Source organism: Balaenoptera borealis (assembly GCF_965194805.1).
Source record: "Balaenoptera borealis genome assembly, chromosome: 3".
Taxonomy (NCBI): Eukaryota; Metazoa; Chordata; class Mammalia; order Artiodactyla; family Balaenopteridae; genus Balaenoptera; species Balaenoptera borealis.
The window spans coordinates 129,215,002-129,285,402 of NC_138866.1; positions in this window are offsets into that span (position 1 = coordinate 129,215,002).

Consider the following 70,401-nt stretch of genomic DNA (forward strand, 5'->3'; position numbering starts at 1 on the left):
AAAGGCCGTTGAGGGTATGCAAGGGAGCCGGCTCTCCTGCTGGTCTTCAGAGTTGTAATGTCTGCTGGTGCAGGCCCACTGAGCTTGCAGCTTTGAGATGTGTGTTTTGGCCAGCATCACGCTTTGTGCATGGCGCTTCAGAGGTTGAATCTGGAAAACAAAATGAGCAGGCTTCCCTGGTTGGAGCCTGGTGCCTCAGGCCAGACCTGTGGCCCTCCCTGTTGTTGCGTTTGGTGCGGTGAGGTTCTTGAGTGACTGGTGGGGCTGGAGCAGTGGGCGGGGGTGTGCTGGTTTTGGGTGACGGCGGAAGGGGCTGATGGTTGAGGCCTCGGTGCTGCCCCTGTCAGCTTCTGTGCTGAAGCTGCTGGTACCCTGTTGGTGCTAAGTGGATCATCGTGGAGAGGCGTGAGGATTGAGTGCTGCATTTAAGCCTGCATGGTGGCTCCTGGCCTGGAGAGAAAGGTAAGTTATCATGAGGACAGTTCCTGTGTGGTGTCATGGGATGGGCTGTCATCATTGGCTTTCAGCTGCTGGGCTCTGCTTCCCAAGGAAGTCTCTAGTTCGTGATGAGCTGTCATCAGCTGCCTATGGAGGGTTTGTTTTGGCAGTTCATGAGGATGCGGTAAGGTAGGTAACCTGTGTAGAATTGTGATCCCGTTTCTAGAGGAGTGATTCCCTAAAGGTGTCTTGTGTGAAGTAGAGAAGATGGAAATGCTGAGAAGTCTGTGCCGGCCTCCTTGGGGGTAGTTGAGTTATGCGAACAAGCCGTTTGTTTGCTTTGTTCCCTCGTTTGGGAATGTTCAAAGTGATAGTGTTTCTCCCAGAGAGCATGATGCAGCTGGCCCGTGTGGCATGGAGGCCTTTCGAACTGCCAGTTCTTTATCTGGAGCAGTCAGTTGGCAGGGAAGAGATGGGGGCACTGTTACCATGACTGCTGCACTGCCGTGGGCAGCCACTGACCCCTTTAAAGCTTCCAGTTCCCCTCGCATGGCAGAGGTCTTCCGTTTAAAGTCGGCCTGTGGTCCTCGGGGACCATGCCTTTGATCACTGTGAGTTACTTAGTAGTGTCACTGTGGCAGTGGAGAATTTGCAGGATGCATGGGGTGGGATCAGCATCATCAAAGGAGACAGGCTTGCGGTCTGTCTTCCCTGGTGTTCAGTGTTCCCGTGTTCTGAAGATGGTTGTGGTTTCCAGTAGGGTCGTGTCGCCCTGTGGGCTGGAGGAGGGCACGTAGGATGAGGCTTTCAAGGGTTTGAGCGTTTCCTTAGGGGTCAGGGCCGCGAACATTCAAGATGGGCGCTGCCTGAGACATGGCTGGGAATGAGGAGTACTTTCCGCCGTGGGGATCCGACATGGGTCATGGTGGCTGAAGCCCACCACTTCCTGTGGTGGGCATTCCCACGGGTCAATGGAAAGTGATTAGGCCTAGTTGGCGAGAAGTGGCACGTGGGCCCACGTTCGTTAGCCCCTTGAGTGTTTTCAGACTGCATCTTGGCAGTAGACAGCTGCCGGTCGGTGTCGGCCCGACCATGGGAGTTCCCTTGCTTCCAGAAGTGCTGCGAGTGACCCCAAATGCCCATCAGATATACTGGTAGCTGACAGAGTCTCGAGGTGCATGTCGATGTCACAGCCAAGGCCCGGAGGCAGGTCTCGTTGAGTCTTTGTGTTTTGGTCAGAAGGCGTGGCTGTGGGAGAGCGGGAGTCCATGGACTATTTCAACAGCCCCTGGGGGTCAAAGTTTGCCTGTGGCCTCTTGAAGCTTACAGCATTCTTTCTCCTTTCAATTGGAGGTCTAACCAGGGTGATGTGTATAAACTGTGGCGTTTACTGTTGAAGACCTCTTCACAGGTCCACAGGGACACACAGAGAGCAAGACCCGTATTCACCAGCACATAGAGAAACCCACACGCGCGTCTGTGTGCACAGTCACAGTCACACAGGCCCACACGCATGAACACACACATACAGCCTCTCACACGCCGACCAATGTACATGCCTAACTTCCTGCAGTCGTACTATCAGAAGTGTAATCAATTCTCAGTAATGGATAGCGGTCCTTGGTAAGCAGTTTCAGAGCTCAAGCCCAGGTAAGTTTTTGCATGGATCATGTCCTCTGAGGACACCGGTCCACTTCTGAAACCTTGGTGATTTCTGTCCACTTCTCAGGTACAGTTGCTGGGCAAGGCTGGCCATTGGCAAAAACAAGAAGACCTTCGTGTGGTCTGATGACTGGAGGTGTTAAGAAGAACTGGAAAAAGTGAGGTGGCCCATGTTCCTGAGCATTTTCGTGGGTAACTCAGGACTGTAGGTATTCAATTACCCCAAGATGTGCCATTAGATATTAGGTTTACCTCAAACGGGTCCAGTGGCTGCAAGTGTGGATTGATTGTTCTTCTTGCTGAGTGGCCTGAGAGCTGTGGATTCCCCAGGCTTTTGGAATACCCTGGGTTCATGTCTCCTCTGCACTGCACCGCAGTCTGCCCGGTTGTGTTCTGCAACGTCCCAGCATGTGCTTGGATTGATGATGACATTCTTGTATGCATTCCTTGGGAAATCTGTACTAAATGAATGAGAACGCTGTACCATCTCCTCAATGAAACTGAGGTCCAGCACATTTCCTCTCTCGGGGGTGGGAGACAGTTAGGAGTGCAGGCCAGCGTCCCCTCCTGACCTGCATACAAACTCCACTAAGGGCTCCAGCATTGGAGGGGCTCCTGTCTGAGGGTCAGCTGTGTCTACACATAAGCTGGGTCATCTATGAATCCCAGATCCCTTCTGAAAGGCCTTTGAGGGAATTCGAGGGGCAGGCTCTCCTGCTGGTCTTCAGAGTCAGAGTGTGTGCTGGTGTAGGCCCAGTGAGCTTGCAGCTTGGAGAGGTGTGTTTTGGCCAGGATCACGCTTTGTGCATGCTGCTTCACGGGTGGTTTCTGGAAGCCAAAATGAGCAAGCTTCCCTCATTGTAGCCTGGAGCCTCAGACTAGGCCTGTGGCCCTCCCTGTTGTTGCATTTGGTGTGATGAGGTTCTTGCGTGCCCGGTGGGGCTGGAGCAGTTGGTGGGGGTGGGCTGCTGTTGGGCGTCAGTGGAATGGGGCTGATGTATTAGGCCTCGCTGCTGCCCATGTCAGCTCCTCTACTGCAGCTCCCTGCACAGTGTTGCCTCTAAGTGGGCCATTGTGGACTGCAGTGAGGACCGAGTGCTGCATTTAAGCCTGCGTGGTGCCTCTTGGCCTAGACAGGAAGGTAAGGGATGATGAGGACAGGTCCTGTGTGATGTCGTGGGATGGTCTATCATCATTGGGTTGCAGGCGCGGGCCTGTTCCTGATGGGCTGGCATTAGCTGCCTATGGAGGGGATGGCTTTGTCAGTTCATGTGGATTCAGTGAGGTAGGTAACCTGTGTAGACTTGTGATCCCGTTGCCAGAGGAATGACGCCCTAACGCTGTCTTGTGGGACCTAAAGAAGATGGACATGCTGAGGCACCTGTGCCCAGCTCCTTGGAGGTAGGTGAGTTATGCGAACATGCCCTTTGGCCGCGTTGTTCCGTCGTTTGTGAATGTGCAAAGCGGAAGTGTTTCTTCTGGAGCGCATGACGCGGCCGGCCCGTGTGGCATGCAGGCCTTTCGAACAGGCAGAGGTTTATCCGGAGCAGTCTGTTGGTGGGGCAGAGATGAGGGCACTGTTGCGATGCCAGGTGCGCTGCTGTGGACAGCCACTGTGCCCTTTCAAGCTTCCAAGTCCCCTCGTGTGGCAGAGGTCTTCCATTGAAATTCTGTCTGTGGTCCTCAGGGACAGTACCTTTGATCACTGTGAGGTCCTTGGTAGTGTCACTGTGGCAGTGGAGAATTGCCAGCATGCATGGCTTGGTGTGGGCATCATCAAAGCAGGCATGCTTGTGGTCTGTCTGCCCTGGTGTTCTGTTTCCTCGTGTTTGCATGATGTCTGTGTCTTCCAGTAGGGTCGAGTCGCCCTGTGGGCTGGAGGAGGGCACTTAGTCCGAGGCTGTCAAGCATTTGAGCATTTCCTTAGGGGTCATCGCCACGAACACTGCCAGTGGTGAGCTGGCTGAAACGTGACCGAGAAGGTGGCCTAGTTTCCACCGTTGGGTTCCAATCTGGGTCATGGTTGCTGAGGCCTACCACTTCCCGTTATGGGTATTCCCACGGGTCCACGGAAAGTGATTTGGCCTAGTTGGCGAGAAGTGGCACTTGGGCCAATGTTCATTAGCCCCTTGAGAGGTGCCGGGCTGCATCTTGCCTGTAGGCAGTTGCACGTTGGTGTCGGTCTGCCCATGAGAGCTTCCCTTGCTTCCAGAAGCACTGGGAGTGACCCTAAGTGCACATTAGATCTGTTGGTAGCTGGCAGGGGCTCCAGGTCCACGTATATGTCACACCCATGACCAGGAGACAGGTCTCGTCCATTCTTTGTGCTTTGGTCAGAAGGCGTGGCTGTGGGAGAGTGGGAGTCTGTGGCCTATTTCAATAGCCCCTGAGGGTCAGTGTTCGCATGTGGACTTTTGAAGGTGATAGAGGTCTTTCTCCATTCATTGGGAGGGTCCAAAGCCAGGGCACTTCATATAAACTTTGTTTTTTACTGTTCAAGGTCTCTGCAGAGGGCCACAGTGTCACAGAGACCAAGACGCAGATTCAGAGGGACTCACCAAAACCCGCCAGCCAGTCCTAGTGCACAGTCACAGACAGACATGTGCACATGCGTAAACACACACAAACACCGTCTCACACACGGGCCAATGTATGTGCCTGACTTCCTGCAGTCGTGCTGTCAGAAATGCATTCAGTTTTCGGTAAGGGATAGAGGTCCTTGGGAAGCACGTTCAAGCCTCACACCCAGGTTAATATTCACATATATCATGTTCTCTGAGGACCCCATTCCAATTCTGAAGCCTGTGTGGTTTCTGTCCATTTCTCAGGTGATCTTGCTGGGCAAGGCTGGCCATTGGCCTAGAGAAGACCTTCGCATGGTGTGATGACTGGAGGTGCTAAGGAGATATGGAAAAAGTGAGGTGTGCCCATGTTGCCGACCGTGGCCATGGATAACTCAGGATGGTAGGCATTCAACCACTGCAAGATGTGCCAATGGATATTTGGGTTTCCTGGGCCGGACCCAGTGGCTGCAATAGTGGATTGCCTGTTCCTCTTGCTGAGTGGCCTGAGGGCTGTGGATTCCCCAGGCTTTTTGAATACTCCGGGGTCATGGCTCCTCTGCAGAGCCAAGCAGCCTGCTCTGTTGTGTTGTGCACTGTCCCAGTATGTGCTTGGATGTAAGATGAAACCCTTTTATGCATTCCTTGGAAAATCTGAATAAGATGAGTGAGAACGCTCTACCGTCTCCTCATCAAAACTGAGGTCCAGCACGTTTCCTCCCTCGGGGGTAGGGTACAGTTGGGAGTGTGGGCCAGCATCCCCTTGCTGACATGCATGCAAACACCACCCAGGGCACCAGCATTTGAGGGGCTCCTGTCTGAGGGTCGACCATGTCTGCACCTTAGCTGGGTCGTCTATGAATCCCAGGTACCTGGTGAAAGGCCGATGATGGATCACAAGTTGGCAGGCTGTCCTGCTGGTTTTAGGAGTCATAGTGTGTGCTGGTCCAGGCCCAGTGAGCTTGCAGATTGGAGAGGAGTGTTTTGGCCATGTTTTCTCTTTGGTCGTGGCACTTTGGGGTGTGTTTGGAAGCCAAAATGAGCAAGCTTCCCTGGTTGTGGCCTGGAGCCCCAAGCCAGGCATGTGGCCCTCCCTGTTGTTGCCTTTGCCGCGATGAGTTTCTTGAGTGCCCAGTGGGGCTGGAGCAGTGGGTGGGGGTGGGCTGGGGCTGGGCATCGGTGGAAAAGGGCTGATGGATTAGGCCTCAGTGTTGCCCTTGTCAGCTCGTGTACTGCAACTCTTGGCACAGTATTGGCACCAAGTGGGTCATCGTGTAGTCGGGTGAGGACCGAGTGCTGCATTTAAGCCTGCATGGTGGCTGATGGCCTGGACAGGAAAGTAAGGCATGATGAGGACATGTCCTGTGTGATGTCATGGGATGGGCTCTCATCATTGGGTGGCAGGTGTTCGCCTCGGCTTCCCTAGTATGTCCCTGAACCGTGAGTGTTGCCATCAGCTGCCTAGGGAGGAGAGGGCTTTTGTGGTCCAAGTGGATGTGTTGTGATTGGTGACCTGTGTTGACCGGGGACCCCTTGCCTGAGGAATGACACCCAAAGGGTTTATTGTGGGGAGTAGAAGAGATCCAATTGCTGAGGGGTTGGGGCTGGCCCCCCTAAGGGGAGGTGAGTTATGCAAACATGCCCTTTGACCCCTTTGTTCCCTGGTTATTGAATGTGTGAGGCAAAAGTGTTTCTCCCAAAGGGCATGACACGGCCTGCCCAGGTAGCATGCAAGCCTTTCACAGGGCCAGAGGCTTATCTGTGGAAAACCGTGGGTGTGGCAGAGATGGGGGCTATATTGTGATGCCAGGCATGCTGCCGCGTACAGCCAGTTGTGTCCTTTCAGGGTTTCAGTTCCCCTCCCATGGCATAGGTCCTCCATTTGAAGTCTTTCTGTGATCCTCGTGGATGGCGCCTTGGATGTCTGTGAGGTCCTTGTTGGTGTTGCTGTGATGGTGAAGAGGTTACAGAATGTATGGCGTGGGGTCGACCTCATCAAAGCCGACGTGCTTGCTGTCTGTCTTCCGTGGTGCTCAGCGTCTCCCATGTTAGCATGGTGTCTGTGGCTTCTTGTTGTGTCCAATCGCCCTGTGGGCAGGAGGAGGGCACGTGGGACAAGGATATGCAGCATCTGAGCATTTCCTCAGGGACCAGAGACACGAATCCTGCCAGTTGTTTACCTGGCTGGAACCTGGCCAGGAAGGTGGCCTAGTTTCCTTGTGCGGTTCGACCCTGCATAATGGTGGCTGAAGAGCAACACTTCCTATGGCCGGCATGCCCGTGGGTCCACAGAAAGTGATTTGGCGTAGTTGGCCTTAAGTGGCACCTGGTCTTAAGTCCTTTGGCCCCTTGAAAGGAAGAGGGGCTGCATCTTGCCTGTAGCCAGCTGCAGGGCAGTGTCGGCCTGCCTGTGGGAGTTTCCCTTCTTCCCGGAGGTGCTGGGAGTGGCCAGCAAGTGCACATCAGATGTGCTAGGGTAGCTGGCAGGGTCTCCAGGTTTATGTAGATGTCACAACCACAACCAGGAGGCCAGGCCGGTCTCATCGAGTCTATGTGCTTTGGTCAGAAGACAGTGCTGTAGTAGTGCAGGAGTCTGTTGCTTATTTCAACAGCCCCTGGGGTCAAAGTTCGCATGAGGCCTCTTGAAGGTAGCAGGGGTCTTTCAACATTCTGTGGCAGGGCCCAAGGCCATGGCTCTGTGTATAAGTTGTTGCTTTTCCTGTCTGAGGCCTTTGCAGAGGGGTACAGGGACACACAGAGGCCCAGACGCGGGTACAGAGGCACACACAGAAACCCGCAAGCGAGTCCTCATGCGCAGTCACAGTCACACACACGGGCAAATGTCCACGTGTACACATACACCCTCACACTCGTGGGCCCACGTATGTGCCTACCTTCCTTCAGTCCTGCTGTCAGACACGCATTCACTCCTCCATAAGGGATTGAGGTACTTGGGAAGCAGGTGCAGGGCTTATCCCCAGGTAAATGTTGGCATGAATAGTGTTCTCTGAGTACCCTGGTCCAATTCTGAAGCCTGCATGATTTCTGTCCACTTCTCAGGTGCATTTGCTGGGCAAGGCTGGCCGTCGGCTAAGACAAGAAGACCTTCGCTTGGTCTGATGACTGAAGGTGCAAGGGAGACCTAGAAGAAATGGGGCAGCCCAGGGTGCCGAGCATGGCTGTGGATCACTCAGGACAGTAGGTATTCTCCCACTCCAAGATGTGCCATTCGATATTAGGGTTTCCTTGGACGGTCCCAGTGGTTGCAAGCGTGGATTGACTGATCTTAATGCTGAGAGGTCTGGGTGGTGGGGATTCCCCAGGCTCTGGAGCTCTCCAAGGTCACTGGGTTCTCTGTGGACCCACAGAGATTGACTGATCTTAACGCTGAGAGGCCTGCCCTTTGGGTTCTGTAGCATCCCAGCATGTGCTCGGAATGATGATGTCTTCCTCATATGCATTCCTTGGAAGATCTACAGGAAATGATTGTGAACACCCTACCATCTCCTTATTGAAACTGAGGTCCACTCCATGGCTTCCAGAGGGAATGTAAGGAGAGTGTCACATTGCAATTGCTGCCTTGGATATCTGCAACCACGTTGTGTGAGTTTAGTTGGCAGGATTCTTGTTGGGCGAAGAGCCATTGGGAAAGAGCCTGGGATGCACATCCACGGAGAAAGGCTAGGGAGAGCATGTCATCTCTGGGCACCCGAGTTTAATCAAGCTTCTGTGGTGAGGGGTGGCTCTGGAACCTTGCCATGAGACGTTTTGATCTGGGGAGAGAGAGAAAGGCAAGGCAAGCGGGAAATAAACGTGACGTGATTGGCTAAGCCCATGGGTAGACTGGTGGGTGGATAGATTGACAGTGGGCATAGGGTTCCTAGAACTCCTCTGGGATGCCTTCAGGTGCGTTTGAAGGCATGTATAGGGAAGGATTACAGGTGCACGTTCATGAACATCCCACCCTTGGCCTCTCCTTTGTCGATTTGCATCATGGCGGGTCCCTGTGCCAGCTAGTGGTTGCCTTTGTGGCACAGTATGGTGTCTTCACAAGAGGGCCGATTTGGAGGCCATGGGGTGTTTTGACCTTGTCTGGCCACGTTCACCCTATGTTGAAGATGTGAAGGTGTTCCTCAGGACTTCCCAGCATCATTTCTGTACCCAACCCACACACTGTTCCCTGAGGATTGGAGCTCTTCCTGGAGGTCTTTGGACACAACCCAGAAACAAGGGATTCGGCTTCCAAGGAGAGCATGCAGGTTTAAGGGCAGGAGAGGTTTTGTGGCACTGGGATCACTTTGTCCTGTCACCCGCTGGTGGGGCGAACCTGTGGTCTCTGGTGTGCCTGGCCTCAGGCCAGAGAAGTCATGCCGGTTCAAGAGTCTAGGCTGTTGGCTGGGTTTTCTTATTGCTCAGCTCTGGCTGACACATTGGTTCTGGAGGACCTGGGTCTCAAGCTTTCTCCAAAGTCGTGGCACTGATGGGCCCAGCATGCGAAAGTGCAAGGCACCACGTGAAGTAAGCCAGTTGCAGCAAGGGTCTTGTCCCGCAACTTTGGGCATCAAAATGGCTCTGATGCCATTCACTTTCCATGTGGTCCAAGTAAAGGGGCTCTGGCTTGGCAAGAGTCCAGGAAGAATGCCAGTTGGTGAGTCCCCTTGGTCAGTCCAGGAGTGCCTCGGGTGCCCTTTGTTGCGGGGTCCATCAAGCCGCTTTTGAAGGAGGTCATCACTTTTGGCCAAGGGCCATTCCCTTCTGGAAAGTAACTGGGACCGTGTTTCCCCTTGATTGTGAGTCCATTGTGAGGAAGCATATGTGCCAAGAGCGGGTGTGTTTCCCTGGAGGGCAGTGGTTCTTAGGCTGAGGGGACCCAGTTCCCCTGAGGGTGTCTCAGGGGTTCAGGATGACATCATTATGCTGTGTCGGTGGGGAAGGCACTCAGGAGGGGAATTACAGGGCTCGAGACCAGGGGGTTGATGGACTGCAGTGCACATTGTCCTGAAGGACGCCTGCTCTGAAGGCATCCACACCCCGATCTTTTCATGTTTGGCTGCTGACACACAGAAAAAATGGGCAGCAAATTAACATAGAGGCAACATAGAGCTCACATGTCTGGGTGGTATCACCCTTTCCCTCTGTGCGCCTGTGCACCCATGTACCATTCTCAAGCATCCGTGTTTTCTATCACTCCGAGCCAGGTGGAGTGCCAGGGAATGAAGGCCAGTGACAGCGTGTGACTCTCTGCATATTCTGTAATACCCAGCGAGTCAAGGAAGGCGCAGCAAGACGAGGCAATGTGAGGTGAGGCGAGGGAGTCTCAGACGCGTGTTGGCATGCAGTCCGTGAGGTTACTGGTGGAACCCTTGTTGCAGTAAACTGCACTTCTTTACAAAACATAGATATTTGCCCATGGTACTTTTGCATCAGGGCTGCACCGTAATCTTCTGGGGTTTTCCCAAGGAACACAAGCCCCGATGCTCTGAGACTTGGCTGCAATTCCTGCCCCACGTCTCGGCTCTGGGCACTCCTGAAGGCTGACAAGATTGAGCTCGCTGGCCGTCCCATGGTGGAGGCTGTGACTTCGCATGTCCAGCCTTTAAGCAGGTGCTTGGATTGATGATTACTCCCACAAATGCATTCCTTGGAAATCTGAACAGAATGAGTGAGCAATCCCTACTGTCTCATCAGAACTGAGGTCCAACACTTGCCTCCCAAAGGGAAAGTAGGGAGAAGTTCATGTTGCATTTGCTGCATTGGGCATCCACAGACACCTTGCTCATGTTGAGGGTGACGGAGTTCTCGTGGGGAGAAGAGCCACTGGGAAAAGAGCCTGGGGTGCCCATCCATGTGGGAAAGCTCAGACAGCATGCCGTCTCTGAGTGCCTGAGTCTTGCCAGGACTGCTGTCCCCTGCCACGGGTAAGTGTGCAGGTGGCAGAGGAAGTGGGAGCCACTGGTGGGCCTCTGGCCTACCAGTGAGTTCTACAGGCCTCCCAGACGCCCTGTCATTACTTTGCTCCCTCAAGGAAACAGATGTCTCTACACTCAGGGTCAGAGTAGGAGACCTGGCATAGACCAGGCTTCTTTGTCATGTTCTGCTTCAGAGATGGGATGCAGGGTAGGTTTCTCCTGATGATGGGGGAAATCAAATGGGCCACTGTCCCTGGAGGTTGGGCCAAGCTGATGCCTTCTCCTTGGGTTGTGTCCTCCTTGTGTGTTTGTGGGCTGGGGGGCAGGACAATGCTTTAGGCAATTCCCAGGGAAATCAAGCTTCTGTGCCAAAGGGTTGCCCTGGCACCTTGCCATGAGACGTTTGCATGCGGGTGGAGAGAGAAAGGCAAGGTGAGCGGGAAATACACATGAGTTGCTGGGCTAATCCCTCTGGTAGACTGGTGGCTGAATAGATCGACGGTGGCCATAGGGTTCCCGGAACTCCTTTGGGATGCCTTCAGTTGCATGTGGAGGCACGTGTAGGGAAGGATTATGTGTGGACATTCATGGACCATCCCGCCCTATGCCTCTCCTTTGTCGATTTGCTTCCTGACTGGTCCCCGTGCTAGTGAATTGTTGTCTTCATGGCACAGTATGTGGTGTTCGAAAGGGGGATGATTTGGAGGCCTTGGGGGTTTTTGTCTCTCTCTGGCCACATTACCCCTGTGTTGAAGATGTGAAGGTGTTCCTCAGGAGAGCCCACCATCGTTTTTATACCTGGCCCACATAGCGTTCCCTGAGGATTGGAGCTCTTCCTGGAGGTCATTGGGCGCAACCATGTGGAAACAAGGGAGTCAGCTGCCAAGGAAAGGCTACAGGTTTAAGGGCAGGAGAGGTTGTGTGGTGCAGGGGTCATTTTGTCCTGCCACCCACTGGGGCCGCGAGCCTGTGGTCTCTGGCATGCCTGGCCTCAAGACAGAGAAGTCATGCTGGTTCAAGAGTCCAGGCTGTTGACTGGGTTCTCTCTTCACACAACTGTGGGTAACAAGTTGGTTCTGGAGGACCTGGGTCTCATGGCTTCTCCGAGGTCATGTCACTGACGGGCCCAGAGTGCGAAAGTGCAAGGCACCATGGCACGTTACCCAGTTGTAGCAAGGGTCTTGCCCCACAACTTTGGGCATTGGAATGGCTCTGATGTCATTAGCTTTGCGTGTGATCCAAGTGAAGTGCCTCTGGTTTGGCAAGAGGCGAGGAAGCATGCCAGCTGGTGAGTCCCTCTTGGTCAGTCCAGGGGTGCCTCAGGTGCCTTTTGTCACTGGGCCGAGGAGCCGCTTTTGATGGAGGTCATCATTTTCGGGCAAGGGCCATTCTCTTGTGGAAGATCTCAGGGACCGCTTTTCCCCTTGAGAGCGAGTCCATTGTGAAGAAGCATATGTACCAAGAGCGGGTGTGTTTCCCTGGAGTGCAGTGGCTCTTTGGCTGAGTGGCCCCAGTTCCCCTGAGGGTTTCTCGGGTTCAGGATGACATCATTATGCTGTGTCGGTGGGGAAGGCGCTCAGGACGGGAATTGCAGGGCTGAAACCCAGGGGTTTGATAGATAGTGGCACTCTTTTCCTGATGGTCACATGCTCTCTAGGCATCCTCACCCCGATGCATTCTCATTTGGCTGTTGACACATAGACAAGCTGGACAGCAAATGAAACACAGAGGTGAGATAGGGCGCACTTCCCAGGGTGGTATTGCCCTTTCCCTTTGTGCGCCAGTGCACCATCCTCAAGAGTGCATGTGTTCTCTCATGCCGAGCCAGGTCGAGCACCACGAATGAATGCCAGCAGCAGCATGAGACGCTCAGCATATTCTGTAATATCCTGTGAGGTGAGGACGGTGCGGCAGCCAGGCGAAAGATGGAGTCTCGGAGGCATGTTGGCGTGCAGTCCATGAGGTTAGTGGTGGAACCCTCATGGTGGTAAGCGGCACTTATATGCAAAAACCTAGATGTTTGGCAAAGGGGACTTGTGCACTGGGGCTACACACTCAACTTCAGAGCTTTACCTGTGGCACCTGAGCTCCAACGCCCTGAGACTTGGCTGCACTTCCTGCCATTTGGCTCAGCTCTGGGCGCTCCCAACTGCTGACATGATTGAGCTCGCTGGCCAACCCGTGGTGGAGGCTGTAACTTTGCACATCCAGCCTTTGAGCAGGTACTTGCATCGATGAAGTCTCCCACATATGCATTCCTTGCAAATCTGAACAAAATGAGTGAGCAATCCCTACCGTCTCCTAATTGGAATTGAGGTCCAGCACGTGGCTCCCAAAGGGAAAGTAGAGAAAGGTTCACATTGCATTTGCTACCGTGGGCGTCCGCAGCAACGTTGTTCAAGTTGAGGGTGGCAGGCTTCTTGTGGGGAGAAGAACCATTGGGAAAGGTGCCTGGGATACCCATCCATGTGGAAAGGCTAGGGACAGTGTGCCGTCTCAGTGTGCTTGAGTCTAGCCAGGATTGCTGTCCCCTGCCACAGTTGAGCATGCGGGTGACAGAGGAAGTGTGAGCTTGTGGTGGGTCTCGAGCCTGCCATTGAGTTCTACAGGCCTTCCCCACCCCCCGGTCATTGCTTTGTTCCCTCAAGGAAACAGGTGTCTCTACACTCAGTGTCAGAGCAGGAGTCCTAGCCTAGGCCAGACTTCTTTGTCATGGTCTTCTTGGGAGATGGGATGCAAGATAGGTGTCTCCTGTTGATCGGGGGAAATCAAATGGGCCACTGTCCCCGGAAGTTAGGCCAAGCTGATGGCTCCTCCTCAGGTTGTGTCCCCCTTGTGTGTTAGTGGGCTGGGGGGCTGGGAAAGGCCTTAGGCAATTCCCTGGGAAATCAAGCTTCTGTGGTGAGGGGTTGCTCTTGCACCTTGCCATGAGATATTTTTATGCAGGCAGAGAGAGAAGGGCAAGGTGAGCGGGAAATACACATGAGTTGCTTGGCTAATCCCTCAGGTAGACTGGGGGGTGGATAGATCGACGGTGGCCATGGGGTTCCCGGAACACATTTGGGATTCCCTCAGGAGCATCTGGAGGCACGTGTAGGGAGGGAATACGGGAGCACTTTTGTGGACTGTCCCGCCTCTTTCCTCTCCTTGGTCGATTTGCTTCATGGCGGGTCCTTGTGCCAGCGAATGGTTGCCTTCATGGCACAGTATGGTGTCTTCTCATGGGGGCCGATTTGGAGGTCTTGGGGTGTTTTGTCCCTGTCTGACCACGTTCCCCCTGTGTTGAAGATGTGAAGGTGTTCCTCAGGACAACAGAGCATCGTTTCTATACCCGGCCCAAGTAGCATTCCCTGAGGATTTGAGCTCTTCCCAGAGGTCATTGGGAGCAACCACGTGGAAACAAGGGAGTCGGCTGCCAAGGAAAGGCTACAGGTTTAAGGGCAGGAGAGGATGTGTGGTGCAGGGGTCATTTGGTCCCACCACCAGCTGGTGCAGGAGCCTGTGGTCTCTGGCGTGACTGGCCTCAGGCCACAGATGTCATGCCAGTTCAAGTGTCCATGATGTTGGCTGGGTTCTCTTGTTTCACGGCTGTGGATGCATTTCGGTGCTGGAGGACCTGGGTCTCACGGGTCCTCCGAAGTCATTTCACTGACGGGCTGAGACTTCAAAATTGCAAGGAACCACGGCAAGTTACCCAGTTGCTGCAAGGGTTTGTGCCGCAACTTTGGATATTGGAAAGGCTCCGATGCCTTTAGCTTTGCGTGTGGTCAAAGGGAAGGTCCTCTGGCTTGGCGGGAGGCCAGGAAGTATGCCTTCTGGTGAGTCACCCTTGGTCAGTCCAGGGATTCCTCAGGTGCCCTTTGTCACGAGTCCCTACAAGCCGCATTTGATGGAGGTCACCACATTCGGCGAAGGGCCATTTGCTTGTGGAAGATCTCAGGGACCACATTTCCCCTTGTGGGTGAGTCCATTGTGTGGAAGTGTATATGCCAAGAGCGGGTGTGTTCACCTGGAGGACAGTGGCTCTTAGGCTGAGGGGACCCTCTTCCCCTGAGGGTGTCTCAGTGGTTCAGGATGACATCCTTGTGCTGTGTTGGTGGGGAGGTCTCTCAGAGGGGAATTGTAGGGCCCATATCAGGGGGTTGATGGACAGCAGCGCTCTTTGTGCTGATGGCTGCGTGTTCTGAAGGCATCTGCATCATGACTCATTCACGTTTGGCTGCGGACACACAGAAAAAACGGGCAGCAAATGAAATGTTGAGGCGAGATAGAATGCACATCTCTGGGTGGTGTCGCCCATTCCCTCTGTGCACCCGTCCACCATCCTCAAACGTTCATGTGTTCTCTCACCCCGAGCCAGGTGCAGTGCCAGAGAATGAATGCCAGCAGCAACATTGGGCCCTCTGTATAGTCCGTGGTATCTGGCGAATAGAGGACATTGCGGCAAGGAGAGGTGAGGCAAAGGAGTCTCAGAGGGGTGCTGGCGTGAAGTCCTTGAGGTTCCTGTTGGAAACCTTGTTGCAGTAAGCGGAACTTCTTTGCAGAAACCTAGATGTTTGTCCACAGGATATTGTACATGAAGAGTACACCATTACCTTCTGGGCTGTTCCCAGGGCACCTGAGCTCCGATGCCCTGAGAATTGGCTGCACTTCCTGCCCCATGACTCGATTCTGGCTGCTCCTGACTGCTGACATGATTGAGCTCGCTAGCTGTCCCATGGTGGAGGCTGTGACTTTGCATGTCCAGGCTTTGAGCACATGCTTGGATCGATGATGACTCTCAAAAATGAATTCCTTGGAAATCTGAACAAAATGAATGAGCAATCTCTACCATCTCCTCATTGGAACTGAGGTCCAGCACGTGGCTCCCAAAGGAAGAGTAGGGAGAGGTCACGTTGCATTTAACTACTGTGGGGATCCACAGCTACGTTGTTCAAGTGGAGAGTGGTGGCCTTCTCTGGGGAAAGGGCCATTTGGAGAGGAGCCTGTTATGCCCATCCACATGGGAAGGTTTAGGACAATTAGTCGTCTATGGTCAACTGAGTCTATCAAGGTCTGCTGTTTCCTGCCACAGTTTTGAGTGCATTCAGAAGAGGAAGCATTAGCCCTTGGTGGGGCACTGGTCTGCCATTGAGTTCTAATGTCCTCCCCCGCCCCCTATTCATTTCCTTGTGCCATCAAGGAAACAGAAGTCTCTGTGCTCAGGGTCAGAGCAGAAGTCCTAGCCTAGGTCAGTCTTCCTTGTCATGTTCTGCTTGGGAGACAGGTTGCAGATTAGGTTTCTAGTGATGAGGGGTGAAATCAAATGGGCCACTGTCCCCGGGAGTTGGGCCAAGCTGATGGTTCCTCCTCGGTTGTGACCCACTTGTGTATTGTGTGGAGGCGGGCTTGAATATGCCATAGGCAAATCTCAGGGAAATAAAGCTTCTTTGATGAGGGGTGGCTCTGGCACCTTGCCTTCAGACATTTCGATCCTGGTCTGGGGAGAAAGGAAAGGCGAGCAGGAAATACACGTGAGATGGCTGGCAAAGCCCACAGGTTTACTGTTGGGTGGCGAGATCAACAGTGGCCACAGGGTTCCCGGAACACTTTTGGGATTCCTTCAGGACCGTTTGGAGGTATGTGTAGGGAAGGAGTACAGGTGCATGTTCATGGGCCATCCCACGCTTTTCCTCTCCATTGTCGATCTGCTTCATGGCTTGTCTCTGTACCAGCAAATGGTTGCCTTCACAGCAGAGTATGCTGTCTTCTCATGGGGGCCAATTTGTAGGCCATGCGGTGTATTGTCTCTATCTGGACACGTTCCCCCTGTGTTGAAGATGTGAAGTTGTTCCTCAGGACAGCAGAGCGTCATTTCTAAACACAGCCCAATAGCATTCCCTGAGGTTTTGAGCTCTTCCCAGAGGTCACGGGGTGCAACCATGTGGAAACAAGGGAGTCAGCTGCAAGGAAAGGCTACAGGTTTAAGGGCAGCAGAGGATGTGTAGTGTGGGGGTAATTTGGTTCTGCCACCCACTGCTGCAGTGAGCCTGTGGTCTCCAGTGTGCCTGGCCACAGGCCAGAGAAGTCATGCCGGTTAAAGGGTCCAGATGTTGGCTGTGTTCTCTCATTGCATGGCTGTGGGTGACACTTTGGTTCTGGAGGACCTGGCTCTCACGTTTTCTCCAAGTTCTTGTAACTGAAGAGGGGAGTGTGAAAGTGCAAGGTGCCATGATAAGTTACCCAGTTGCTGCAAGGGTTTGCCCTGCCACTTTGGGCATCAGAATGTCTCCCATGCCATTAGGCTGCAAGCATTTGCCCCACCATTTTGGGAATCGAAATGGCTCCCATGACATTAGCTTTGCGTGTGGTCCAAGGGAAGGTACAATGGCTTGGCTGGGGGCCAGAAAATATGCCTGCTGGTGAGTAACACTTCGTCAGTCCAGGGGCTCCCCAGGTGTGCTTTGTCATGCGTCCCTACGAGCCACATTTGATGGAGGGGGTCATATTCGGACAAGGTCCCTTCCCTTGTGGGCGACCTCAGGGACCACATTTTCCCTTGAGCGTGAGTCCATTGTGTGGAAGCATGTGTGACAAGGGCGGGTTTGCTCCTTTAGAGGACAGTGGCTCTTAGGCTAAGTGGGCTCAGTTGCCCTGAGGGTGTCTCAGGGGTTCAGGAGATATCCTTTTGCTGTGATGGAGGGGAGAGTGCTCAGGAGAGGAATTGCAGAGCCCGAGACCAGAGGGTTGTTGGATGGCGGTGCACTTTGTACTGATGGCTGAATACTCTGAGGACCTCTGCGCCATGATGCTTTCACGTTTGGCTGTGGACACACAGACAAGATGGGCAGCAAATGAAATGTTGAGGGGAGATATAGCACACATCGCTGGGTGGTATCACCCTTTCCCTCTGTGCACCCGTTCACCTTTCTCAAAGATCGCTGTGTTCTCTTACCCTGAGCCAGGTGGTGGAGTGCCAGGGAACGAGCACCTGCAGCAGCATGGGGCCCTCTGTATAGTCTGTGATACCCGGCGAAGTGAGGACAGTGCGGCAAGGCGAGGCAAGGCAAGGTGAAAGACTCTCAGAGGGGTTTTGCCGTGAAGTCCTTTAGGATCTTCGTAGGAACCTTGTGGTGGTGAGTGGAACTTCTTTGCAGAAACCTAGATGTTTGGCCACAGGGACTTGTGCACTGAGACTACACCCTCACATTCTTGGCTCTTCCAGGGGCACCCCAGAACCAGTGACATGATCCTTAGCTCCATTTCCAATCTCGTGGGTTAGCTCTGGCCACTCCAGACTGCGGACATGATTGAGATTGTTGGCTGCCCTGTGGTGGAGCCTGCGACTTTGCACGTGCAGCCTTTGAGCAGGTGCGTGTATTGATGATGACTCCCACAAATGCATTCTTTGGAAATCTGTACAAAATGAATGGGTCTCGGGTTTCTCTGAGGTCATGTCACTGACGGGTCCAGGGTGCGAAAATACAAGGCGCCAGGGCAAGTAACCCAGTTGCTGCAAGGGTTTGCCCTGCCAGTTTGGGCATCGGAATATCTCCAATGCCATTAGCTTTCTGTGTGATCCAAGGGCATTGCCTCTGGCTCGACAAGGTTCCTCGTGGAAACCTTGTGGCGGTAAACGGAACTTTTTGCAGAAACCTAGATGTTTGGCCATTGGGACTTGTGCACCAAGACTACACCGTCACATTCTGGGCTCTTCCTGGGGCACCCGAGCTCCAATGCCATGAAACGTGAGTGCAATTTCTGCACTGGGGTTCGAGTCTGGCCGCTCCCTACTGCTGAGAGGATTGAGCTCACTGACAGTCCGGCATGGAGGCTGCAACTTTGCACATCCAGCCTTTGAGCAGGTGCATGTGGATCGGTGATGACTCCCATAAATGCATTCCATGAAAATCTAAACAAAATGAATGAGCAATACCTACCGTCTTCTCATCCTAACTGAGGATCAGCAAGTGGCTCCCAAAGGAAAATTAGGGAGAGGTCCATGTTGCATTTGCTACTGTGGGCATGCAGAGCAACACTGTTCAAGTTGAGGGTGGTGGGCTTCTCGTGCAGAAAGAGCCATGTGGAAAGGAGCCTGGGATGTCCATACACGTGGGAAGGCTAAGGACAATTTGACGTCTCTGGGCACCTGAGTCTAGCCAGGACTGCTTTCCCCTGCCGAGGACAGCGTGAGGGTGCGAAAGGAAGCATGAGCCATTGATGCTCATCTGGCCTGCCATTGAGATCTACAGGTCACCCTCGAGCCTAGGTTGTTGCTTTGTTCCCTCAAGGAAACAAAAGTCTCTTCACTCAGGGTCACAGAAGGAGTACTGGTCAGGCAAGGCTTCTTTGTCATGTTCAGCTTGGGAGATGGAATGCAGTTTAGGATTGCCCTGATGGCTGGGGGAAATCAAATGGGCCACTGAACCCGGGATTTAGGCGACGCTGATGGCTCCTCCTTAGGTTGTATCCTGCTTGTGTGTTGTGTGTGGAGAGGTTGGAAAATGCCTTAGGCAAATCCAGGGGATATCAAGCTACTTAGGTGAGGGGTGGATTCGTTTGGATCCTGGTGGAGAGAGCAAGGCAAGGCGAGCGGGAAATACACGGGAGAGTGTTGGCTAAGCCCACAGGCTTACTGTTGGGTGGATAGATGGTCGGTGGACACAGGATTCCCGGAAATCTTTTGGGATATCTTCAGGAGCATTTGGAGCCCCGTGTAGGGAAGGAATACAGGTGCACATTCGTGGACCATCCCAACCTTTTCCTCTCCTTTCACAATGTGCTTCATGGCGGGTCCTTGTTCCAGCGAATGGTGCCTTTACAGCACAGTACGGTGTCTTCTCACTGGGACCGATTTGGAGCCGTTGGGATGTTTTGTCCCTGTGTGGCCTCCTTGCCCCTATGTTAAGGATGTTAAGGTGTTCCTTAAGACAGCCCAGCGTCATTGCTATAACCAGTTGGCATAGCATTCCCTGAGGTTTGGAGCTCTTCCCGGAGGTCTTTGGGCCCAACCATGCAGAAAGAAGGGAGTCAGCTGCCAAGGAAACGCTACAGGTTTAAGGGCTGGAGTGAATGTGTGCTGCAGGGGTCATTTTGTCCTGCCACCTTCTGGTGCTGCGAGCCTGTGATCTCCAGCATGCATGGTTTCAAGCCAGAGAAGTCATGCCGGTTCAAGGGTCCAGGATGTTGGGTGTGTTCTCTCATTGCAAGGCTGTGGGTGACACGTTGGTTCTGGAGGCCCTGGGTCTCAAGGTTTCTCCAAGGTCTTCTCCGTGAAGGGAAGAATGTGAATGTGCAAGATGCTACGATGTTACCCAGTTGCTGCAAGTGTTTGGCCCGCCATTTTGGGCATTGGAATGGCTCCCTTGCCATTAGCTTTGGTTGCGGTCCTAGGGAAGTTCCTCTGGCTTGGCTGGAGACAAGGAAGTACGCCTGCTGGTGAGTCTCCCTTGATCAGTCCAGGGGTTCCTCAGGTGCCCTTTGTCATGGGTCCCTACGAGCCGCTTTTGATAGAGGTCGTCTAATTCGGCCAAGGCCCCTTCCCTTATGGAAGATCTCTCCCCTTGAGGGCGTGTCCACTGTGTTTAATCATAAGGGCCAAACGCGTGTTTGTTCCCATAGAGGGCGCTTGCTCTTAGGCTGAGGGGGCACAGTTGTCCTGAGGGTGTCTCAGGGGATCAGGAAGACATGCTTTTGCTGTGATGGAGGGCAGATTGCTCAGGAGAGGAATTTCAGGGCCCGAGACCAGGGGGTTGTTGGTCGGTGGCACTCTTTGTCCTGATGGCCGCACGCTCTGAAGGCGCCAGTGCCACGATGCTTTCACGTTTGCCTGCGGACACACAGGCAAGATGGACAGTAAATGAAATGTTGAGGAGAGATAGAACACACAATGCTGGGTGGTATCGCCCTTTCCCTCGGTGCGCCTGTGCACCCTCCTCAAGCATGCGTGTGTTCTCTCACCCCGAGCCAGGTGGAATGCCAGGGAAGGAATGCCAGCAGCAGCCTGGGGCCATCCGTATAATCCCTGATACCCGTTGAAAGGAGGACGGTGTGGCAAGGTGAGGCCAGGCGAAAGAGTCTCGGAGGGGTGCTGGCGTGCATTCCATGAGGATCCTGCTTTAACCCTTGTCGCGGTAAGCGACACTTCTTTGCTAAACCTAAAGGTTTGGCAATGGGGACTTGTGCACCAGGGCTACACCCTCACCTTCTGGTCTTTTCTCGGGGAATACGAGCTTTAATGCCCTGAGAACTGGCAGCATTTCCTGACCCGTGGCTCGGCTCTGGCCACTTCCGTACGCTGATATGATTCAGATCGCTGTCCGTCCACTGCTGGAATGTGCAACTTTGCATGGCCACCGTTTGAGCATGTGCTTGGATCGGTGATGACTCCCACAAATGCATTCCTTGGAAATCTGAACAAAATGAGTGAGAAATCCCTATCATCTCCTCATTGGATCTGAGATCTAGCAGGTGGCTCCAATAAAGGAAAGTAGGGAGAGGTTCACGTTATATTTGTGGCCATGGGTGTCTACAGACACGTTGTTCAAGTTGAGGGTTGTGGTCATCTCCTGGGGAGAAGAGCCATTGGGAAAGGAACCTGGGATGCCAATCCAGGTGGGAAGGCTTGGGACAGAGTGCCGTCTCTGGGTTCCTTGGTCTAGCCAGGACTGCTGTCCCCTGCCACGGTTCAGCATGCAGGTAGGAGAGGAAGCGTGAGCCATTGCTCGTCCTACCACCTGCACTTGAGTTCTACAGGCTGCCCCCACCTGCTGGTCATTGCCTTGTGGCCTCAAAGAAACAGAAGTCTGTAGGCTCAGGGTCAGAACAGGATTCCAGGCCTAGGGCAGGCTTCTTTGTCATGTTCTGCTTGGGAGACCAGATGCAGTTTAGGTTTCTCCTGATGAGGGGAGAAATCAAATGGGCCACTGTTCCTGGGAGTTTGGCCAATCTGATGGCTCCTCCTCGGGTTGTGTCCTGCTTGTGTGTGCTGTGTGAAGGGGCTGGAAAATGCCTTAGTCAAACTTGGTCACGGCAAGCTTCTTTGGTGAGGGGTGGCTCTGGCATCTTGCCGTGACACGTTGGGATCCCGGTGGAGAGAGAGTAAGGCAAGGCGAGTGAAAGAGACACGTGAGATGGCTGGCTAAGCCCACAGGTTTACTGGTGGGTGGATAGATCGACGGTGGCCATGGGGTTCCCGGAACACATTTGGGATTCTCTCAGGAGCATCTGGAGGCACGTGTAGGGAGGGAATACGGGAGCACATTTGTGGACTGTCCCGCCTCTTTCCTCTCCCTGGTCGATTTGCTTCATGGCGGGTTCTTGTACCAGCGAATGGTTGCCTTCATGGCACAGTATGGTGTCTCCTCATGGGGGCCAATTTGGAGGCCTTGGGGTGTTTTGTCCCTGTCTGACCACGTTCCCCCTGTGTTGAAGATGTGAAGGTGTTCCTGAGGACAGCCAGGCATCGTTTCTATACCCGGCCCACATAGCGTTCCCTGAGGATTGGAGCTCTACCCGGAGGTCATTGGGTGCAACCGTGCAGAAACAAGGGAGTTGGCTGCCAAGGAAAGGCTGCAGGTTTAAGGGCAGGAGAGGATGTGTGGTGTGGGTGTCATTTTTCCTGCCACCCGCTGGTGCGTCGAGACTGTGGTATCCGGCGAGCCTGGCCACAGGCTAGACAAGTCATACCGGTTCAAGTGTCTAGGCTGTTGTCTGGGTTCTGTCGTTGCATGGCTGTGGGTAACAAGTTGCTTGTAGAGGACCTGGGCCTCAGGGTTTCCCCAATGTCATGTCACTGATGGGCCCAGAGGGTGAAAGTACCAGACACCACTGCAAGTTACACAATTGCTGCAAGGGTTTGCCCCGCCACGTTGGGCGTCGGAATGGTTCCGATGCCATTAGCTTTGTGTGTGGGCCAAGGGTAGGTTGCCAGTCTTGGCAGCAGGCCAGGAAGTCTGGCTGCAGGTGAATCTCCATTGTTCAGTCCAGGAGTTCCTCTGGTGCGTTTTGTCACCGGTCCCTACAAGCTGCTTTTGTTGGAGGTCGTCCCATTTGGCCAAGGGCCGTTCCCTTGTGGAAGATCTCAGGGACCACATTTCCCCTTGCGGGTGAATCCATTGTGTGGAAGCGTATGCGCCAGGAGTGGTTTGGTTCCCCAGAGGGCAGTGGCTTTTACGCTGAGTAATCCCAGTTCCCCTGAGGGTGTCTCAGCAGTTCAGGATGACATCCTTATGCTGTGTCGGCGGGGAGGTGGCTCAGGCAGGAAAGTTCAAGGCCCATACCAGGGGGTTGATGGACGGCCGTGCTCTTTGTGCTGATGCCCGTGCGCTCTGAAGGCATCTGTGCCACGATGCATTCACGTTTGGCTGTGGACACACAGACATGATGGACTGCAAATGAAATGTTGAGGGGAGATATAGCGCACATCGATGGGCGGTATCACCCTTTGCCTCTGTGCGCCCGTTCACTTTTCTCAAATATCCCTGTGTTCTGTCACCCTGAGGCATGTGGTGGAGTGCCAGGGAACAAACACCTGCAGCAGCATTGGGCCCTCTGTATAGTCCATGATACCTGGCGAAGTGAGGAGAGTGCGGCAAGGTGAGGCAAGTCAAGGCAAAAGAGTCTCAGAGTGGTTTTGGCGTGAAGTCCTTGAGGATTCTCGTAGGAACCTTGTGGTGGTGAGTGGAACTTCTTTGCAGAAACCTAGATGTTTGGCCACGGGGACTTGTGCACTGAGACTACACCCTCACCTTCTTGGCTCTTGCAGGGGAACCCCAGATCTGATGCCATGATCCTTAGCTCCATTTGCAGCCCCGTGGGTCGCCTCTGGCCACTCCTGACTGCTGACATGATTGAGATCGGTGGCTGCCCCGCGGTGGAGCCTGCGACTTTGAACGTGCAGCCTTTGAGCAGGTGTATTGATGATGACTCCCATAAATGCACTGCTTGGAACTCTGAACAAATGAATGGGTCTCAGGTTTCTCCGCGGTCATGTCACTGACGGGCCTGGGGGCGAAAATACAAGGCGCCAGGGCAAGTAACCCAGTTGCTGCAAGGGTTTGCCCTGCCAGTTTGGGCATTGGAATATCTCCAATGCCAATAGCTTTCTGTGTGATCCAAGGGCATCGCCTCTGGCTCGACAAGGTTCCTGGTAGAAACCTTGTGGGGGTAAACGGAACTTCTTTGAAGAAACCTAGAAGTTTGGCCACGGGGACTTGTGCCGCGAGACTACACCGTCACATTCTGGGCTCTTCCTGGGGCACCCGAGCTCCGATGCCCTGAGACGTGGGTGCACTTCCTGCCCCGTGGCTCGAGTCTGGCCACTCCCTACTGCTGAGAGGAATGAGCTTGCTGACAGTCCGCGACTTTGCACGTCCAGCCTTTGAGCAGGAGCGTGGATCAGTGAGGACTCCCATAAATGCATTCCTTGGAAATCTAAACAAAATGAATGAGCAATACCTACCGTCTTCTCATCCTAACTGAGGTCCAGCACGTGGCTCCCAAAGGAAAATTAGGGAGAGGTCCATGTTGCATTTGCTACTGTGGGCGTGCGCAGCAACATTGTTCAAGTGGAGGGTGGCGGGCTTCTCGTGCAGAAAGAGCCATGTGGAAAGGAGCCTGGGATGTCCATCTACGTGGGAAGGCTAAGGACAACTTGACGCCTCTGGGCACCTGAGTCTAGCCAGAACTGCTATCCCCTGCCGCGGTCAGCGTGCGGGTGCGAAAGGAAGCGTGAGCCACTGGTACTCCTCTGGCTTGCCATTGAGATCTACAGGCCACCCTCAAGCTCAGGTCGTTGCCTTGTTCCCGCAAGGAAACAGAAGTCTCTGCACTCAGGGTCAGAGAAGGAGTCCTGGCCAGGCCAGGCGTCTATGTCATGTTCAGCTTGGGAGGTGGGATATAGTTTAGGTTTGCCCTGATGGTCGGGGGAAATCAAATGGGCCACTGTCCCCGGGATTTGGGCGACGCTGATGGCGCCTCCTTGGGTTGTGTCCTGCTTGTGTGTTGTGTGTGGAGAGTTTGGAAAGTGCCTTAGGCAAATCCAGGGGATATCAAGCTACTTAGGTGAGGGGTGGATTCGTTTGGATCCTGGTGGAGAGAGCAAGGCAAGGCGAGCGGGAAATACACGGGAGAGTGTTGGCTAAGCCCACAGGCTTACTGTTGGTTGGATAGATCGGTATGGGTGGATATGTCGGTGGACATAGGGTTCCCGGAACTCTTTTGGGATATCTTCAGGAGCATTTGCAGCAACGTGTAGGGAAGGAATACAGGTGCACATTCGTGGACCATCCCAACCTTTTCCTCTCCTTTCTCAATGTGCTTCACGGCGGGTCCTTGTTCCAGCGAATGGTGCCTTCACGGCACAGTATGGTGTCTTCTCACTGGGACCGATTTGGAGCCGTTGGGATGTTTTGTCCCTGTGTGGCCTCATTGCCCCTATGTTGAGGATGTTAAGGTGTTCCTTAGGACAGCCCAGCGTCATTGCTATACCAGGTCGGCATAGCATTCCCTGAGGTTTGGAGCTCTTCCCGGAGGTCTTTGGGCCCAACCATGCAGAAAGAAGGGAGCCGGCCGCCAAGGCAATGCTACAGGTTTAAGGGCTGGAGTGAATGTGTGCTGCAGGGGTCATTTTGTCCTGCCACCTTCTGGTGCTGCGAGCCTGTGATCTCCAGCATGCATGGCTTCAAGCCAGAGAAGCCATGCCGGTTCAAGGGTCCAGGATGTTGGGTGCGTTCTCTCATTGCACGGCTGTGGGTGACACGTTGGTTCTGGAGGACCTGGGTCTCATGGTTTCTCCAAGGTCTTGTCCTTGAAGGGAAGAATGCGAATGTGCAAGGTGCTACGATAAGTTACCCAGTTGCTGCAAGTGTTTGGCCCGCCATTTTGGGCATTGGAATGGCTCCCTTGCCATTAGCTTTGGTTGCGGTCCTAGGGAAGTTCCTCTGGCTTGGCAGGAGACCAGGAAGTATGCCTGCTGGTGAGTCTCCCTTGATCAGTCCAGGGGTTCTTCAGGTGCCCTTTGTCACGGGTCCCTTCGAGCCGCTTTTGATGGAGGTCGTCTTATTCGGCCAAGGGCCCTTCCCTTATGGAAGATCTCTCCCCTTGAGGGCGTGTCCACTGTGTTTAATCATAAGGGCCAAACGCGTGTTTGTTCCCATAGAGGGCACTTGCTCTTAGGCTGAGGGGGCACAGTTGTCCTGAGGGTGTCTCAGGGGATCAGGAAGACATCCTTTTGCTGTGATGGAGGGCAGATTGCTCAGGAGAGGAATTTCAGGGCCCGAGACCAGGGGGTTGTTGGTCGGTGGCACTCTTTGTCCTGATGGCCGCACGCTCTGAAGGCGCCAGTGCCACGATGCTTTCACGTTTGCCTGCGGACACACAGGCAAGATGGACAGTAAATGAAATGTTGAGGAGAGATAGAACACACAATGCTGGGTGGTATCGCCCTTTCCCTCGGTGCGCCTGTGCACCCTCCTCAAGCATGCGTGTGTTCTCTCACCCCGAGCCAGGTGGAATGCCAGGGAAGGAATGCCAGCAGCAGCCTGGGGCCATCCGTATAATCCCTGATACCCGTTGAAAGGAGGACGGTGTGGCAAGGCGAGGCCAGCCGAAGGAGTCTCGGAGGGGTGTTGGCGTGCATTCCATGAGGATCCTGCTTTAACCCTTGTCGCGGTAAGCGACACTTCTTTGCTAAACCTAAAGGTTTGGCAATGGGGACTTGTGCACCAGGGCTACACCCTCACCTTCTGGTCTTTTCTCGGGGAATACGAGCTTTAATGCCCTGAGAACTGGCAGCATTTCCTGACCCGTGGCTCGGCTCTGGCCACTTCCGTACGCTGATATGATTCAGATCGCTGTCCGTCCAATGCTGGAATGTGCAACTTTGCATGGCCACCGTTTGAGCATGTGCTTGGATCGGTGATGACTCCCACAAATGCATTCCTTGGAAATCTGAGCAAAATGAGTGAGAAATCCCTACCGTCTCCTCGTTGGAACTGAGGTCCAGCACGTGGCTCCCCAAAGGAAAGTAGGGAGAGGTTCACGTTGCATTTGCGGCCGTGGGTGTCTACAGCCACGTTGTTCAAGTTGAGGGTTGTGGTCATCTCCTGGGGAGAAGAGCCATTGGGAAAGGAGCCTGGGATGCCAATCCAGGTGGGAAGGCTTGGGACAGCGTGCCGTCTCTGGGTTCCTTGGTCTAGCCAGGACTGCTGTCCCCTGCCACGGTTCAGCATGCAGGTAGGAGAGGAAGCGTGAGCCATTGCTCGTCCTGCCACCTGCACTTGAGTTCTACAGGCTGCCCCCACCTGCTGGTCATTGCCTTGTGGCCTCAAAGAAACAGAAGTCTGTAGGCTCAGGGTCAGAACAGGATTCCAGGCCTAGGGCAGGCTTCTTTGTCATGTTCTGCTTGGGAGACCAGATGCAGTTTAGGTTTCTCCTGCTGAGGGGAGAAATCAAATGGGCCACTGTTCCTGGGAGTTTGGCCAATCTGATGGCTCCTCCTCGGGTTGTGTCCTGCTTGTGTGTGCTGTGTGAAGGGGCTGGAAAATGCCTTAGTCAAACTTGGTCACGGCAAGCTTCTTTGGTGAGGGGTGGCTCTGGCATCTTGCCGTGACACGTTGGGATCCCGGTGGAGAGAGAGTAAGGCAAGGCGAGTGAAAGAGACACGTGAGATGGCTGGCTAAGCCCACAGGTTTACTGGTGGGTGGATAGATCGACGGTGGCCATGGGGTTCCCGGAACACATTTGGGATTCCCTCAGGAGCATCTGGAGGCACGTGTAGGGAGGGAATACGGGAGCACATTTGTGGACTGTCCCGCCTCTTTCCTCTCCCTGGTCGATTTGCTTCATGGCGGGTTCTTGTGCCAGCGAATGGTTGCCTTCATGGCACAGTATGGTGTCTCCTCATGGGGGCCGATTTGGAGGCCTTGGGGTGTTTTGTCCCTGTCTGACCACGTTCCCCCTGTGTTGAAGATGTGAAGGTGTTCCTGAGGACAGCCAGGCATCGTTTCTATACCCGGCCCACATAGCGTTCCCTGAGGATTGGAGCTCTACCCGGAGGTCATTGGGTGCAACCGTGCAGAAACAAGGGAGTTGGCTGCCAAGGAAAGGCTGCAGGTTTAAGGGCAGGAGAGGATGTGTGGTGTGGGTGTCATTTTTCCTGCCACCCGCTGGTGCGTCGAGACTGTGGTATCCGGCGAGCCTGGCCACAGGCTAGACAAGTCATACCGGTTCAAGTGTCTAGGCTGTTGTCTGGGTTCTGTCGTTGCATGGCTGTGGGTAACAAGTTGCTTGTAGAGGACCTGGGCCTCAGGGATTCCCCAATGTCACGTCACTGATGGGCCCAGAGGGTGAAAGTACCAGACACCACTGCAAGTTACACAATTGCTGCAAGGGTTTGCCCCGCCACGTTGGGCGTCGGAATGGTTCTGATGCCATTAGCTTTGTGTGTGGGCCAAGGGTAGGTTGCCAGTCTTGGCAGCAGGCCAGGAAGTCTGGCTGCAGGTGAATCTCCATTGTTCAGTCCAGGAGTTCCTCTGGTGCGTTTTGTCACCGGTCCCTACAAGCTGCTTTTGTTGGAGGTCGTCCCATTTGGCCAAGGGCCGTTCCCTTGTGGAAGATCTCAGGGACCACATTTCCCCTTGCGGGTGAATCCATTGTGTGGAAGCGTATGCGCCAGGAGTGGTTTGGTTCCCCAGAGGGCAGTGGCTTTTACGCTGAGTAATCCCAGTTCCCCTGAGGGTGTCTCAGCAGTTCAGGATGACATCCTTATGCTGTGTCGGCGGGGAGGTGGCTCAGGCAGGAAAGTTCAAGGCCCATACCAGGGGGTTGATGGACGGCCGTGCTCTTTGTGCTGATGCCCGTGCGCTCTGAAGGCATCTGTGCCACGATGTATTCACGTTTGGCTGTGGACACACAGACATGATGGACTGCAAATGAAATGTTGAGGGGAGATATAGCGCACATCGGTGGGCGGTATCACCCTTTGCCTCTGTGCGCCCGTTCACTTTTCTCAAACATCCCTGTGTTCTGTCACCCTGAGGCATGTGGTGGAGTGCCAGGGAACAAACACCTGCAGCAGCATTGGGCCCTCTGTATAGTCCATGATACCTGGCGAAGTGAGGAGAGTGCGGCAAGGTGAGGCAAGTCAAGGCAAAAGAGTCTCAGAGTGGTTTTGGCGTGAAGTCCTTGAGGCTCCTCGTAGGAACCTTGTGGTGGTGAGTGGAACTTCTTTGCAGAAACCTAGATGTTTGGCCACGGGGACTTGTGCACTGAGACTACACCCTCACCTTCTTGGCTCTTGCAGGGGAACCCCAGATCTGATGCCATGATCCTTAGCTCCATTTGCAGCCCCGTGGGTCGCCTCTGGCCACTCCTGACTGCTGACATGATTGAGATCGGTGGCTGCCCCGCGGTGGAGCCTGCGACTTTGAACGTGCAGCCTTTGAGCAGGTGGATTGATGATGACTCCCATAAATGCACTGCTTGGAACTCTGAACAAATGAATGGGTCTCAGGTTTCTCCGCGGTCATGTCACTGACGGGCCTGGGGGCGAAAATACAAGGCGCCAGGGCAAGTAACCCAGTTGCTGCAAGGGTTTGCCCTGCCAGTTTGGGCATTGGAATATCTCCAATGCCAATAGCTTTCTGTGTGATCCAAGGGCATCGCCTCTGGCTCGACAAGGTTCCTGGTAGAAACCTTGTGGGGGTAAACGGAACTTCTTTGAAGAAACCTAGAAGTTTGGCCACGGGGACTTGTGCCGCGAGACTACACCGTCACATTCTGGGCTCTTCCTGGGGCACCCGAGCTCCGATGCCCTGAGACGTGGGTGCACTTCCTGCCCCGTGGCTCGAGTCTGGCCGCTCCCTACTGCTGAGAGGATTGAGCTTGCTGACAGTCCGCGACTTTGCACGTCCAGCCTTTGAGCAGGAGCGTGGATCAGTGAGGACTCCCATAAATGCATTCCTTGGAAATCTAAACAGAATGAATGAGCAATACCTACCGTCTTCTCATCCTAACTGAGGTCCAGCACGTGGCTCCCAAAGGAAAATTAGGGAGAGGTCCATGTTGCATTTGCTACTGTGGGCGTGCGCAGCAACATTGTTCAAGTGGAGGGTGGCGGGCTTCTCGTGCAGAAAGAGCCATGTGGAAAGGAGCCTGGGATGTCCATCTACGTGGGAAGGCTAAGGACAACTTGACGTCTCTGGGCACCTGAGTCTAGCCAGAACTGCTATCCCCTGCCGCGGTCAGCGTGCGGGTGCGAAAGGAAGCGTGAGCCACTGGTACTCCTCTGGCTTGCCATTGAGATCTACAGGCCACCCTCAAGCTCAGGTCGTTGCCTTGTTCCCGCAAGGAAACAGAAGTCTCTGCACTCAGGGTCAGAGAAGGAGTCCTGGCCAGGCCAGGCGTCTATGTCATGTTCAGCTTGGGAGGTGGGATATAGTTTAGGTTTGCCCTGATGGTCGGGGGAAATCAAATGGGCCACTGTCCCCGGGATTTGGGCGACGCTGATGGCGCCTCCTTGGGTTGTGTCCTGCTTGTGTGTTGTGTGTGGAGAGTTTGGAAAGTGCCTTAGGCAAATCCAGGGGATATCAAGCTACTTAGGTGAGGGGTGGATTCGTTTGGATCCTGGTGGAGAGAGCAAGGCAAGGCGAGCGGGAAATACACGGGAGAGTGTTGGCTAAGCCCACAGGCTTACTGTTGGGTGGATAGATCGGTATGGGTGGATATGTCGGTGGACATAGGGTTCCCGGAACTCTTTTGGGATATCTTCAGGGGCATTTGGAGCCCCGTGTAGGGAAGGAATACAGGTGCACATTCGTGGACCATCCCAACCTTTTCCTCTCCTTTCTCAATGTGCTTCACGGCGGGTCCTTGTTCCAGCGAATGGTGCCTTCACGGCACAGTATGGTGTCTTCTCACTGGGACCGATTTGGAGCCGTTGGGATGTTTTGTCCCTGTGTGGCCTCATTGCCCCTATGTTGAGGATGTTAAGGCGTTCCTTAGGACAGCCCAGCGTCATTGCTATACCAGGTCGGCATAGCATTCCCTGAGGTTTGGAGCTCTTCCCGGAGGTCTTTGGGCCCAACCATGCAGAAAGAAGGGAGTCGGCCACCAAGGCAACGCTACAGGTTTAAGGGCTGGAGTGAATGTGTGCTGCAGGGGTCATTTTGTCCTGCCACCTTCTGGTGCTGCGAGCCTGTGATCTCCAGCATGCATGGCTTCAAGCCAGAGAAGCCATGCCGGTTCAAGGGTCCAGGATGTTGGGTGCGTTCTCTCATTGCACGGCTGTGGGTGACACGTTGGTTCTGGAGGACCTGGGTCTCATGGTTTCTCCAAGGTCTTGTCCTTGAAGGGAAGAATGCGAATGTGCAAGGTGCTACGATAAGTTACCCAGTTGCTGCAAGTGTTTGGCCCGCCATTTTGGGCATTGGAATGGCTCCCTTGCCATTAGCTTTGGTTGCGGTCCTAGGGAAGTTCCTCTGGCTTGGCAGGAGACCAGGAAGTATGCCTGCTGGTGAGTCTCCCTTGATCAGTCCAGGGGTTCTTCAGGTGCCCTTTGTCACGGGTCCCTACGAGCCGCTTTTGATGGAGGTCGTCTTATTCAGCCAAGGGCCCTTCCCTTATGGAAGATCTCTCCCCTTGAGGGCGTGTCCACTGTGTTTAATCATAAGGGCCAAACGCGTGTTTGTTCCCATAGAGGGCACTTGCTCTTAGGCTGAGGGGGCACAGTTGTCCTGAGGGTGTCTCAGGGGATCAGGAAGACATCCTTTTGCTGTGATGGAGGGCAGATTGCTCAGGAGAGGAATTTCAGGGCCCGAGACCAGGGGGTTGTTGGTCGGTGGCACTCTTTGTCCTGATGGCCGCACGCTCTGAAGGCGCCAGTGCCACGATGCTTTCACGTTTGCCTGCGGACACACAGGCAAGATGGACAGTAAATGAAATGTTGAGGAGAGATAGAACACACAATGCTGGGTGGTATCGCCCTTTCCCTCGGTGCGCCTGTGCACCCTCCTCAAGCATGCGTGTGTTCTCTCACCCCGAGCCAGGTGGAATGCCAGGGAAGGAATGCCAGCAGCAGCCTGGGGCCATCCGTATAATCCCTGATACCCGTTGAAGTGAGGACGGTGTGGCAAGGCGAGGCCAGCCGAAGGAGTCTCAGAGGGGTGTTGGCGTGCATTCCATGAGGATCCTGCTTTAACCCTTGTTGCGGTAAGCGACACTTCTTTGCTAAACCTAAAGGTTTGGCGATGGGAACGTGTGCACCGGGGCTACACCCTCACCTTCTGGTCTTTTCTCGGGGAACACGAGCTTTGATGCCCTGAGAACTGGCTGCATTTCCTGACCCGTGGCTCGGCTCTGCTGGCCACTTCCGTACGCTGATATGATTCAGCTCACTGGCCGTCCCATGGTGGAATCTGCAACTTTGCATGTCCACCGTTTGAGCATGTGCTTGGATCGATGATGACTCCCACAAATGCATTCCTTGGAAATCTGAACAAAATGAGTGAGAAATCCCTACCGTCTCCTCGTTGGAACTGAGGTCCAGCACGTGGCTCCCCAAAGGAAAGTAGGGAGAGGTTCACGTTGCATTTGCGGCCGTGGGTGTCTACAGCCACGTTGTTCAAGTTGAGGGTTGTGGTCATCTCCTGGGGAGAAGAGCCATTGGGAAAGGAGCCTGGGATGCCAATCCAGGTGGGAAGGCTTGGGACAGCGTGCCGTCTCTGGGTTCCTTGGTCTAGCCAGGACTGCTGTCCCCTGCCACGGTTCAGCATGCAGGTAGGAGAGGAAGCGTGAGCCATTGCTCGTCCTGCCACCTGCACTTGAGTTCTACAGGCTGCCCCCACCTGCTGGTCATTGCCTTGTGGCCTCAAAGAAACAGAAGTCTGTAGGCTCAGGGTCAGAACAGGATTCCAGGCCTAGGGCAGGCTTCTTTGTCACGTTCTGCTTGGGAGACCAGATGCAGTTTAGGTTTCTCCTGCTGAGGGGAGAAATCAAATGGGCCACTGTTCCTGGGAGTTTGGCCAATCTGATGACTCCTCCTCGGGTTGTGTCCTGCTTGTGTGTGCTGTGTGAAGGGGCTGGAAAATGCCTTAGTCAAACTTGGTCACGGCAAGCTTCTTTGGTGAGGGGTGGCTCTGGCATCTTGCCGTGACACGTTGGGATCCCGGTGGAGAGAGAGTAAGGCAAGGCGAGTGAAAGAGACACGTGAGATGGCTGGCTAAGCCCACAGGTTTACTGGTGGGTGGATAGATCGACGGTGGCCATGGGGTTCCCGGAAGACATTTGGGATTCCCTCAGGAGCATCTGGAGGCACGTGTAGGGAGGGAATACGGGAGCACATTTGTGGACTGTCCCGCCTCTTTCCTCTGCCTGGTCGATTTGCTTTATGGCGGGTTCTTGTGCCAGCGAATGGTTGCCTTCATGGCACAGTATGGTGTCTCCTCATGGGGGCCGATTTGGAGGCCTTGGGGTGTTTTGTCCCTGTCTGACCACGTTCCCCCTGTGTTGAAGATGTGAAGGTGTTCCTGAGGACAGCCAGGCATCGTTTCTATACCCGGCCCACATAGCGTTCCCTGAGGATTGGAGCTCTACCCGGAGGTCATTGGGTGCAACCGTGCAGAAACAAGGGAGTTGGCTGCCAAGGAAAGGCTGCAGGTTTAAGGGCAGGAGAGGATGTGTGGTGTGGGTGTCATTTTTCCTGCCACCCGCTGGTGCGTCGAGACTGTGGTATCCGGCGAGCCTGGCCACAGGCTAGACAAGTCATACCGGTTCAAGTGTCTAGGCTGTTGTCTGGGTTCTGTCGTTGCATGGCTGTGGGTAACAAGTTGCTTGTAGAGGACCTGGGCCTCAGGGTTTCCCCAATGTCACGTCACTGATGGGCCCAGAGGGTGAAAGTACCAGACACCACTGCAAGTTACACAATTGCTGCAAGGGTTTGCCCCGCCACGTTGGGCGTCGGAATGGTTCCGATGCCATTAGCTTTGTGTGTGGGCCAAGGGTAGGTTGCCAGTCTTGGCAGCAGGCCAGGAAGTCTGGCTGCAGGTGAATCTCCATTGTTCAGTCCAGGAGTTCCTCTGGTGCGTTTTGTCACCGGTCCCTACAAGCTGCTTTTGTTGGAGGTCGTCCCATTTGGCCAAGGGCCGTTCCCTTGTGGAAGATCTCAGGGACCACATTTCCCCTTGCGGGTGAATCCATTGTGTGGAAGCGTATGCGCCAGGAGTGGTTTGGTTCCCCAGAGGGCAGTGGCTTTTACGCTGAGTAATCCCAGTTCCCCTGAGGGTGTCTCAGCAGTTCAGGATGACATCCTTATGCTGTGTCGGCGGGGAGGTGGCTCAGGCAGGAAAGTTCAAGGCCCATACCAGGGGGTTGATGGACGGCCGTGCTCTTTGTGCTGATGCCCGTGCGCTCTGAAGGCATCTGTGCCACGATGTATTCACGTTTGGCTGTGGACACACAGACATGATGGACTGCAAATGAAATGTTGAGGGGAGATATAGCGCACATCGGTGGGCGGTATCACCCTTTGCCTCTGTGCGCCCGTTCACTTTTCTCAAACATCCCTGTGTTCTGTCACCCTGAGGCATGTGGTGGAGTGCCAGGGAACAAACACCTGCAGCAGCATTGGGCCCTCTGTATAGTCCATGATACCTGGCGAAGTGAGGAGAGTGCGGCAAGGTGAGGCAAGTCAAGGCAAAAGAGTCTCAGAGTGGTTTTGGCGTGAAGTCCTTGAGGCTCCTCGTAGGAACCTTGTGGTGGTGAGTGGAACTTCTTTGCAGAAACCTAGATGTTTGGCCACGGGGACTTGTGCACTGAGACTACACCCTCACCTTCTTGGCTCTTGCAGGGGAACCCCAGATCTGATGCCATGATCCTTAGCTCCATTTGCAGCCCCGTGGGTCGCCTCTGGCCACTCCTGACTGCTGACATGATTGAGATCGGTGGCTGCCCCGCGGTGGAGCCTGCGACTTTGAACGTGCAGCCTTTGAGCAGGTGGATTGATGATGACTCCCATAAATGCACTGCTTGGAACTCTGAACAAATGAATGGGTCTCAGGTTTCTCCGCGGTCATGTCACTGACGGGCCTGGGGGCGAAAATACAAGGCGCCAGGGCAAGTAACCCAGTTGCTGCAAGGGTTTGCCCTGCCAGTTTGGGCATTGGAATATCTCCAATGCCAATAGCTTTCTGTGTGATCCAAGGGCATCGCCTCTGGCTCGACAAGGTTCCTGGTAGAAACCTTGTGGGGGTAAACGGAACTTCTTTGAAGAAACCTAGAAGTTTGGCCACGGGGACTTGTGCCGCGAGACTACACCGTCACATTCTGGGCTCTTCCTGGGGCACCCGAGCTCCGATGCCCTGAGACGTGGGTGCACTTCCTGCCCCGTGGCTCGAGTCTGGCCGCTCCCTACTGCTGAGAGGATTGAGCTTGCTGACAGTCCGCGACTTTGCACGTCCAGCCTTTGAGCAGGAGCGTGGATCAGTGAGGACTCCCATAAATGCATTCCTTGGAAATCTAAACAGAATGAATGAGCAATACCTACCGTCTTCTCATCCTAACTGAGGTCCAGCACGTGGCTCCCAAAGGAAAATTAGGGAGAGGTCCATGTTGCATTTGCTACTGTGGGCGTGCGCAGCAACATTGTTCAAGTGGAGGGTGGCGGGCTTCTCGTGCAGAAAGAGCCATGTGGAAAGGAGCCTGGGATGTCCATCTACGTGGGAAGGCTAAGGACAACTTGACGTCTCTGGGCACCTGAGTCTAGCCAGAACTGCTATCCCCTGCCGCGGTCAGCGTGCGGGTGCGAAAGGAAGCGTGAGCCACTGGTACTCCTCTGGCTTGCCATTGAGATCTACAGGCCACCCTCAAGCTCAGGTCGTTGCCTTGTTCCCGCAAGGAAACAGAAGTCTCTGCACTCAGGGTCAGAGAAGGAGTCCTGGCCAGGCCAGGCGTCTATGTCATGTTCAGCTTGGGAGGTGGGATATAGTTTAGGTTTGCCCTGATGGTCGGGGGAAATCAAATGGGCCACTGTCCCCGGGATTTGGGCGACGCTGATGGCGCCTCCTTGGGTTGTGTCCTGCTTGTGTGTTGTGTGTGGAGAGTTTGGAAAGTGCCTTAGGCAAATCCAGGGGATATCAAGCTACTTAGGTGAGGGGTGGATTCGTTTGGATCCTGGTGGAGAGAGCAAGGCAAGGCGAGCGGGAAATACACGGGAGAGTGTTGGCTAAGCCCACAGGCTTACTGTTGGGTGGATAGATCGGTATGGGTGGATATGTCGGTGGACATAGGGTTCCCGGAACTCTTTTGGGATATCTTCAGGAGCATTTGCAGCAACGTGTAGGGAAGGAATACAGGTGCACATTCGTGGACCATCCCAACCTTTTCCTCTCCTTTCTCAATGTGCTTCACGGCGGGTCCTTGTTCCAGCGAATGGTGCCTTCACGGCACAGTATGGTGTCTTCTCACTGGGACCGATTTGGAGCCGTTGGGATGTTTTGTCCCTGTGTGGCCTCATTGCCCCTATGTTGAGGATGTTAAGGTGTTCCTTAGGACAGCCCAGCGTCATTGCTATACCAGGTCGGCATAGCATTCCCTGAGGTTTGGAGCTCTTCCCGGAGGTCTTTGGGCCCAACCATGCAGAAAGAAGGGAGCCGGCCGCCAAGGCAATGCTACAGGTTTAAGGGCTGGAGTGAATGTGTGCTGCAGGGGTCATTTTGTCCTGCCACCTTCTGGTGCTGCGAGCCTGTGATCTCCAGCATGCATGGCTTCAAGCCAGAGAAGCCATGCCGGTTCAAGGGTCCAGGATGTTGGGTGCGTTCTCTCATTGCACGGCTGTGGGTGACACGTTGGTTCTGGAGGACCTGGGTCTCATGGTTTCTCCAAGGTCTTGTCCTTGAAGGGAAGAATGCGAATGTGCAAGGTGCTACGATAAGTTACCCAGTTGCTGCAAGTGTTTGGCCCGCCATTTTGGGCATTGGAATGGCTCCCTTGCCATTAGCTTTGGTTGCGGTCCTAGGGAAGTTCCTCTGGCTTGGCAGGAGACCAGGAAGTATGCCTGCTGGTGAGTCTCCCTTGATCAGTCCAGGGGTTCTTCAGGTGCCCTTTGTCACGGGTCCCTTCGAGCCGCTTTTGATGGAGGTCGTCTTATTCGGCCAAGGGCCCTTCCCTTATGGAAGATCTCTCCCCTTGAGGGCGTGTCCACTGTGTTTAATCATAAGGGCCAAACGCGTGTTTGTTCCCATAGAGGGCACTTGCTCTTAGGCTGAGGGGGCACAGTTGTCCTGAGGGTGTCTCAGGGGATCAGGAAGACATCCTTTTGCTGTGATGGAGGGCAGATTGCTCAGGAGAGGAATTTCAGGGCCCGAGACCAGGGGGTTGTTGGTCGGTGGCACTCTTTGTCCTGATGGCCGCACGCTCTGAAGGCGCCAGTGCCACGATGCTTTCACGTTTGCCTGCGGACACACAGGCAAGATGGACAGTAAATGAAATGTTGAGGAGAGATAGAACACACAATGCTGGGTGGTATCGCCCTTTCCCTCGGTGCGCCTGTGCACCCTCCTCAAGCATGCGTGTGTTCTCTCACCCCGAGCCAGGTGGAATGCCAGGGAAGGAATGCCAGCAGCAGCCTGGGGCCATCCGTATAATCCCTGATACCCGTTGAAAGGAGGACGGTGTGGCAAGGCGAGGCCAGCCGAAGGAGTCTCGGAGGGGTGTTGGCGTGCATTCCATGAGGATCCTGCTTTAACCCTTGTCGCGGTAAGCGACACTTCTTTGCTAAACCTAAAGGTTTGGCAATGGGGACTTGTGCACCAGGGCTACACCCTCACCTTCTGGTCTTTTCTCGGGGAATACGAGCTTTAATGCCCTGAGAACTGGCAGCATTTCCTGACCCGTGGCTCGGCTCTGGCCACTTCCGTACGCTGATATGATTCAGATCGCTGTCCGTCCAATGCTGGAATGTGCAACTTTGCATGGCCACCGTTTGAGCATGTGCTTGGATCGGTGATGACTCCCACAAATGCATTCCTTGGAAATCTGAGCAAAATGAGTGAGAAATCCCTACCGTCTCCTCGTTGGAACTGAGGTCCAGCACGTGGCTCCCCAAAGGAAAGTAGGGAGAGGTTCACGTTGCATTTGCGGCCGTGGGTGTCTACAGCCACGTTGTTCAAGTTGAGGGTTGTGGTCATCTCCTGGGGAGAAGAGCCATTGGGAAAGGAGCCTGGGATGCCAATCCAGGTGGGAAGGCTTGGGACAGCGTGCCGTCTCTGGGTTCCTTGGTCTAGCCAGGACTGCTGTCCCCTGCCACGGTTCAGCATGCAGGTAGGAGAGGAAGCGTGAGCCATTGCTCGTCCTGCCACCTGCACTTGAGTTCTACAGGCTGCCCCCACCTGCTGGTCATTGCCTTGTGGCCTCAAAGAAACAGAAGTCTGTAGGCTCAGGGTCAGAACAGGATTCCAGGCCTAGGGCAGGCTTCTTTGTCATGTTCTGCTTGGGAGACCAGATGCAGTTTAGGTTTCTCCTGCTGAGGGGAGAAATCAAATGGGCCACTGTTCCTGGGAGTTTGGCCAATCTGATGGCTCCTCCTCGGGTTGTGTCCTGCTTGTGTGTGCTGTGTGAAGGGGCTGGAAAATGCCTTAGTCAAACTTGGTCACGGCAAGCTTCTTTGGTGAGGGGTGGCTCTGGCATCTTGCCGTGACACGTTGGGATCCCGGTGGAGAGAGAGTAAGGCAAGGCGAGTGAAAGAGACACGTGAGATGGCTGGCTAAGCCCACAGGTTTACTGGTGGGTGGATAGATCGACGGTGGCCATGGGGTTCCCGGAACACATTTGGGATTCCCTCAGGAGCATCTGGAGGCACGTGTAGGGAGGGAATACGGGAGCACATTTGTGGACTGTCCCGCCTCTTTCCTCTCCCTGGTCGATTTGCTTCATGGCGGGTTCTTGTGCCAGCGAATGGTTGCCTTCATGGCACAGTATGGTGTCTCCTCATGGGGGCCGATTTGGAGGCCTTGGGGTGTTTTGTCCCTGTCTGACCACGTTCCCCCTGTGTTGAAGATGTGAAGGTGTTCCTGAGGACAGCCAGGCATCGTTTCTATACCCGGCCCACATAGCGTTCCCTGAGGATTGGAGCTCTACCCGGAGGTCATTGGGTGCAACCGTGCAGAAACAAGGGAGTTGGCTGCCAAGGAAAGGCTGCAGGTTTAAGGGCAGGAGAGGATGTGTGGTGTGGGTGTCATTTTTCCTGCCACCCGCTGGTGCGTCGAGACTGTGGTATCCGGCGAGCCTGGCCACAGGCTAGACAAGTCATACCGGTTCAAGTGTCTAGGCTGTTGTCTGGGTTCTGTCGTTGCATGGCTGTGGGTAACAAGTTGCTTGTAGAGGACCTGGGCCTCAGGGATTCCCCAATGTCACGTCACTGATGGGCCCAGAGGGTGAAAGTACCAGACACCACTGCAAGTTACACAATTGCTGCAAGGGTTTGCCCCGCCACGTTGGGCGTCGGAATGGTTCTGATGCCATTAGCTTTGTGTGTGGGCCAAGGGTAGGTTGCCAGTCTTGGCAGCAGGCCAGGAAGTCTGGCTGCAGGTGAATCTCCATTGTTCAGTCCAGGAGTTCCTCTGGTGCGTTTTGTCACCGGTCCCTACAAGCTGCTTTTGTTGGAGGTCGTCCCATTTGGCCAAGGGCCGTTCCCTTGTGGAAGATCTCAGGGACCACATTTCCCCTTGCGGGTGAATCCATTGTGTGGAAGCGTATGCGCCAGGAGTGGTTTGGTTCCCCAGAGGGCAGTGGCTTTTACGCTGAGTAATCCCAGTTCCCCTGAGGGTGTCTCAGCAGTTCAGGATGACATCCTTATGCTGTGTCGGCGGGGAGGTGGCTCAGGCAGGAAAGTTCAAGGCCCATACCAGGGGGTTGATGGACGGCCGTGCTCTTTGTGCTGATGCCCGTGCGCTCTGAAGGCATCTGTGCCACGATGTATTCACGTTTGGCTGTGGACACACAGACATGATGGACTGCAAATGAAATGTTGAGGGGAGATATAGCGCACATCGGTGGGCGGTATCACCCTTTGCCTCTGTGCGCCCGTTCACTTTTCTCAAACATCCCTGTGTTCTGTCACCCTGAGGCATGTGGTGGAGTGCCAGGGAACAAACACCTGCAGCAGCATTGGGCCCTCTGTATAGTCCATGATACCTGGCGAAGTGAGGAGAGTGCGGCAAGGTGAGGCAAGTCAAGGCAAAAGAGTCTCAGAGTGGTTTTGGCGTGAAGTCCTTGAGGCTCCTCGTAGGAACCTTGTGGTGGTGAGTGGAACTTCTTTGCAGAAACCTAGATGTTTGGCCACGGGGACTTGTGCACTGAGACTACACCCTCACCTTCTTGGCTCTTGCAGGGGAACCCCAGATCTGATGCCATGATCCTTAGCTCCATTTGCAGCCCCGTGGGTCGCCTCTGGCCACTCCTGACTGCTGACATGATTGAGATCGGTGGCTGCCCCGCGGTGGAGCCTGCGACTTTGAACGTGCAGCCTTTGAGCAGGTGGATTGATGATGACTCCCATAAATGCACTGCTTGGAACTCTGAACAAATGAATGGGTCTCAGGTTTCTCCGCGGTCATGTCACTGACGGGCCTGGGGGCGAAAATACAAGGCGCCAGGGCAAGTAACCCAGTTGCTGCAAGGGTTTGCCCTGCCAGTTTGGGCATTGGAATATCTCCAATGCCAATAGCTTTCTGTGTGATCCAAGGGCATCGCCTCTGGCTCGACAAGGTTCCTGGTAGAAACCTTGTGGGGGTAAACGGAACTTCTTTGAAGAAACCTAGAAGTTTGGCCACGGGGACTTGTGCCGCGAGACTACACCGTCACATTCTGGGCTCTTCCTGGGGCACCCGAGCTCCGATGCCCTGAGACGTGGGTGCACTTCCTGCCCCGTGGCTCGAGTCTGGCCGCTCCCTACTGCTGAGAGGATTGAGCTTGCTGACAGTCCGCGACTTTGCACGTCCAGCCTTTGAGCAGGAGCGTGGATCAGTGAGGACTCCCATAAATGCATTCCTTGGAAATCTAAACAGAATGAATGAGCAATACCTACCGTCTTCTCATCCTAACTGAGGTCCAGCACGTGGCTCCCAAAGGAAAATTAGGGAGAGGTCCATGTTGCATTTGCTACTGTGGGCGTGCGCAGCAACATTGTTCAAGTGGAGGGTGGCGGGCTTCTCGTGCAGAAAGAGCCATGTGGAAAGGAGCCTGGGATGTCCATCTACGTGGGAAGGCTAAGGACAACTTGACGTCTCTGGGCACCTGAGTCTAGCCAGAACTGCTATCCCCTGCCGCGGTCAGCGTGCGGGTGCGAAAGGAAGCGTGAGCCACTGGTACTCCTCTGGCTTGCCATTGAGATCTACAGGCCACCCTCAAGCTCAGGTCGTTGCCTTGTTCCCGCAAGGAAACAGAAGTCTCTGCACTCAGGGTCAGAGAAGGAGTCCTGGCCAGGCCAGGCGTCTATGTCATGTTCAGCTTGGGAGGTGGGATATAGTTTAGGTTTGCCCTGATGGTCGGGGGAAATCAAATGGGCCACTGTCCCCGGGATTTGGGCGACGCTGATGGCGCCTCCTTGGGTTGTGTCCTGCTTGTGTGTTGTGTGTGGAGAGTTTGGAAAGTGCCTTAGGCAAATCCAGGGGATATCAAGCTACTTAGGTGAGGGGTGGATTCGTTTGGATCCTGGTGGAGAGAGCAAGGCAAGGCGAGCGGGAAATACACGGGAGAGTGTTGGCTAAGCCCACAGGCTTACTGTTGGGTGGATAGATCGGTATGGGTGGATATGTCGGTGGACATAGGGTTCCCGGAACTCTTTTGGGATATCTTCAGGGGCATTTGGAGCCCCGTGTAGGGAAGGAATACAGGTGCACATTCGTGGACCATCCCAACCTTTTCCTCTCCTTTCTCAATGTGCTTCACGGCGGGTCCTTGTTCCAGCGAATGGTGCCTTCACGGCACAGTATGGTGTCTTCTCACTGGGACCGATTTGGAGCCGTTGGGATGTTTTGTCCCTGTGTGGCCTCATTGCCCCTATGTTGAGGATGTTAAGGCGTTCCTTAGGACAGCCCAGCGTCATTGCTATACCAGGTCGGCATAGCATTCCCTGAGGTTTGGAGCTCTTCCCGGAGGTCTTTGGGCCCAACCATGCAGAAAGAAGGGAGTCGGCCACCAAGGCAACGCTACAGGTTTAAGGGCTGGAGTGAATGTGTGCTGCAGGGGTCATTTTGTCCTGCCACCTTCTGGTGCTGCGAGCCTGTGATCTCCAGCATGCATGGCTTCAAGCCAGAGAAGCCATGCCGGTTCAAGGGTCCAGGATGTTGGGTGCGTTCTCTCATTGCACGGCTGTGGGTGACACGTTGGTTCTGGAGGACCTGGGTCTCATGGTTTCTCCAAGGTCTTGTCCTTGAAGGGAAGAATGCGAATGTGCAAGGTGCTACGATAAGTTACCCAGTTGCTGCAAGTGTTTGGCCCGCCATTTTGGGCATTGGAATGGCTCCCTTGCCATTAGCTTTGGTTGCGGTCCTAGGGAAGTTCCTCTGGCTTGGCAGGAGACCAGGAAGTATGCCTGCTGGTGAGTCTCCCTTGATCAGTCCAGGGGTTCTTCAGGTGCCCTTTGTCACGGGTCCCTACGAGCCGCTTTTGATGGAGGTCGTCTTATTCAGCCAAGGGCCCTTCCCTTATGGAAGATCTCTCCCCTTGAGGGCGTGTCCACTGTGTTTAATCATAAGGGCCAAACGCGTGTTTGTTCCCATAGAGGGCACTTGCTCTTAGGCTGAGGGGGCACAGTTGTCCTGAGGGTGTCTCAGGGGATCAGGAAGACATCCTTTTGCTGTGATGGAGGGCAGATTGCTCAGGAGAGGAATTTCAGGGCCCGAGACCAGGGGGTTGTTGGTCGGTGGCACTCTTTGTCCTGATGGCCGCACGCTCTGAAGGCGCCAGTGCCACGATGCTTTCACGTTTGCCTGCGGACACACAGGCAAGATGGACAGTAAATGAAATGTTGAGGAGAGATAGAACACACAATGCTGGGTGGTATCGCCCTTTCCCTCGGTGCGCCTGTGCACCCTCCTCAAGCATGCGTGTGTTCTCTCACCCCGAGCCAGGTGGAATGCCAGGGAAGGAATGCCAGCAGCAGCCTGGGGCCATCCGTATAATCCCTGATACCCGTTGAAGTGAGGACGGTGTGGCAAGGCGAGGCCAGCCGAAGGAGTCTCAGAGGGGTGTTGGCGTGCATTCCATGAGGATCCTGCTTTAACCCTTGTTGCGGTAAGCGACACTTCTTTGCTAAACCTAAAGGTTTGGCGATGGGAACGTGTGCACCGGGGCTACACCCTCACCTTCTGGTCTTTTCTCGGGGAACACGAGCTTTGATGCCCTGAGAACTGGCTGCATTTCCTGACCCGTGGCTCGGCTCTGCTGGCCACTTCCGTACGCTGATATGATTCAGCTCACTGGCCGTCCCATGGTGGAATCTGCAACTTTGCATGTCCACCGTTTGAGCATGTGCTTGGATCGATGATGACTCCCACAAATGCATTCCTTGGAAATCTGAACAAAATGAGTGAGAAATCCCTACCGTCTCCTCGTTGGAACTGAGGTCCAGCACGTGGCTCCCCAAAGGAAAGTAGGGAGAGGTTCACGTTGCATTTGCGGCCGTGGGTGTCTACAGCCACGTTGTTCAAGTTGAGGGTTGTGGTCATCTCCTGGGGAGAAGAGCCATTGGGAAAGGAGCCTGGGATGCCAATCCAGGTGGGAAGGCTTGGGACAGCGTGCCGTCTCTGGGTTCCTTGGTCTAGCCAGGACTGCTGTCCCCTGCCACGGTTCAGCATGCAGGTAGGAGAGGAAGCGTGAGCCATTGCTCGTCCTGCCACCTGCACTTGAGTTCTACAGGCTGCCCCCACCTGCTGGTCATTGCCTTGTGGCCTCAAAGAAACAGAAGTCTGTAGGCTCAGGGTCAGAACAGGATTCCAGGCCTAGGGCAGGCTTCTTTGTCACGTTCTGCTTGGGAGACCAGATGCAGTTTAGGTTTCTCCTGCTGAGGGGAGAAATCAAATGGGCCACTGTTCCTGGGAGTTTGGCCAATCTGATGACTCCTCCTCGGGTTGTGTCCTGCTTGTGTGTGCTGTGTGAAGGGGCTGGAAAATGCCTTAGTCAAACTTGGTCACGGCAAGCTTCTTTGTTGAGGGGTGGCTCTGGCATCTTGCCGTGACACGTTGGGATCCCGGTGGAGAGAGAGTAAGGCAAGGCGAGTGAAAGAGACACGTGAGATGGCTGGCTAAGCCCACAGGTTTACTGGTGGGTGGATAGATCGACGGTGGCCATGGGGTTCCCGGAAGACATTTGGGATTCCCTCAGGAGCATCTGGAGGCACGTGTAGGGAGGGAATACGGGAGCACATTTGTGGACTGTCCCGCCTCTTTCCTCTGCCTGGTCGATTTGCTTTATGGCGGGTTCTTGTGCCAGCGAATGGTTGCCTTCATGGCACAGTATGGTGTCTCCTCATGGGGGCCGATTTGGAGGCCTTGGGGTGTTTTGTCCCTGTCTGACCACGTTCCCCCTGTGTTGAAGATGTGAAGGTGTTCCTGAGGACAGCCAGGCATCGTTTCTATACCCGGCCCACATAGCGTTCCCTGAGGATTGGAGCTCTACCCGGAGGTCATTGGGTGCAACCGTGCAGAAACAAGGGAGTTGGCTGCCAAGGAAAGGCTGCAGGTTTAAGGGCAGGAGAGGATGTGTGGTGTGGGTGTCATTTTTCCTGCCACCCGCTGGTGCGTCGAGACTGTGGTATCCGGCGAGCCTGGCCACAGGCTAGACAAGTCATACCGGTTCAAGTGTCTAGGCTGTTGTCTGGGTTCTGTCGTTGCATGGCTGTGGGTAACAAGTTGCTTGTAGAGGACCTGGGCCTCAGGGTTTCCCCAATGTCACGTCACTGATGGGCCCAGAGGGTGAAAGTACCAGACACCACTGCAAGTTACACAATTGCTGCAAGGGTTTGCCCCGCCACGTTGGGCGTCGGAATGGTTCCGATGCCATTAGCTTTGTGTGTGGGCCAAGGGTAGGTTGCCAGTCTTGGCAGCAGGCCAGGAAGTCTGGCTGCAGGTGAATCTCCATTGTTCAGTCCAGGAGTTCCTCTGGTGCGTTTTGTCACCGGTCCCTACAAGCTGCTTTTGTTGGAGGTCGTCCCATTTGGCCAAGGGCCGTTCCCTTGTGGAAGATCTCAGGGACCACATTTCCCCTTGCGGGTGAATCCATTGTGTGGAAGCGTATGCGCCAGGAGTGGTTTGGTTCCCCAGAGGGCAGTGGCTTTTACGCTGAGTAATCCCAGTTCCCCTGAGGGTGTCTCAGCAGTTCAGGATGACATCCTTATGCTGTGTCGGCGGGGAGGTGGCTCAGGCAGGAAAGTTCAAGGCCCATACCAGGGGGTTGATGGACGGCCGTGCTCTTTGTGCTGATGCCCGTGCGCTCTGAAGGCATCTGTGCCACGATGTATTCACGTTTGGCTGTGGACACACAGACATGATGGACTGCAAATGAAATGTTGAGGGGAGATATAGCGCACATCGGTGGGCGGTATCACCCTTTGCCTCTGTGCGCCCGTTCACTTTTCTCAAACATCCCTGTGTTCTGTCACCCTGAGGCATGTGGTGGAGTGCCAGGGAACAAACACCTGCAGCAGCATTGGGCCCTCTGTATAGTCCATGATACCTGGCGAAGTGAGGAGAGTGCGGCAAGGTGAGGCAAGTCAAGGCAAAAGAGTCTCAGAGTGGTTTTGGCGTGAAGTCCTTGAGGCTCCTCGTAGGAACCTTGTGGTGGTGAGTGGAACTTCTTTGCAGAAACCTAGATGTTTGGCCACGGGGACTTGTGCACTGAGACTACACCCTCACCTTCTTGGCTCTTGCAGGGGAACCCCAGATCTGATGCCATGATCCTTAGCTCCATTTGCAGCCCCGTGGGTCGCCTCTGGCCACTCCTGACTGCTGACATGATTGAGATCGGTGGCTGCCCCGCGGTGGAGCCTGCGACTTTGAACGTGCAGCCTTTGAGCAGGTGGATTGATGATGACTCCCATAAATGCACTGCTTGGAACTCTGAACAAATGAATGGGTCTCAGGTTTCTCCGCGGTCATGTCACTGACGGGCCTGGGGGCGAAAATACAAGGCGCCAGGGCAAGTAACCCAGTTGCTGCAAGGGTTTGCCCTGCCAGTTTGGGCATTGGAATATCTCCAATGCCAATAGCTTTCTGTGTGATCCAAGGGCATCGCCTCTGGCTCGACAAGGTTCCTGGTAGAAACCTTGTGGGGGTAAACGGAACTTCTTTGAAGAAACCTAGAAGTTTGGCCACGGGGACTTGTGCCGCGAGACTACACCGTCACATTCTGGGCTCTTCCTGGGGCACCCGAGCTCCGATGCCCTGAGACGTGGGTGCACTTCCTGCCCCGTGGCTCGAGTCTGGCCGCTCCCTACTGCTGAGAGGATTGAGCTTGCTGACAGTCCGCGACTTTGCACGTCCAGCCTTTGAGCAGGAGCGTGGATCAGTGAGGACTCCCATAAATGCATTCCTTGGAAATCTAAACAGAATGAATGAGCAATACCTACCGTCTTCTCATCCTAACTGAGGTCCAGCACGTGGCTCCCAAAGGAAAATTAGGGAGAGGTCCATGTTGCATTTGCTACTGTGGGCGTGCGCAGCAACATTGTTCAAGTGGAGGGTGGCGGGCTTCTCGTGCAGAAAGAGCCATGTGGAAAGGAGCCTGGGATGTCCATCTACGTGGGAAGGCTAAGGACAACTTGACGTCTCTGGGCACCTGAGTCTAGCCAGAACTGCTATCCCCTGCCGCGGTCAGCGTGCGGGTGCGAAAGGAAGCGTGAGCCACTGGTACTCCTCTGGCTTGCCATTGAGATCTACAGGCCACCCTCAAGCTCAGGTCGTTGCCTTGTTCCCGCAAGGAAACAGAAGTCTCTGCACTCAGGGTCAGAGAAGGAGTCCTGGCCAGGCCAGGCGTCTATGTCATGTTCAGCTTGGGAGGTGGGATATAGTTTAGGTTTGCCCTGATGGTCGGGGGAAATCAAATGGGCCACTGTCCCCGGGATTTGGGCGACGCTGATGGCGCCTCCTTGGGTTGTGTCCTGCTTGTGTGTTGTGTGTGGAGAGTTTGGAAAGTGCCTTAGGCAAATCCAGGGGATATCAAGCTACTTAGGTGAGGGGTGGATTCGTTTGGATCCTGGTGGAGAGAGCAAGGCAAGGCGAGCGGGAAATACACGGGAGAGTGTTGGCTAAGCCCACAGGCTTACTGTTGGGTGGATAGATCGGTATGGGTGGATATGTCGGTGGACATAGGGTTCCCGGAACTCTTTTGGGATATCTTCAGGAGCATTTGCAGCAACGTGTAGGGAAGGAATACAGGTGCACATTCGTGGACCATCCCAACCTTTTCCTCTCCTTTCTCAATGTGCTTCACGGCGGGTCCTTGTTCCAGCGAATGGTGCCTTCACGGCACAGTATGGTGTCTTCTCACTGGGACCGATTTGGAGCCGTTGGGATGTTTTGTCCCTGTGTGGCCTCATTGCCCCTATGTTGAGGATGTTAAGGTGTTCCTTAGGACAGCCCAGCGTCATTGCTATACCAGGTCGGCATAGCATTCCCTGAGGTTTGGAGCTCTTCCCGGAGGTCTTTGGGCCCAACCATGCAGAAAGAAGGGAGTCGGCCGCCAAGGCAATGCTACAGGTTTAAGGGCTGGAGTGAATGTGTGCTGCAGGGGTCATTTTGTCCTGCCACCTTCTGGTGCTGCGAGCCTGTGATCTCCAGCATGCATGGCTTCAAGCCAGAGAAGCCATGCCGGTTCAAGGGTCCAGGATGTTGGGTGCGTTCTCTCATTGCACGGCTGTGGGTGACACGTTGGTTCTGGAGGACCTGGGTCTCATGGTTTCTCCAAGGTCTTGTCCTTGAAGGGAAGAATGCGAATGTGCAAGGTGCTACGATAAGTTACCCAGTTGCTGCAAGTGTTTGGCCCGCCATTTTGGGCATTGGAATGGCTCCCTTGCCATTAGCTTTGGTTGCGGTCCTAGGGAAGTTCCTCTGGCTTGGCAGGAGACCAGGAAGTATGCCTGCTGGTGAGTCTCCCTTGATCAGTCCAGGGGTTCTTCAGGTGCCCTTTGTCACGGGTCCCTTCGAGCCGCTTTTGATGGAGGTCGTCTTATTCGGCCAAGGGCCCTTCCCTTATGGAAGATCTCTCCCCTTGAGGGCGTGTCCACTGTGTTTAATCATAAGGGCCAAACGCGTGTTTGTTCCCATAGAGGGCACTTGCTCTTAGGCTGAGGGGGCACAGTTGTCCTGAGGGTGTCTCAGGGGATCAGGAAGACATCCTTTTGCTGTGATGGAGGGCAGATTGCTCAGGAGAGGAATTTCAGGGCCCGAGACCAGGGGGTTGTTGGTCGGTGGCACTCTTTGTCCTGATGGCCGCACGCTCTGAAGGCGCCAGTGCCACGATGCTTTCACGTTTGCCTGCGGACACACAGGCAAGATGGACAGTAAATGAAATGTTGAGGAGAGATAGAACACACAATGCTGGGTGGTATCGCCCTTTCCCTCGGTGCGCCTGTGCACCCTCCTCAAGCATGCGTGTGTTCTCTCACCCCGAGCCAGGTGGAATGCCAGGGAAGGAATGCCAGCAGCAGCCTGGGGCCATCCGTATAATCCCTGATACCCGTTGAAAGGAGGACGGTGTGGCAAGGTGAGGCCAGGCGAAAGAGTCTCGGAGGGGTGCTGGCGTGCATTCCATGAGGATCCTGCTTTAACCCTTGTCGCGGTAAGCGACACTTCTTTGCTAAACCTAAAGGTTTGGCAATGGGGACTTGTGCACCAGGGCTACACCCTCACCTTCTGGTCTTTTCTCGGGGAATACGAGCTTTAATGCCCTGAGAACTGGCAGCATTTCCTGACCCGTGGCTCGGCTCTGGCCACTTCCGTACGCTGATATGATTCAGATCGCTGTCCGTCCAATGCTGGAATGTGCAACTTTGCATGGCCACCGTTTGAGCATGTGCTTGGATCGGTGATGACTCCCACAAATGCATTCCTTGGAAATCTGAGCAAAATGAGTGAGAAATCCCTACCGTCTCCTCGTTGGAACTGAGGTCCAGCACGTGGCTCCCCAAAGGAAAGTAGGGAGAGGTTCACGTTGCATTTGCGGCCGTGGGTGTCTACAGCCACGTTGTTCAAGTTGAGGGTTGTGGTCATCTCCTGGGGAGAAGAGCCATTGGGAAAGGAGCCTGGGATGCCAATCCAGGTGGGAAGGCTTGGGACAGCGTGCCGTCTCTGGGTTCCTTGGTCTAGCCAGGACTGCTGTCCCCTGCCACGGTTCAGCATGCAGGTAGGAGAGGAAGCGTGAGCCATTGCTCGTCCTGCCACCTGCACTTGAGTTCTACAGGCTGCCCCCACCTGCTGGTCATTGCCTTGTGGCCTCAAAGAAACAGAAGTCTGTAGGCTCAGGGTCAGAACAGGATTCCAGGCCTAGGGCAGGCTTCTTTGTCACGTTCTGCTTGGGAGACCAGATGCAGTTTAGGTTTCTCCTGCTGAGGGGAGAAATCAAATGGGCCACTGTTCCTGGGAGTTTGGCCAATCTGATGGCTCCTCCTCGGGTTGTGTCCTGCTTGTGTGTGCTGTGTGAAGGGGCTGGAAAATGCCTTAGTCAAACTTGGTCACGGCAAGCTTCTTTGGTGAGGGGTGGCTCTGGCATCTTGCCGTGACACGTTGGGATCCCGGTGGAGAGAGAGTAAGGCAAGGCGAGTGAAAGAGCCACGTGAGATGGCTGGCTAAGCCCACAGGTTTACTGGTGGGTGGATAGATCGACGGTGGCCATGGGGTTCCCGGAACACATTTGGGATTCCCTCAGGAGCATCTGGAGGCACGTGTAGGGAGGGAATACGGGAGCACATTTGTGGACTGTCCCGCCTCTTTCCTCTCCCTGGTCGATTTGCTTCATGGCGGGTTCTTGTGCCAGCGAATGGTTGCCTTCATGGCACAGTATGGTGTCTCCTCATGGGGGCCGATTTGGAGGCCTTGGGGTGTTTTGTCCCTGTCTGACCACGTTCCCCCTGTGTTGAAGATGTGAAGGTGTTCCTGAGGACAGCCAGGCATCGTTTCTATACCCGGCCCACATAGCGTTCCCTGAGGATTGGAGCTCTACCCGGAGGTCATTGGGTGCAACCGTGCAGAAACAAGGGAGTTGGCTGCCAAGGAAAGGCTGCAGGTTTAAGGGCAGGAGAGGATGTGTGGTGTGGGTGTCATTTTTCCTGCCACCCGCTGGTGCGTCGAGACTGTGGTATCCGGCGAGCCTGGCCACAGGCTAGACAAGTCATACCGGTTCAAGTGTCTAGGCTGTTGTCTGGGTTCTGTCGTTGCATGGCTGTGGGTAACAAGTTGCTTGTAGAGGACCTGGGCCTCAGGGTTTCCCCAATGTCACGTCACTGATGGGCCCAGAGGGTGAAAGTACCAGACACCACTGCAAGTTACACAATTGCTGCAAGGGTTTGCCCCGCCACGTTGGGCGTCGGAATGGTTCCGATGCCATTAGCTTTGTGTGTGGGCCAAGGGTAGGTTGCCAGTCTTGGCAGCAGGCCAGGAAGTCTGGCTGCAGGTGAATCTCCATTGTTCAGTCCAGGAGTTCCTCTGGTGCGTTTTGTCACCGGTCCCTACAAGCTGCTTTTGTTGGAGGTCGTCCCATTTGGCCAAGGGCCGTTCCCTTGTGGAAGATCTCAGGGACCACATTTCCCCTTGCGGGTGAATCCATTGTGTGGAAGCGTATGCGCCAGGAGTGGTTTGGTTCCCCAGAGGGCAGTGGCTTTTACGCTGAGTAATCCCAGTTCCCCTGAGGGTGTCTCAGCAGTTCAGGATGACATCCTTATGCTGTGTCGGCGGGGAGGTGGCTCAGGCAGGAAAGTTCAAGGCCCATACCAGGGGGTTGATGGACGGCCGTGCTCTTTGTGCTGATGCCCGTGCGCTCTGAAGGCATCTGTGCCACGATGTATTCACGTTTGGCTGTGGACACACAGACATGATGGACTGCAAATGAAATGTTGAGGGGAGATATAGCGCACATCGGTGGGCGGTATCACCCTTTGCCTCTGTGCGCCCGTTCACTTTTCTCAAACATCCCTGTGTTCTGTCACCCTGAGGCATGTGGTGGAGTGCCAGGGAACAAACACCTGCAGCAGCATTGGGCCCTCTGTATAGTCCATGATACCTGGCGAAGTGAGGAGAGTGCGGCAAGGTGAGGCAAGTCAAGGCAAAAGAGTCTCAGAGTGGTTTTGGCGTGAAGTCCTTGAGGCTCCTCGTAGGAACCTTGTGGTGGTGAGTGGAACTTCTTTGCAGAAACCTAGATGTTTGGCCACGGGGACTTGTGCACTGAGACTACACCCTCACCTTCTTGGCTCTTGCAGGGGAACCCCAGATCTGATGCCATGATCCTTAGCTCCATTTGCAGCCCCGTGGGTCGCCTCTGGCCACTCCTGACTGCTGACATGATTGAGATCGGTGGCTGCCCCGCGGTGGAGCCTGCGACTTTGAACGTGCAGCCTTTGAGCAGGTGGATTGATGATGACTCCCATAAATGCACTGCTTGGAACTCTGAACAAATGAATGGGTCTCAGGTTTCTCCGCGGTCATGTCACTGACGGGCCTGGGGGCGAAAATACAAGGCGCCAGGGCAAGTAACCCAGTTGCTGCAAGGGTTTGCCCTGCCAGTTTGGGCATTGGAATATCTCCAATGCCAATAGCTTTCTGTGTGATCCAAGGGCATCGCCTCTGGCTCGACAAGGTTCCTGGTAGAAACCTTGTGGGGGTAAACGGAACTTCTTTGAAGAAACCTAGAAGTTTGGCCACGGGGACTTGTGCCGCGAGACTACACCGTCACATTCTGGGCTCTTCCTGGGGCACCCGAGCTCCGATGCCCTGAGACGTGGGTGCACTTCCTGCCCCGTGGCTCGAGTCTGGCCGCTCCCTACTGCTGAGAGGATTGAGCTTGCTGACAGTCCGCGACTTTGCACGTCCAGCCTTTGAGCAGGAGCGTGGATCAGTGAGGACTCCCATAAATGCATTCCTTGGAAATCTAAACAGAATGAATGAGCAATACCTACCGTCTTCTCATCCTAACTGAGGTCCAGCACGTGGCTCCCAAAGGAAAATTAGGGAGAGGTCCATGTTGCATTTGCTACTGTGGGCGTGCGCAGCAACATTGTTCAAGTGGAGGGTGGCGGGCTTCTCGTGCAGAAAGAGCCATGTGGAAAGGAGCCTGGGATGTCCATCTACGTGGGAAGGCTAAGGACAACTTGACGTCTCTGGGCACCTGAGTCTAGCCAGAACTGCTATCCCCTGCCGCGGTCAGCGTGCGGGTGCGAAAGGAAGCGTGAGCCACTGGTACTCCTCTGGCTTGCCATTGAGATCTACAGGCCACCCTCAAGCTCAGGTCGTTGCCTTGTTCCCGCAAGGAAACAGAAGTCTCTGCACTCAGGGTCAGAGAAGGAGTCCTGGCCAGGCCAGGCGTCTATGTCATGTTCAGCTTGGGAGGTGGGATATAGTTTAGGTTTGCCCTGATGGTCGGGGGAAATCAAATGGGCCACTGTCCCCGGGATTTGGGCGACGCTGATGGCGCCTCCTTGGGTTGTGTCCTGCTTGTGTGTTGTGTGTGGAGAGTTTGGAAAGTGCCTTAGGCAAATCCAGGGGATATCAAGCTACTTAGGTGAGGGGTGGATTCGTTTGGATCCTGGTGGAGAGAGCAAGGCAAGGCGAGCGGGAAATACACGGGAGAGTGTTGGCTAAGCCCACAGGCTTACTGTTGGGTGGATAGATCGGTATGGGTGGATATGTCGGTGGACATAGGGTTCCCGGAACTCTTTTGGGATATCTTCAGGAGCATTTGCAGCAACGTGTAGGGAAGGAATACAGGTGCACATTCGTGGACCATCCCAACCTTTTCCTCTCCTTTCTCAATGTGCTTCACGGCGGGTCCTTGTTCCAGCGAATGGTGCCTTCACGGCACAGTATGGTGTCTTCTCACTGGGACCGATTTGGAGCCGTTGGGATGTTTTGTCCCTGTGTGGCCTCATTGCCCCTATGTTGAGGATGTTAAGGTGTTCCTTAGGACAGCCCAGCGTCATTGCTATACCAGGTCGGCATAGCATTCCCTGAGGTTTGGAGCTCTTCCCGGAGGTCTTTGGGCCCAACCATGCAGAAAGAAGGGAGTCGGCCGCCAAGGCAATGCTACAGGTTTAAGGGCTGGAGTGAATGTGTGCTGCAGGGGTCATTTTGTCCTGCCACCTTCTGGTGCTGCGAGCCTGTGATCTCCAGCATGCATGGCTTCAAGCCAGAGAAGCCATGCCGGTTCAAGGGTCCAGGATGTTGGGTGCGTTCTCTCATTGCACGGCTGTGGGTGACACGTTGGTTCTGGAGGACCTGGGTCTCATGGTTTCTCCAAGGTCTTGTCCTTGAAGGGAAGAATGCGAATGTGCAAGGTGCTACGATAAGTTACCCAGTTGCTGCAAGTGTTTGGCCCGCCATTTTGGGCATTGGAATGGCTCCCTTGCCATTAGCTTTGGTTGCGGTCCTAGGGAAGTTCCTCTGGCTTGGCAGGAGACCAGGAAGTATGCCTGCTGGTGAGTCTCCCTTGATCAGTCCAGGGGTTCTTCAGGTGCCCTTTGTCACGGGTCCCTTCGAGCCGCTTTTGATGGAGGTCGTCTTATTCGGCCAAGGGCCCTTCCCTTATGGAAGATCTCTCCCCTTGAGGGCGTGTCCACTGTGTTTAATCATAAGGGCCAAACGCGTGTTTGTTCCCATAGAGGGCACTTGCTCTTAGGCTGAGGGGGCACAGTTGTCCTGAGGGTGTCTCAGGGGATCAGGAAGACATCCTTTTGCTGTGATGGAGGGCAGATTGCTCAGGAGAGGAATTTCAGGGCCCGAGACCAGGGGGTTGTTGGTCGGTGGCACTCTTTGTCCTGATGGCCGCACGCTCTGAAGGCGCCAGTGCCACGATGCTTTCACGTTTGCCTGCGGACACACAGGCAAGATGGACAGTAAATGAAATGTTGAGGAGAGATAGAACACACAATGCTGGGTGGTATCGCCCTTTCCCTCGGTGCGCCTGTGCACCCTCCTCAAGCATGCGTGTGTTCTCTCACCCCGAGCCAGGTGGAATGCCAGGGAAGGAATGCCAGCAGCAGCCTGGGGCCATCCGTATAATCCCTGATACCCGTTGAAAGGAGGACGGTGTGGCAAGGTGAGGCCAGGCGAAAGAGTCTCGGAGGGGTGCTGGCGTGCATTCCATGAGGATCCTGCTTTAACCCTTGTCGCGGTAAGCGACACTTCTTTGCTAAACCTAAAGGTTTGGCAATGGGGACTTGTGCACCAGGGCTACACCCTCACCTTCTGGTCTTTTCTCGGGGAATACGAGCTTTAATGCCCTGAGAACTGGCAGCATTTCCTGACCCGTGGCTCGGCTCTGGCCACTTCCGTACGCTGATATGATTCAGATCGCTGTCCGTCCAATGCTGGAATGTGCAACTTTGCATGGCCACCGTTTGAGCATGTGCTTGGATCGGTGATGACTCCCACAAATGCATTCCTTGGAAATCTGAGCAAAATGAGTGAGAAATCCCTACCGTCTCCTCGTTGGAACTGAGGTCCAGCACGTGGCTCCCCAAAGGAAAGTAGGGAGAGGTTCACGTTGCATTTGCGGCCGTGGGTGTCTACAGCCACGTTGTTCAAGTTGAGGGTTGTGGTCATCTCCTGGGGAGAAGAGCCATTGGGAAAGGAGCCTGGGATGCCAATCCAGGTGGGAAGGCTTGGGACAGCGTGCCGTCTCTGGGTTCCTTGGTCTAGCCAGGACTGCTGTCCCCTGCCACGGTTCAGCATGCAGGTAGGAGAGGAAGCGTGAGCCATTGCTCGTCCTGCCACCTGCACTTGAGTTCTACAGGCTGCCCCCACCTGCTGGTCATTGCCTTGTGGCCTCAAAGAAACAGAAGTCTGTAGGCTCAGGGTCAGAACAGGATTCCAGGCCTAGGGCAGGCTTCTTTGTCATGTTCTGCTTGGGAGACCAGATGCAGTTTAGGTTTCTCCTGCTGAGGGGAGAAATCAAATGGGCCACTGTTCCTGGGAGTTTGGCCAATCTGATGGCTCCTCCTCGGGTTGTGTCCTGCTTGTGTGTGCTGTGTGAAGGGGCTGGAAAATGCCTTAGTCAAACTTGGTCACGGCAAGCTTCTTTGGTGAGGGGTGGCTCTGGCATCTTGCCGTGACACGTTGGGATCCCGGTGGAGAGAGAGTAAGGCAAGGCGAGTGAAAGAGCCACGTGAGATGGCTGGCTAAGCCCACAGGTTTACTGGTGGGTGGATAGATCGACGGTGGCCATGGGGTTCCCGGAACACATTTGGGATTCCCTCAGGAGCATCTGGAGGCACGTGTAGGGAGGGAATACGGGAGCACATTTGTGGACTGTCCCGCCTCTTTCCTCTCCCTGGTCGATTTGCTTCATGGCGGGTTCTTGTGCCAGCGAATGGTTGCCTTCATGGCACAGTATGGTGTCTCCTCATGGGGGCCGATTTGGAGGCCTTGGGGTGTTTTGTCCCTGTCTGACCACGTTCCCCCTGTGTTGAAGATGTGAAGGTGTTCCTGAGGACAGCCAGGCATCGTTTCTATACCCGGCCCACATAGCGTTCCCTGAGGATTGGAGCTCTACCCGGAGGTCATTGGGTGCAACCGTGCAGAAACAAGGGAGTTGGCTGCCAAGGAAAGGCTGCAGGTTTAAGGGCAGGAGAGGATGTGTGGTGTGGGTGTCATTTTTCCTGCCACCCGCTGGTGCGTCGAGACTGTGGTATCCGGCGAGCCTGGCCACAGGCTAGACAAGTCATACCGGTTCAAGTGTCTAGGCTGTTGTCTGGGTTCTGTCGTTGCATGGCTGTGGGTAACAAGTTGCTTGTAGAGGACCTGGGCCTCAGGGTTTCCCCAATGTCACGTCACTGATGGGCCCAGAGGGTGAAAGTACCAGACACCACTGCAAGTTACACAATTGCTGCAAGGGTTTGCCCCGCCACGTTGGGCGTCGGAATGGTTCCGATGCCATTAGCTTTGTGTGTGGGCCAAGGGTAGGTTGCCAGTCTTGGCAGCAGGCCAGGAAGTCTGGCTGCAGGTGAATCTCCATTGTTCAGTCCAGGAGTTCCTCTGGTGCGTTTTGTCACCGGTCCCTACAAGCTGCTTTTGTTGGAGGTCGTCCCATTTGGCCAAGGGCCGTTCCCTTGTGGAAGATCTCAGGGACCACATTTCCCCTTGCGGGTGAATCCATTGTGTGGAAGCGTATGCGCCAGGAGTGGTTTGGTTCCCCAGAGGGCAGTGGCTTTTACGCTGAGTAATCCCAGTTCCCCTGAGGGTGTCTCAGCAGTTCAGGATGACATCCTTATGCTGTGTCGGCGGGGAGGTGGCTCAGGCAGGAAAGTTCAAGGCCCATACCAGGGGGTTGATGGACGGCCGTGCTCTTTGTGCTGATGCCCGTGCGCTCTGAAGGCATCTGTGCCACGATGTATTCACGTTTGGCTGTGGACACACAGACATGATGGACTGCAAATGAAATGTTGAGGGGAGATATAGCGCACATCGGTGGGCGGTATCACCCTTTGCCTCTGTGCGCCCGTTCACTTTTCTCAAACATCCCTGTGTTCTGTCACCCTGAGGCATGTGGTGGAGTGCCAGGGAACAAACACCTGCAGCAGCATTGGGCCCTCTGTATAGTCCATGATACCTGGCGAAGTGAGGAGAGTGCGGCAAGGTGAGGCAAGTCAAGGCAAAAGAGTCTCAGAGTGGTTTTGGCGTGAAGTCCTTGAGGCTCCTCGTAGGAACCTTGTGGTGGTGAGTGGAACTTCTTTGCAGAAACCTAGATGTTTGGCCACGGGGACTTGTGCACTGAGACTACACCCTCACCTTCTTGGCTCTTGCAGGGGAACCCCAGATCTGATGCCATGATCCTTAGCTCCATTTGCAGCCCCGTGGGTCGCCTCTGGCCACTCCTGACTGCTGACATGATTGAGATCGGTGGCTGCCCCGCGGTGGAGCCTGCGACTTTGAACGTGCAGCCTTTGAGCAGGTGGATTGATGATGACTCCCATAAATGCACTGCTTGGAACTCTGAACAAATGAATGGGTCTCAGGTTTCTCCGCGGTCATGTCACTGACGGGCCTGGGGGCGAAAATACAAGGCGCCAGGGCAAGTAACCCAGTTGCTGCAAGGGTTTGCCCTGCCAGTTTGGGCATTGGAATATCTCCAATGCCAATAGCTTTCTGTGTGATCCAAGGGCATCGCCTCTGGCTCGACAAGGTTCCTGGTAGAAACCTTGTGGGGGTAAACGGAACTTCTTTGAAGAAACCTAGAAGTTTGGCCACGGGGACTTGTGCCGCGAGACTACACCGTCACATTCTGGGCTCTTCCTGGGGCACCCGAGCTCCGATGCCCTGAGACGTGGGTGCACTTCCTGCCCCGTGGCTCGAGTCTGGCCGCTCCCTACTGCTGAGAGGATTGAGCTTGCTGACAGTCCGCGACTTTGCACGTCCAGCCTTTGAGCAGGAGCGTGGATCAGTGAGGACTCCCATAAATGCATTCCTTGGAAATCTAAACAGAATGAATGAGCAATACCTACCGTCTTCTCATCCTAACTGAGGTCCAGCACGTGGCTCCCAAAGGAAAATTAGGGAGAGGTCCATGTTGCATTTGCTACTGTGGGCGTGCGCAGCAACATTGTTCAAGTGGAGGGTGGCGGGCTTCTCGTGCAGAAAGAGCCATGTGGAAAGGAGCCTGGGATGTCCATCTACGTGGGAAGGCTAAGGACAACTTGACGTCTCTGGGCACCTGAGTCTAGCCAGAACTGCTATCCCCTGCCGCGGTCAGCGTGCGGGTGCGAAAGGAAGCGTGAGCCACTGGTACTCCTCTGGCTTGCCATTGAGATCTACAGGCCACCCTCAAGCTCAGGTCGTTGCCTTGTTCCCGCAAGGAAACAGAAGTCTCTGCACTCAGGGTCAGAGAAGGAGTCCTGGCCAGGCCAGGCGTCTATGTCATGTTCAGCTTGGGAGGTGGGATATAGTTTAGGTTTGCCCTGATGGTCGGGGGAAATCAAATGGGCCACTGTCCCCGGGATTTGGGCGACGCTGATGGCGCCTCCTTGGGTTGTGTCCTGCTTGTGTGTTGTGTGTGGAGAGTTTGGAAAGTGCCTTAGGCAAATCCAGGGGATATCAAGCTACTTAGGTGAGGGGTGGATTCGTTTGGATCCTGGTGGAGAGAGCAAGGCAAGGCGAGCGGGAAATACACGGGAGAGTGTTGGCTAAGCCCACAGGCTTACTGTTGGGTGGATAGATCGGTATGGGTGGATATGTCGGTGGACATAGGGTTCCCGGAACTCTTTTGGGATATCTTCAGGAGCATTTGCAGCAACGTGTAGGGAAGGAATACAGGTGCACATTCGTGGACCATCCCAACCTTTTCCTCTCCTTTCTCAATGTGCTTCACGGCGGGTCCTTGTTCCAGCGAATGGTGCCTTCACGGCACAGTATGGTGTCTTCTCACTGGGACCGATTTGGAGCCGTTGGGATGTTTTGTCCCTGTGTGGCCTCATTGCCCCTATGTTGAGGATGTTAAGGTGTTCCTTAGGACAGCCCAGCGTCATTGCTATACCAGGTCGGCATAGCATTCCCTGAGGTTTGGAGCTCTTCCCGGAGGTCTTTGGGCCCAACCATGCAGAAAGAAGGGAGTCGGCCGCCAAGGCAATGCTACAGGTTTAAGGGCTGGAGTGAATGTGTGCTGCAGGGGTCATTTTGTCCTGCCACCTTCTGGTGCTGCGAGCCTGTGATCTCCAGCATGCATGGCTTCAAGCCAGAGAAGCCATGCCGGTTCAAGGGTCCAGGATGTTGGGTGCGTTCTCTCATTGCACGGCTGTGGGTGACACGTTGGTTCTGGAGGACCTGGGTCTCATGGTTTCTCCAAGGTCTTGTCCTTGAAGGGAAGAATGCGAATGTGCAAGGTGCTACGATAAGTTACCCAGTTGCTGCAAGTGTTTGGCCCGCCATTTTGGGCATTGGAATGGCTCCCTTGCCATTAGCTTTGGTTGCGGTCCTAGGGAAGTTCCTCTGGCTTGGCAGGAGACCAGGAAGTATGCCTGCTGGTGAGTCTCCCTTGATCAGTCCAGGGGTTCTTCAGGTGCCCTTTGTCACGGGTCCCTTCGAGCCGCTTTTGATGGAGGTCGTCTTATTCGGCCAAGGGCCCTTCCCTTATGGAAGATCTCTCCCCTTGAGGGCGTGTCCACTGTGTTTAATCATAAGGGCCAAACGCGTGTTTGTTCCCATAGAGGGCACTTGCTCTTAGGCTGAGGGGGCACAGTTGTCCTGAGGGTGTCTCAGGGGATCAGGAAGACATCCTTTTGCTGTGATGGAGGGCAGATTGCTCAGGAGAGGAATTTCAGGGCCCGAGACCAGGGGGTTGTTGGTCGGTGGCACTCTTTGTCCTGATGGCCGCACGCTCTGAAGGCGCCAGTGCCACGATGCTTTCACGTTTGCCTGCGGACACACAGGCAAGATGGACAGTAAATGAAATGTTGAGGAGAGATAGAACACACAATGCTGGGTGGTATCGCCCTTTCCCTCGGTGCGCCTGTGCACCCTCCTCAAGCATGCGTGTGTTCTCTCACCCCGAGCCAGGTGGAATGCCAGGGAAGGAATGCCAGCAGCAGCCTGGGGCCATCCGTATAATCCCTGATACCCGTTGAAAGGAGGACGGTGTGGCAAGGTGAGGCCAGGCGAAAGAGTCTCGGAGGGGTGCTGGCGTGCATTCCATGAGGATCCTGCTTTAACCCTTGTCGCGGTAAGCGACACTTCTTTGCTAAACCTAAAGGTTTGGCAATGGGGACTTGTGCACCAGGGCTACACCCTCACCTTCTGGTCTTTTCTCGGGGAATACGAGCTTTAATGCCCTGAGAACTGGCAGCATTTCCTGACCCGTGGCTCGGCTCTGGCCACTTCCGTACGCTGATATGATTCAGATCGCTGTCCGTCCAATGCTGGAATGTGCAACTTTGCATGGCCACCGTTTGAGCATGTGCTTGGATCGGTGATGACTCCCACAAATGCATTCCTTGGAAATCTGAGCAAAATGAGTGAGAAATCCCTACCGTCTCCTCGTTGGAACTGAGGTCCAGCACGTGGCTCCCCAAAGGAAAGTAGGGAGAGGTTCACGTTGCATTTGCGGCCGTGGGTGTCTACAGCCACGTTGTTCAAGTTGAGGGTTGTGGTCATCTCCTGGGGAGAAGAGCCATTGGGAAAGGAGCCTGGGATGCCAATCCAGGTGGGAAGGCTTGGGACAGCGTGCCGTCTCTGGGTTCCTTGGTCTAGCCAGGACTGCTGTCCCCTGCCACGGTTCAGCATGCAGGTAGGAGAGGAAGCGTGAGCCATTGCTCGTCCTGCCACCTGCACTTGAGTTCTACAGGCTGCCCCCACCTGCTGGTCATTGCCTTGTGGCCTCAAAGAAACAGAAGTCTGTAGGCTCAGGGTCAGAACAGGATTCCAGGCCTAGGGCAGGCTTCTTTGTCATGTTCTGCTTGGGAGACCAGATGCAGTTTAGGTTTCTCCTGCTGAGGGGAGAAATCAAATGGGCCACTGTTCCTGGGAGTTTGGCCAATCTGATGGCTCCTCCTCGGGTTGTGTCCTGCTTGTGTGTGCTGTGTGAAGGGGCTGGAAAATGCCTTAGTCAAACTTGGTCACGGCAAGCTTCTTTGGTGAGGGGTGGCTCTGGCATCTTGCCGTGACACGTTGGGATCCCGGTGGAGAGAGAGTAAGGCAAGGCGAGTGAAAGAGCCACGTGAGATGGCTGGCTAAGCCCACAGGTTTACTGGTGGGTGGATAGATCGACGGTGGCCATGGGGTTCCCGGAACACATTTGGGATTCCCTCAGGAGCATCTGGAGGCACGTGTAGGGAGGGAATACGGGAGCACATTTGTGGACTGTCCCGCCTCTTTCCTCTCCCTGGTCGATTTGCTTCATGGCGGGTTCTTGTGCCAGCGAATGGTTGCCTTCATGGCACAGTATGGTGTCTCCTCATGGGGGCCGATTTGGAGGCCTTGGGGTGTTTTGTCCCTGTCTGACCACGTTCCCCCTGTGTTGAAGATGTGAAGGTGTTCCTGAGGACAGCCAGGCATCGTTTCTATACCCGGCCCACATAGCGTTCCCTGAGGATTGGAGCTCTACCCGGAGGTCATTGGGTGCAACCGTGCAGAAACAAGGGAGTTGGCTGCCAAGGAAAGGCTGCAGGTTTAAGGGCAGGAGAGGATGTGTGGTGTGGGTGTCATTTTTCCTGCCACCCGCTGGTGCGTCGAGACTGTGGTATCCGGCGAGCCTGGCCACAGGCTAGACAAGTCATACCGGTTCAAGTGTCTAGGCTGTTGTCTGGGTTCTGTCGTTGCATGGCTGTGGGTAACAAGTTGCTTGTAGAGGACCTGGGCCTCAGGGATTCCCCAATGTCACGTCACTGATGGGCCCAGAGGGTGAAAGTACCAGACACCACTGCAAGTTACACAATTGCTGCAAGGGTTTGCCCCGCCACGTTGGGCGTCGGAATGGTTCCGATGCCATTAGCTTTGTGTGTGGGCCAAGGGTAGGTTGCCAGTCTTGGCAGCAGGCCAGGAAGTCTGGCTGCAGGTGAATCTCCATTGTTCAGTCCAGGAGTTCCTCTGGTGCGTTTTGTCACCGGTCCCTACAAGCTGCTTTTGTTGGAGGTCGTCCCATTTGGCCAAGGGCCGTTCCCTTGTGGAAGATCTCAGGGACCACATTTCCCCTTGCGGGTGAATCCATTGTGTGGAAGCGTATGCGCCAGGAGTGGTTTGGTTCCCCAGAGGGCAGTGGCTTTTACGCTGAGTAATCCCAGTTCCCCTGAGGGTGTCTCAGCAGTTCAGGATGACATCCTTATGCTGTGTCGGCGGGGAGGTGGCTCAGGCAGGAAAGTTCAAGGCCCATACCAGGGGGTTGATGGACGGCCGTGCTCTTTGTGCTGATGCCCGTGCGCTCTGAAGGCATCTGTGCCACGATGTATTCACGTTTGGCTGTGGACACACAGACATGATGGACTGCAAATGAAATGTTGAGGGGAGATATAGCGCACATCGGTGGGCGGTATCACCCTTTGCCTCTGTGCGCCCGTTCACTTTTCTCAAACATCCCTGTGTTCTGTCACCCTGAGGCATGTGGTGGAGTGCCAGGGAACAAACACCTGCAGCAGCATTGGGCCCTCTGTATAGTCCATGATACCTGGCGAAGTGAGGAGAGTGCGGCAAGGTGAGGCAAGTCAAGGCAAAAGAGTCTCAGAGTGGTTTTGGCGTGAAGTCCTTGAGGCTCCTCGTAGGAACCTTGTGGTGGTGAGTGGAACTTCTTTGCAGAAACCTAGATGTTTGGCCACGGGGACTTGTGCACTGAGACTACACCCTCACCTTCTTGGCTCTTGCAGGGGAACCCCAGATCTGATGCCATGATCCTTAGCTCCATTTGCAGCCCCGTGGGTCGCCTCTGGCCACTCCTGACTGCTGACATGATTGAGATCGGTGGCTGCCCCGCGGTGGAGCCTGCGACTTTGAACGTGCAGCCTTTGAGCAGGTGGATTGATGATGACTCCCATAAATGCACTGCTTGGAACTCTGAACAAATGAATGGGTCTCAGGTTTCTCCGCGGTCATGTCACTGACGGGCCTGGGGGCGAAAATACAAGGCGCCAGGGCAAGTAACCCAGTTGCTGCAAGGGTTTGCCCTGCCAGTTTGGGCATTGGAATATCTCCAATGCCAATAGCTTTCTGTGTGATCCAAGGGCATCGCCTCTGGCTCGACAAGGTTCCTGGTAGAAACCTTGTGGGGGTAAACGGAACTTCTTTGAAGAAACCTAGAAGTTTGGCCACGGGGACTTGTGCCGCGAGACTACACCGTCACATTCTGGGCTCTTCCTGGGGCACCCGAGCTCCGATGCCCTGAGACGTGGGTGCACTTCCTGCCCCGTGGCTCGAGTCTGGCCGCTCCCTACTGCTGAGAGGATTGAGCTTGCTGACAGTCCGCGACTTTGCACGTCCAGCCTTTGAGCAGGAGCGTGGATCAGTGAGGACTCCCATAAATGCATTCCTTGGAAATCTAAACAGAATGAATGAGCAATACCTACCGTCTTCTCATCCTAACTGAGGTCCAGCACGTGGCTCCCAAAGGAAAATTAGGGAGAGGTCCATGTTGCATTTGCTACTGTGGGCGTGCGCAGCAACATTGTTCAAGTGGAGGGTGGCGGGCTTCTCGTGCAGAAAGAGCCATGTGGAAAGGAGCCTGGGATGTCCATCTACGTGGGAAGGCTAAGGACAACTTGACGTCTCTGGGCACCTGAGTCTAGCCAGAACTGCTATCCCCTGCCGCGGTCAGCGTGCGGGTGCGAAAGGAAGCGTGAGCCACTGGTACTCCTCTGGCTTGCCATTGAGATCTACAGGCCACCCTCAAGCTCAGGTCGTTGCCTTGTTCCCGCAAGGAAACAGAAGTCTCTGCACTCAGGGTCAGAGAAGGAGTCCTGGCCAGGCCAGGCGTCTATGTCATGTTCAGCTTGGGAGGTGGGATATAGTTTAGGTTTGCCCTGATGGTCGGGGGAAATCAAATGGGCCACTGTCCCCGGGATTTGGGCGACGCTGATGGCGCCTCCTTGGGTTGTGTCCTGCTTGTGTGTTGTGTGTGGAGAGTTTGGAAAGTGCCTTAGGCAAATCCAGGGGATATCAAGCTACTTAGGTGAGGGGTGGATTCGTTTGGATCCTGGTGGAGAGAGCAAGGCAAGGCGAGCGGGAAATACACGGGAGAGTGTTGGCTAAGCCCACAGGCTTACTGTTGGGTGGATAGATCGGTATGGGTGGATATGTCGGTGGACATAGGGTTCCCGGAACTCTTTTGGGATATCTTCGGGGGCATTTGGAGCCCCGTGTAGGGAAGGAATACAGGTGCACATTCGTGGACCATCCCAACCTTTTCCTCTCCTTTCTCAATGTGCTTCACGGCGGGTCCTTGTTCCAGCGAATGGTGCCTTCACGGCACAGTATGGTGTCTTCTCACTGGGACCGATTTGGAGCCGTTGGGATGTTTTGTCCCTGTGTGGCCTCATTGCCCCTATGTTGAGGATGTTAAGGTGTTCCTTAGGACAGCCCAGCGTCATTGCTATACCAGGTCGGCATAGCATTCCCTGAGGTTTGGAGCTCTTCCCGGAGGTCTTTGGGCCCAACCATGCAGAAAGAAGGGAGTCGGCCACCAAGGCAACGCTACAGGTTTAAGGGCTGGAGTGAATGTGTGCTGCAGGGGTCATTTTGTCCTGCCACCTTCTGGTGCTGCGAGCCTGTGATCTCCAGCATGCATGGCTTCAAGCCAGAGAAGCCATGCCGGTTCAAGGGTCCAGGATGTTGGGTGCGTTCTCTCATTGCACGGCTGTGGGTGACACGTTGGTTCTGGAGGACCTGGGTCTCATGGTTTCTCCAAGGTCTTGTCCTTGAAGGGAAGAATGCGAATGTGCAAGGTGCTACGATAAGTTACCCAGTTGCTGCAAGTGTTTGGCCCGCCATTTTGGGCATTGGAATGGCTCCCTTGCCATTAGCTTTGGTTGCGGTCCTAGGGAAGTTCCTCTGGCTTGGCAGGAGACCAGGAAGTATGCCTGCTGGTGAGTCTCCCTTGATCAGTCCAGGGGTTCTTCAGGTGCCCTTTGTCACGGGTCCCTACGAGCCGCTTTTGATGGAGGTCGTCTTATTCAGCCAAGGGCCCTTCCCTTATGGAAGATCTCTCCCCTTGAGGGCGTGTCCACTGTGTTTAATCATAAGGGCCAAACGCGTGTTTGTTCCCATAGAGGGCACTTGCTCTTAGGCTGAGGGGGCACAGTTGTCCTGAGGGTGTCTCAGGGGATCAGGAAGACATCCTTTTGCTGTGATGGAGGGCAGATTGCTCAGGAGAGGAATTTCAGGGCCCGAGACCAGGGGGTTGTTGGTCGGTGGCACTCTTTGTCCTGATGGCCGCACGCTCTGAAGGCGCCAGTGCCACGATGCTTTCACGTTTGCCTGCGGACACACAGGCAAGATGGACAGTAAATGAAATGTTGAGGAGAGATAGAACACACAATGCTGGGTGGTATCGCCCTTTCCCTCGGTGCGCCTGTGCACCCTCCTCAAGCATGCGTGTGTTCTCTCACCCCGAGCCAGGTGGAATGCCAGGGAAGGAATGCCAGCAGCAGCCTGGGGCCATCCGTATAATCCCTGATACCCGTTGAAGTGAGGACGGTGTGGCAAGGCGAGGCCAGCCGAAGGAGTCTCAGAGGGGTGTTGGCGTGCATTCCATGAGGATCCTGCTTTAACCCTTGTTGCGGTAAGCGACACTTCTTTGCTAAACCTAAAGGTTTGGCGATGGGAACGTGTGCACCGGGGCTACACCCTCACCTTCTGGTCTTTTCTCGGGGAACACGAGCTTTGATGCCCTGAGAACTGGCTGCATTTCCTGACCCGTGGCTCGGCTCTGGCCACTTCCGTACGCTGATATGATTCAGCTCACTGGCCGTCCCATGGTGGAATCTGCAACTTTGCATGTCCACCGTTTGAGCATGTGCTTGGATCGATGATGACTCCCACAAATGCATTCCTTGGAAATCTGAACAAAATGAGTGAGAAATCCCTACCGTCTCCTCGTTGGAACTGAGGTCCAGCACGTGGCTCCCCAAAGGAAAGTAGGGAGAGGTTCACGTTGCATTTGCGGCCGTGGGTGTCTACAGCCACGTTGTTCAAGTTGAGGGTTGTGGTCATCTCCTGGGGAGAAGAGCCATTGGGAAAGGAGCCTGGGATGCCAATCCAGGTGGGAAGGCTTGGGACAGCGTGCCGTCTCTGGGTTCCTTGGTCTAGCCAGGACTGCTGTCCCCTGCCACGGTTCAGCATGCAGGTAGGAGAGGAAGCGTGAGCCATTGCTCGTCCTGCCACCTGCACTTGAGTTCTACAGGCTGCCCCCACCTGCTGGTCATTGCCTTGTGGCCTCAAAGAAACAGAAGTCTGTAGGCTCAGGGTCAGAACAGGATTCCAGGCCTAGGGCAGGCTTCTTTGTCACGTTCTGCTTGGGAGACCAGATGCAGTTTAGGTTTCTCCTGCTGAGGGGAGAAATCAAATGGGCCACTGTTCCTGGGAGTTTGGCCAATCTGATGACTCCTCCTCGGGTTGTGTCCTACTTGTGTGTGCTGTGTGAAGGGGCTGGAAAATGCCTTAGTCAAACTTGGTCACGGCAAGCTTCTTTGGTGAGGGGTGGCTCTGGCATCTTGCCGTGACACGTTGGGATCCCGGTGGAGAGAGAGTAAGGCAAGGCGAGTGAAAGAGACACGTGAGATGGCTGGCTAAGCCCACAGGTTTACTGGTGGGTGGATAGATCGACGGTGGCCATGGGGTTCCCGGAAGACATTTGGGATTCCCTCAGGAGCATCTGGAGGCACGTGTAGGGAGGGAATACGGGAGCACATTTGTGGACTGTCCCGCCTCTTTCCTCTGCCTGGTCGATTTGCTTTATGGCGGGTTCTTGTGCCAGCGAATGGTTGCCTTCATGGCACAGTATGGTGTCTCCTCATGGGGGCCGATTTGGAGGCCTTGGGGTGTTTTGTCCCTGTCTGACCACGTTCCCCCTGTGTTGAAGATGTGAAGGTGTTCCTGAGGACAGCCAGGCATCGTTTCTATACCCGGCCCACATAGCGTTCCCTGAGGATTGGAGCTCTACCCGGAGGTCATTGGGTGCAACCGTGCAGAAACAAGGGAGTTGGCTGCCAAGGAAAGGCTGCAGGTTTAAGGGCAGGAGAGGATGTGTGGTGTGGGTGTCATTTTTCCTGCCACCCGCTGGTGCGTCGAGACTGTGGTATCCGGCGAGCCTGGCCACAGGCTAGACAAGTCATACCGGTTCAAGTGTCTAGGCTGTTGTCTGGGTTCTGTCGTTGCATGGCTGTGGGTAACAAGTTGCTTGTAGAGGACCTGGGCCTCAGGGTTTCCCCAATGTCACGTCACTGATGGGCCCAGAGGGTGAAAGTACCAGACACCACTGCAAGTTACACAATTGCTGCAAGGGTTTGCCCCGCCACGTTGGGCGTCGGAATGGTTCCGATGCCATTAGCTTTGTGTGTGGGCCAAGGGTAGGTTGCCAGTCTTGGCAGCAGGCCAGGAAGTCTGGCTGCAGGTGAATCTCCATTGTTCAGTCCAGGAGTTCCTCTGGTGCGTTTTGTCACCGGTCCCTACAAGCTGCTTTTGTTGGAGGTCGTCCCATTTGGCCAAGGGCCGTTCCCTTGTGGAAGATCTCAGGGACCACATTTCCCCTTGCGGGTGAATCCATTGTGTGGAAGCGTATGCGCCAGGAGTGGTTTGGTTCCCCAGAGGGCAGTGGCTTTTACGCTGAGTAATCCCAGTTCCCCTGAGGGTGTCTCAGCAGTTCAGGATGACATCCTTATGCTGTGTCGGCGGGGAGGTGGCTCAGGCAGGAAAGTTCAAGGCCCATACCAGGGGGTTGATGGACGGCCGTGCTCTTTGTGCTGATGCCCGTGCGCTCTGAAGGCATCTGTGCCACGATGTATTCACGTTTGGCTGTGGACACACAGACATGATGGACTGCAAATGAAATGTTGAGGGGAGATATAGCGCACATCGGTGGGCGGTATCACCCTTTGCCTCTGTGCGCCCGTTCACTTTTCTCAAACATCCCTGTGTTCTGTCACCCTGAGGCATGTGGTGGAGTGCCAGGGAACAAACACCTGCAGCAGCATTGGGCCCTCTGTATAGTCCATGATACCTGGCGAAGTGAGGAGAGTGCGGCAAGGTGAGGCAAGTCAAGGCAAAAGAGTCTCAGAGTGGTTTTGGCGTGAAGTCCTTGAGGCTCCTCGTAGGAACCTTGTGGTGGTGAGTGGAACTTCTTTGCAGAAACCTAGATGTTTGGCCACGGGGACTTGTGCACTGAGACTACACCCTCACCTTCTTGGCTCTTGCAGGGGAACCCCAGATCTGATGCCATGATCCTTAGCTCCATTTGCAGCCCCGTGGGTCGCCTCTGGCCACTCCTGACTGCTGACATGATTGAGATCGGTGGCTGCCCCGCGGTGGAGCCTGCGACTTTGAACGTGCAGCCTTTGAGCAGGTGGATTGATGATGACTCCCATAAATGCACTGCTTGGAACTCTGAACAAATGAATGGGTCTCAGGTTTCTCCGCGGTCATGTCACTGACGGGCCTGGGGGCGAAAATACAAGGCGCCAGGGCAAGTAACCCAGTTGCTGCAAGGGTTTGCCCTGCCAGTTTGGGCATTGGAATATCTCCAATGCCAATAGCTTTCTGTGTGATCCAAGGGCATCGCCTCTGGCTCGACAAGGTTCCTGGTAGAAACCTTGTGGGGGTAAACGGAACTTCTTTGAAGAAACCTAGAAGTTTGGCCACGGGGACTTGTGCCGCGAGACTACACCGTCACATTCTGGGCTCTTCCTGGGGCACCCGAGCTCCGATGCCCTGAGACGTGGGTGCACTTCCTGCCCCGTGGCTCGAGTCTGGCCGCTCCCTACTGCTGAGAGGATTGAGCTTGCTGACAGTCCGCGACTTTGCACGTCCAGCCTTTGAGCAGGAGCGTGGATCAGTGAGGACTCCCATAAATGCATTCCTTGGAAATCTAAACAGAATGAATGAGCAATACCTACCGTCTTCTCATCCTAACTGAGGTCCAGCACGTGGCTCCCAAAGGAAAATTAGGGAGAGGTCCATGTTGCATTTGCTACTGTGGGCGTGCGCAGCAACATTGTTCAAGTGGAGGGTGGCGGGCTTCTCGTGCAGAAAGAGCCATGTGGAAAGGAGCCTGGGATGTCCATCTACGTGGGAAGGCTAAGGACAACTTGACGTCTCTGGGCACCTGAGTCTAGCCAGAACTGCTATCCCCTGCCGCGGTCAGCGTGCGGGTGCGAAAGGAAGCGTGAGCCACTGGTACTCCTCTGGCTTGCCATTGAGATCTACAGGCCACCCTCAAGCTCAGGTCGTTGCCTTGTTCCCGCAAGGAAACAGAAGTCTCTGCACTCAGGGTCAGAGAAGGAGTCCTGGCCAGGCCAGGCGTCTATGTCATGTTCAGCTTGGGAGGTGGGATATAGTTTAGGTTTGCCCTGATGGTCGGGGGAAATCAAATGGGCCACTGTCCCCGGGATTTGGGCGACGCTGATGGCGCCTCCTTGGGTTGTGTCCTGCTTGTGTGTTGTGTGTGGAGAGTTTGGAAAGTGCCTTAGGCAAATCCAGGGGATATCAAGCTACTTAGGTGAGGGGTGGATTCGTTTGGATCCTGGTGGAGAGAGCAAGGCAAGGCGAGCGGGAAATACACGGGAGAGTGTTGGCTAAGCCCACAGGCTTACTGTTGGGTGGATAGATCGGTATGGGTGGATATGTCGGTGGACATAGGGTTCCCGGAACTCTTTTGGGATATCTTCAGGGGCATTTGGAGCCCCGTGTAGGGAAGGAATACAGGTGCACATTCGTGGACCATCCCAACCTTTTCCTCTCCTTTCTCAATGTGCTTCACGGCGGGTCCTTGTTCCAGCGAATGGTGCCTTCACGGCACAGTATGGTGTCTTCTCACTGGGACCGATTTGGAGCCGTTGGGATGTTTTGTCCCTGTGTGGCCTCATTGCCCCTATGTTGAGGATGTTAAGGCGTTCCTTAGGACAGCCCAGCGTCATTGCTATACCAGGTCGGCATAGCATTCCCTGAGGTTTGGAGCTCTTCCCGGAGGTCTTTGGGCCCAACCATGCAGAAAGAAGGGAGTCGGCCGCCAAGGCAACGCTACAGGTTTAAGGGCTAGACTGAATGTGTGCTGCAGGGGTCATTTTGTCCTGCCACCTTCTGGTGCTGCGAGCCTGTGATCTCCAGCATGCATGGCTTCAAGCCAGAGAAGCCATGCCGGTTCAAGGGTCCAGGATGTTGGGTGCGTTCTCTCATTGCACGGCTGTGGGTGACACGTTGGTTCTGGAGGACCTGGGTCTCATGGTTTCTCCAAGGTCTTGTCCTTGAAGGGAAGAATGCGAATGTGCAAGGTGCTACGATAAGTTACCCAGTTGCTGCAAGTGTTTGGCCCGCCATTTTGGGCATTGGAATGGCTCCCTTGCCATTAGCTTTGGTTGCGGTCCTAGGGAAGTTCCTCTGGCTTGGCAGGAGACCAGGAAGTATGCCTGCTGGTGAGTCTCCCTTGATCAGTCCAGGGGTTCTTCAGGTGCCCTTTGTCACGGGTCCCTACGAGCCGCTTTTGATGGAGGTCGTCTTATTCAGCCAAGGGCCCTTCCCTTATGGAAGATCTCTCCCCTTGAGGGCGTGTCCACTGTGTTTAATCATAAGGGCCAAACGCGTGTTTGTTCCCATAGAGGGCACTTGCTCTTAGGCTGAGGGGGCACAGTTGTCCTGAGGGTGTCTCAGGGGATCAGGAAGACATCCTTTTGCTGTGATGGAGGGCAGATTGCTCAGGAGAGGAATTTCAGGGCCCGAGACCAGGGGGTTGTTGGTCGGTGGCACTCTTTGTCCTGATGGCCGCACGCTCTGAAGGCGCCAGTGCCACGATGCTTTCACGTTTGCCTGCGGACACACAGGCAAGATGGACAGTAAATGAAATGTTGAGGAGAGATAGAACACACAATGCTGGGTGGTATCGCCCTTTCCCTCGGTGCGCCTGTGCACCCTCCTCAAGCATGCGTGTGTTCTCTCACCCCGAGCCAGGTGGAATGCCAGGGAAGGAATGCCAGCAGCAGC